Source organism: Ursus maritimus, unplaced genomic scaffold (assembly GCF_017311325.1).
Source record: "Ursus maritimus isolate PB19 unplaced genomic scaffold, ASM1731132v1 scaffold_18, whole genome shotgun sequence".
In the NCBI taxonomy this organism is placed as follows: Eukaryota; Metazoa; Chordata; class Mammalia; order Carnivora; family Ursidae; genus Ursus; species Ursus maritimus.
In genome coordinates this window covers 7,266,610-7,338,698 of record NW_024424230.1, presented here as the reverse complement: position 1 = coordinate 7,338,698, position 72,089 = coordinate 7,266,610, and positions in this window count along the sequence as shown.

Sequence of the window (72,089 nt, the reverse complement as noted above, 5' to 3'; positions counted from 1 at the left end):
AAAATGTGCAGTTCTGTCTTTTTTGGACCCAAATGTTGCTGAGTAAATTTGACTTTAGCCTGGAAAAAGTTTCTAATCATGTGGACGAAAGCCAGGAAGGCAATTATTTCTAGTCTCGTTAATGGCTAAAGAAAAATGGAAATCGTAACTATGATTTAGCTCATTCCCTAGTGATTTTCAGATCCGATTTTTCTGGAGCCTCACAGAAAACTCTTGAATAATTTCATCCTTTAAAGGTAAGCTTGATGGTCCATAAATGAACTTAGGAGGACCAGATATTTTGCAATTGATTTCTGGTTATATGCCAGGGATGGAAATGGGAGAAGTTCATAAAATACAACTCTGAAAAATAAAATGACTTTCAAAAAGCCCATCACTCTGTGATATAAATATAAATCACACATTTTTTGGTAAATGGATCATAAGTACTAGTTTTGGTGAATTAACTACTACTTCTGTATTTTCTCTTACAAAGGCCCAATAAATTTTTTTTGAGGCAAACATTCAAGGACTGGGCTAGATCATACAGTGAAACTGTATGTGGTTCATAGTATCAATTATGGTGTCTGTAAATTATATTTGGGGACCCTTGGTAATACTTAGAAACATTCTTGCTCCATTTGAAGATGCTTAAAATACGGATTGTCGGTGTAGTTCCTACAGAGTGCTGCATGAGCTACTTGATAATGTGGGAGCTTGGGAGGCCCCATTTGTGAAAATTTGGGAGATGCTGGGTGAGTCTTAACTATAGGCTGACAAGAAAATGACTGTAAGTTGCTTTCTAAAGATACGTGTGACTAATACATGCGTGGAGGGCCTTTGAAAGGAATGTCATGCTCTACCTTTCTGTCTTATTTGCACGAAATAAGGAAAATAAATAAGGGAGAAAATAAAACCATACTCGTACTTTTATGAGGATGAGAAATTTCTCTCCTAAAAAATTGAGCATAAGTAAGTGCAGCCTAGCAAAGGGAACTGGGTAGATTTTTTTTTTTTTTAAAGATTTTATTTATTTATTCGACAGAGATAGAGACAGCCAGCGAGAAAGGGAACACAAGCAGGGGGAGTGGGAGAGGAAGAAGCAGGCTCATAGCGGAAGAGCCTGATGTGGGGCTCGATCCCATAACGCCAGGATCACGCCCTGAGCCGAAGGCAGACGCTTAACCCCTGTGCCACCCAGGCGCCCCGTGGGTAGATTTTTTAAAAAAATAATTTATTCATTTGAGAGAGAGGGACAGAGAGCACAAGCAGGGGGAGGGACAGAGAGAAAGGGAGAAGCGGACTCCCCGCTGAACTGGGAGCCTGATATGGGACTCAGTCCCAGAACCTGGAGATCATGACCTGAGCCACCCAGGCGCCCCTAAGTGGGGACATTTGCTTGCATATGGGTTCGTATGGGTTCGTGCAGCGCTGCATGTGCACAGAGGTGGAGACCGCGAAGCAAGAGACGAAGGTGAATATTTTTTGAATAATTTTTATTGAAAATTGAATAATTTTTAAAGTATTTTCCTTAATTACTGTGAGAAGAGGAACCACTGATTATTTAGTATATTTTTAGTTTGTTTGTTTTTGTTTTGTTTTTGGTAAAAGTGATAGAGTGTAGACCACTGTTTCACATCTTGTGTGGCTAACGCCAATGTTGTATGTTCTGCTACACGGCAGAGACCTCGGGAATGTACTGAGGTCACGAACACACACCAGAGCTGTGTTGCGGAGGCCTGGCCGCTCGGCGCCGTTGGCACATTTCCCAGAACGTTGTTCCTTCCTCTTGGTAGCGGCTGCCTTGCTGTTTGCCTTTTTCGTTTCTGCTGATTGAGCTGCTGGACAGGTTAACTTCACTGTGTTGTGTTTCTGATGGTGACCCTTCACCTTCCTGTTTTCTCTAAGATACATAGGAGCTCCTAGAATATCTATAGACAGGTGTGAGTGATGGGGATTTTTGGGTAGAGATGTTACTTTCCATGGGTGACCTTGCTCACTGTTTCACGGAGAGAATAAAAGCAGTCAGAGGGGAGTTTCCACAAGTTCTCATCCTTCCATTTACCCACTGACCAGAGCAGCCCCCGTGGACCATGCCTTCCTCTTTAACTGTGTTAAGGCCCCCTCGGCTCCCAGCTCAGCCGCCACACACGCACTCCCATGCCCTGTGCTTGAGGACCCAGCCCAGCAGCTCCCCTTCTCTTCCACATCCCTGCACTGGCTCCTCCCCTCCTGCAGAGCAGTGTGGGGGCATGTGCCCCCCCTCCCCGCATTCCATGGCCTTGTCCCCAGCTACTCAACCCATCATGCCCTCTGCTCCAGTGACCACCTTCTTGACTGGGTGTTGAACACGCCAAACCCGTGCCAGTTTCCATGTCTGTGTGTTCACGGTACCCTCTGCCTTGAATGACCCCCCACCCCCAATTCCTTGACTTTTGTTCAAATGCCTCCTTCTCACTAAGACCGATTTTGCATCACCTAATTTAAAGTTGCAGCCTGCTCCCGCTTCATAAAACTCTCGGTTCCCTCTCTCGTCTAAGTTCATTCCACAGTCAACATCACTGTCTACCATGTTAGGTATTTTCCTTTGTTTCTTGAATTCCAGCCTCTGTCCCTCAACAGCCATGCAGCTCCCAGCCCTGGAAGGTAGGCTGCAGAGGGCAAGGCTCTGTTCGTTCTGGTCACGATCCTATCACAGCGCCTACGGAAGTTACCTCACACACACTCAATCAAGGTTTGTTGATTCAGAGAATTATACATTAGAGAAAAAATTACCTGCTTTTCCCATTTTCCCCAGTTATGTATTTGATACATTTTACATCATTTCTGTTTGTGTTGCATAGCTGTGAATAACTTACCCCTTTTCCATTGTTCCTCAAAGGCAGACTCAGGAATCCTTTCAGTAAAATCAAGGGAAATACCTTTATATTTATTACATATTATTTATTCGATATTTTATTATTTAGTGTGTATTCATAGCCTAAAAACGTTTGCATTTTCTTGAAATATTTCCTAAGCATTTTAGACAGTTTTCTTCCCCCTGCAAAATACAAATTCCCAAAGAAGCAACAATAATAAAAACACAACACAAACAGAGGAGATGAGCTGGGAGTAGAAAAGCGCTTAGTTAGTAATCCTGAGCAATTAATGAGCCTGATGTGTCCTGGGCCCGAAATTCCTCCCTGCCAGCAGCGCGGTGCTGAGGGACGTACGTACATCGGCTCGGGCAAGCGTCGAGGCCACTTCTCTGTGTAACACAGCAGGCATGCTTCCAGAGAAAAACAGAGACGAGGAACATTTGTCTATGTTACTCAAGTAAATACAACCCGAACCACCTTCCACCGGCTCGTTTCTTTCCTCAAGGTACTGCCAGTGTGCGGGGGTAACACAGTGAGGTGATTCCCCACAAGCAACCAAACAACAGCAGCAGGAAAAAACAGAGCCGTGTGTTCATTTCTTCTTTCCTCTACACCAGGTTCAGGAAATAGGTTTTTAAATTTTAAAATAAGGACAACTGCAGGTCCTGTTAACGGGAACCAAGAGCAAACGTGTCTGTGGTGGCTGATGTGCAAGGTCTTGATCTGAAGCTTTACAGTTTGGGTCCTCAGGACAAACACTGTGTGTTTGTAGGAGGTGTTTTGGGGGCCTCTAGCTGGTATATTGAGAACAGCAGATGATGACTTGCTGAGTGAGGAGGCACAGGTCACCCGTGCGGGTGGGTGTGTAGTTCCCTCAGCATCTACACACCCACCTTGGGGAAGTGAAGACCCCAAACTCTGGATCAGATTCTGGGTGTGAGCAGGGTGGTCATACTGTAAAATGCCTAAGCAGCCACTTAGAATAGATGTTTTCTCATCACAGGGGAGTGCTGTTATCATTCCCATTTTACAGATGAGGGAAGTGGAGGCACAGAGAGGTTAAGGGACTTGCTCTTGTGTCTGCTTCTAGTAATCGGCGGAGGTGGGATTTGAACTCTGGCATCTGGGCTCTGGAGCATGTGCGTCCTAAGGGAGTTCGCCTTCCCCTCTCCTGCCTGGCTGTGCCCGCTTCCTCTGTGCCATCCGCACCTCTGGTGAAGCGTTTCCATGAGCTTGCCCTCAATTTGGGTCTCACAGCTGTTCATCCCACTTTAACATTCATCCTTTTCTTTCTGGATCTGGTTCTCAGACCTCCCAGAAAGAAAACACCAGCTAATGTGGTAGGAGATGTCAGTGAAGGACTCTCTTCCCTCTGTGTCCTTTTCCAGACCGTGCCTTCATCCTGAAGAGGGGCTCCATCAAGCCAGGGTTGAGGAGTGAGGCTGGGATAGTTGCATGTATGTAATTTTGCTGATTTCGAGCCAAATATACTTAATATAGAACCTCGTCTAAATATCCAGGTTCAGCTTGCATAGGCCAATTAATTCTCTTAACCGTCCGTAGAGTGTGGATGTTTTTGTGTCGTCTTTGTTGTGGACAGGCAAATGGTTTCAATGGGGTGCATTTTCAGTGACTCAGTAGTATAAAGATTCTGATGACGGTTAATTTTAAAATCTCAGAGAAAGCTTTTTTACTCTTACGTGAATATTACTCTTACGTGATGATAAACAGAAGATCTAATCTTTATGTTGGAAAACATGTTTGCTTTTGTTTTCACTGCATTAGAGGCATTTAGGGACTAAATTTAACCTGTTAGTTTGGCTCTGGGAAACACACTCTACATACTGAAAGAAAAATGAGAGGTGTTTCTCTAGGTCTAATACATTAGTATGGAGAAGGTAAACCACAGAATTTTCTGGAAGCATTCTGTTATGCCATTGTAACAGGTAGAACTCTTGGGGGCAGCAGGATGCTGCTAAATTCTCAAATTTGGAAAAATATAAAACTGTTTTCTGCAGGGCGTCTAGGCAGGTGCTTCTACCTGGTGTGGTCTCCCGTGGTGTTTCTTCCTACCTCTGCAATCTCCCAATGAATTGGCCAACATAGAAGATTCTAACGAGACACATATCATCATGGTATGCTAGTATGAATTTTTAATAGGTTTTAGATAGAATTGTTCTCTATTTTAAAGTACTCTGTAAGGCGAATGTCAAAATAAATTAAAAGTTTGATCCTACCAAGCATGCAGATATACTCAGCTTTCTTACCCTCTTGTGACAATAAAGGAACATTTACTAACTGGAAATTGCTCTCCATTGTTCTGCCTGACCTTTCGAAGGCTCTGCTGTAATAATATGTTAAATTACGAAAACTGTGATCCTAAGAAAAAATTACGGATTTTTGCATGGATTCATCTGAACTGTAATTGATTGTCTAACATGGAAACCATGCTATGTGAATTATTTGGCACAGTGCTAATATTGGCTAATTTAGAGTGTAATTATAATCAGCACGGATCCTTTCAACTGCACTTATGAACTTAGCCACAGTGGGAAAGCATATAGGACTCCCTGCAGTGCAGAAATCACTTGGTTCTTTGGAAGACATATAGTCCAGGTTTTTAATTATATTCGGCTGGAGTTCTTTTTAATTTTATCTTTCTAAAAATGAATGGATTTTAATATGACAAAGGGGATGTTCACGTAGTAAAGGAAGCACATTAAAGAGAGTTTATAATACTTCCCACTGAGATGAGCTTTAGCTTTTAAAATGAGAAAAAGGCTATTCTTTACATTAAACATTTGATCAATCCAAGTGGTAACCAGAATAAAATTTAAATACCGTCTTGATCGCATAAGCTTATCATACTTCAGGTGTGTACTATACGCACCTATTTACAGTCTGTGTAGCCCCGGAGGAATTTATTTGCTGAAGTCCTAGGAAAACAAGTTCCAAACTTCCTACCCCAGGTCATGAGAAGAGAGAGTCATTAGTTTTCCCTGACTTACCCAAAGAACTGATATTGGTGTTTCCTCCTCTAAGAGCAGCATGAAGAGAAAATTCTGGTCTTGGGGTGATATTTTAGACATAGATAATCGTAATATTCAGAAACATTTCATATCCAGAAACATAAAGGTATTATATTTCCTGACATATATTACAGGCCAAATGAGTGGATCTGACTTGCTAACAAAAATTAAGCCATTTGCAAATAGCTCTTGGCTCAAGTACAACTGGGGTTTCATAGAAATGAGAAACTTTGCGTTTTAGTATAAAAACAGTGTTTACAGGCCATAAATATGGTCACTGCAAGAGTATAGATTGGGAAAGATAATTATTTGCTGAGGCTGCAAGATTGCTCTTGAAGACTGTCAGGGAAGTGGGTTGGGTGCTGACGGTAAGCCTGTGAGTCTGATGGGAGCGGTTGCTTGGAAGCCATGGGGCTGGGGTAGTTGCACAGCTTTTCCCTCACCCTCTAGAAGAGCAATTTTCAGCTTTCAGCGTGCATCAGAATACCTGGAGGGCTTGTTCAGACACAGATTACGAGGCTGCTCGCCAGAGTTTCTGATTCAGTTAGTCTGGGTTAGGGTCTGAGAAATTATTTTTTTCAAAAGTACACATGTGTTCCTGTTTCATTTCGTCTGGGGACCCAGCTTTGAGAACGACTTCTCTAGAGCCATGGGGCAGCTGATGTGCCCGAACCCTCCAGCATGGTGGTAAGACTAGGAGAAGGGACAGCTCTGGTGTTCATGATCCATTGGTCAAGAATCATGGCAGTAGATGGACCACTCGTGCTAGCGTCCCGTCCATGTCCTTGTCTACATTTTAAGTGTGAATGCAAGCGTACTCACTTCATACATCTGTGGTGGATGGCTGCAGCCTCCCCAAGGCTAGTAGAGCCCACATCTTTTAGCTTACTCAAGGATTTTCTCTGAAATTATCTTCATTCTTTCCTGCATCATCACATTCTTCCTTTCTACACCATCATTCCAAGTAACCTTCCAACATGCTCTGTTTTCTTCCATCTTTTTTTGAGTGGGGGGAGGTCCTTAGCAACCAACTCCCTCCCCACCCCGTTTTCTTCCATCTTAAAAAAAAAGGAACAAGAGCACCTGGGTGGCTCAGTTGGTTAAGCCTCTGACTCTTGATTTTGGCTCGAGTCATGATCTTGGGGTCCTAGGATGGAGCTTAGTGGTGGAGTTTGCTTGAGGATTCTGTCTCCCTCTGCCTCTCCCCCTGCTCACATGCACTCTCTCTGAAAGAAAGAAAGAAAGAAAGAAAGAAAGAAAGAAAGAAAGAAAGAAAGAAAGAAAGAAAGAAAGAAGGAAAGAAGAAAATGGAACAATCATCCATAAACCCAGCAACTCTCCAAATAATTAGCCATTTCTTTGGTACCTCTCATACCACAACTCTGAAACTTTAATGTTAACTTTCTCTACCTCTTTATCTACTATTTTTGTAACTTGTTTTTCTTCAATAAATTTTTCATTTTTGCCACTCTACTGAAATGACCACTCTCAGTTCACTAGTAACCTTCCCCTTATGACAAATTCTGTAATCAACATTCACTTCTCATCTGCTTGCCCTTGCAGAAGCATTGGTACAGCCGGTCATGCTGTCATTTGGAAGTACCTACATCACCTGGCTTTCAAATAGCATGCTCTTCTGACTTTCTTCTTCTCTCTCTGGCTGTTCCTTCTCTGCCTGAGGACCTGGCAGCTCTTCATCTTCCCAGGGATTAGTTCTCAGCCTGATTTCCTTCTCTATCCATACTCAGCCCCTGGATGATCTCATTTATTTCCATGACATTCAGTCTGATTCAGATGCTCATGAATCCCATACACACATATCTCAGTCCCAATCTCCCTGGCAAGCATCAGACTCATGTATTCAATATTTTACCTCATCATTTACAGATGTCTAATAGACATCTCAAACTTAACCTGACCAAAATAGAACTCTTGATTTACTTCTTGCAAAACCTTTCCCCGTAATAGTTATTTATTAAGGGCATCCCCATCTACTTTGTACTCAGGTGGAAGTCCTAGAAGTCTTCTCTGACTATTTTTTCCATGCATTCCACATTCAATCCACCCAGCTCTATCGCTCTACTTTCAAAATATATCCTAACATGGTGTGCCTTGGTGGCTCGTGTAAACAGTTGGTTGAGCGTTGGATTCTTGGTTTCAGCTTGGGTTGTGATCTTAGGGTTCTGAGATGGAGCTCTGTGCCGGAACTTCTTCAGTTGAATTTTTAAATTATCGCCTTGTTTCCATATTGGTTGCTCTGTAGTTAGTTCTTCATACAAAAGCCAGTAAAAACATAAAAATTGTTTACTTAAATTTGGTCACCAAAAAAAAACTGCTTAAGAGACATTGTCATGTTAATTTGAAAACATTTTCAAAAAAGCTTTGATGAGTATTGGCAAGTTTTATTTATTAAGTAAAGATGTAGCAGGCAAAATTAATATTTCTTTCTGGTCCGTGCAAGAACCAACTTCAGAAATTCTGTGATTCATGCCAGTTGTAATTTTATTCCTATAGATGATTTCTTTAAATGCACGTATAAATACACATTTCATATAATTTATAGATTTCATGTTTCTCTCTAATTTTCTTTATTAGATATAGGCCAGAGATATGTGTAATTTATACTCTAAATCCATTGAGTCTTATATTAATCTCACATACAACAGTGTTCAAAATTTGTGTATACTGGTGATACTGAAAATATGCTTTGCAGGGGCCATTATTTAAATATTTAATTACAATGTGGTTCTCATTACATGATAAAAATCATTTTGTAGATTTTAAAAAATGAGATCATTGTACTTAATTACCATATTCAGACCAACACCAGTGTAGTTACCTGAGTGTCAATTAATTCTTCTCTCTTCTTCAGTGACCTGTCTCAGGTCTGTCAAATGAGCGTGGTGCTTACATTTACCAAGATGTTTTTTCTGCCAATTAAATGCCAGTGGATTGTCAAAAGTGCAGTTAGTACCAACATTAGTATGGTAGTTAGGAAAAAATAGCCCAACTGCCATGTAATTATCTCCAAGTTGTATAGGCCATAAATATAAATTATTATATCCTTAGAGCTCTGGTGGGAGGTTTTGAATATAAATGCCTTGAGATTTTTAAAAGGTACTGTGCAAACATGGCCATAGGAACTTGTGAATATTGAATATCAAGGTTTCACAGAGAATGAGAATAAATAGCATTGAACTTCATTGTAGAGTTTTATGTTAAAAATTGATGTAATTCGGTACAACAGAAGTGGTGTCGGTACTCTGTCACAAGGGAGGCAGCTTGCTCAGCTCTGACATCTACCAGCTGAGTGACCCCGAGAAAGTTACTCGTTAATGCCTCAGACTGTCGTCCATGAAATGGGGGAGATGCTAGCCTATAGCCTAGTGACTATTTATTGAATCTGAAACAGGCTTTTATTCCTTTTTTTTTTTTTTAAAGATTTTATTTATTTATTTGACAGAGAGAGAGAGACAGCCAGAGAGAGCGAACACAAGCAGGGGGAGTGGGAGAGGAAGAAGCAGGCTCCCAGCAGAGGAGCCTGATGTGGGGCTCGATCCCATAACACCAGGATCACGCCCTTAGCCGAAGGCAGACGCTTAACTGCTGTGCCACCCAGGCGCCCCTAGGCTTTTATTCCATTATCTGTAAAATGATTTTTAATCTTTTGACTTTATTGAAAAGATTTTATTTACTTATTTGACACAAAGAGAGAGAGAGCACAAGCAGGGGGAATTGTAGACAGAGGGAGAAGGAGAAGCAGGCTTCCCACTGAGCAGGGAGCCCCATGTGGGGCTTGATCCCAGGACCCTGAGATCATGACCTGAGTTGAATTGAAGGTAGATCCTTAACAGACTGAGCCACCCAGGCGCCCCTGTAAAATGATTTTTATGTGTTATTTTGTTAATACGTTATTCTCGATAATATCAAGGCATGGTAACAAATATGCTGGTTTTATTAAAAATAGGCATTCTGAAATTTAATAAATGCATGCTAAAAATTCTATTTTTTCTATTCTCTGCTTCTTTTGTAATTAGAAGAAACGCACAGAAGACTGAGGTAATTCTTTAACTAAAAGTAATAGCCAAATGATTTAACAAAGCTCAGATAAATCAGAAAGTGGGGTATCTGTGGATGAAGTAGTGTGACCTGAGTCTGCAGGGACATGGAGCAGGTACTCAGGAAAGCTTGTTGATGGGGCAAGTTCAAGATGGCTGCAGTTTCTTTGACATTTCTCTTGAGAGGTGGGGTCTATGTCTGCTTCCTTCAAACTGAGCTGGCCTCCGTCACGGTTTTGACCAATTCTTAAGAAAATGTCAGCTTTGCCTTCTGTTTCTTCGAATGGTCTTTCTGGGATCCCTGAGCCACTGTGTAACAAGGACAAATATTCTGACACTGCCATAAGTGTGCAATCACCTGTAGGTCCTTCAGCTGACAATCACAGCTGAGCCCAGACTTCTAACCATCCCTGGCATCACTTCTAATGTCCACGCATGTGAGTGAAGGTATGTGGTCTAGAACATAACAATCACCCACCTGACCCCTGGGTAGCAATAAGCAAGACTGGTTCCTTAAAAATCACTTGTTAAGAAACAAGTAAAAAAACAGAGAATGATACTAAGAATATCTACCAAGGGTATCTTTCTGTTACCCTTATTAGGTCATTCTCGTTAATATTACTGAGTCTGAATATTAGGTCAAAGAGCTAATATTTGAAAAATGGGAGAATTTATTCATTTCCTTTTCAGACATATATTTATTGCTCCTTTTCCAAACACGTGTAAATTCTTTTAAAAAATCTGTAAATTCTGATTACCATTGTTAAAATAATTATTTTGTTTCTACCTATTCCACAAGGGTATCATATATTAGCAGATTCAAATATAGGGCAGACTATTCTGGTGTGGAGACAAAGAGGATATTGCAGATCAGTGGACATGCATTAAACCCATTTGGGAGTAAAGTATAGTATTTATAAACATTTAGGGTGCTAATTTTAAGATGAGTGAAAAGTTGAACGTCAGAGCTTACGTTTGTACTTTTTTCTCAAGGTTCCTATTCCAACACCGTTTGACAAGAACGCTGTAGCAGCGTCGTTGCCTCATGTGGCCTTTGCTGTCAGTGAGATTTGTGCACTTCAGAATGAGCACTGTTATTTAAATCCTTTCTGGGAGGAGTTGTACGTGCAGGAAAGGAATGGTGTGAAAAGCTAATGATGTCTTTCAGAAATTGCTAACCAAATTTTGTGCTGCCAGAGCAGTGTGAAAGAAACATTTTTGTTTATGAAGGAGAGCTTGTGCTTTCAAGTTAAAGTATTGCTCTGTCAGAAACATTTGCTGCTGTAAAGCTTCTACATTATTAATAAAACTATGTTGCAGTGTGACTCAATGCTTATAAAAGTGTCTCCGTGAACAAGTTTAGCGATATTCTTCATTCTAACTTAAAAGTCATTGTAGAGATTCTTTATTTTGTTTTGTTTTCCCTCTTTTGCTCCAGGCTGCTCATCTTTTGGCTGTTTTTTAGTTCTTCACCATGTGTATCAGGGAGGGGTCAGGGAGAACCCAAGAGGGCAAAACACCAAGCAATTAATTTAGCTTTTCAGCTAAAACAGTTTTAATGGCATCTAGTGCTGAAATTGACAAGGAGGCCTCTCAATTACTTTCATCTTTCACTTATCTGGTACAGCAAAAGTCACTTAATTATATTTCTCTTTAGATTTGTAAAAAAAATCCTTGTAATCAATACACACTAGATTATGTCATTCAGGTTTTTTTTGTATAATTTGCATCTAACAGTATCTGAATCACAATGGATACCTAATTCTTTTTTTTTTTTTTTTTTTAAAGATTTTATTTCTTTATTTGACAGAGAGAGACAGCCAGCGAGACAGGGAACACAAGCAGGGGGAGTGGGAGAGGAAGAAGCAGGCTCATAGCGGAGGAGCCTGATGTGGGGCTCGATCCCAGGACTCTGGGATTACGCCCTGAGCCGAAGGGCAGACGCTTAACCGCTGTGCCACCCAGGCGCCCCTGGATACCTAATTCTATATTCTGAATAAGATTATTAAAATCACCAACTTTTGTTAAAATGTTTAAGAATTACCAAAGGAGAAGCAGCATGTGAAATGTTTTTTTTTCTTCCCAGCTTTATTGAGATGTAATCAACTTACAACATTGTGTAAATTTAAGGCATGCATGTTAATTTGATACACTACGTATTGCAAAATGATTTGAACACAGTGTTAGCTAACACTTCCATCATATCATTCAATTACCATTTCTTTTTTGTGTTGAGAACAATTAGGATCTACTCTTTTCTTGCTGCCAGCTGTGTCCCACCGAATGACCTCAGGCATCAGTGCCACGTGGAGCATAACAATTTAAACTACAGTATTATTAGTTACAATCACCATGCTGTATATTAGATCGCTGGAACTTATTGGTCTTATAAGTGGAAGTTTGACCAACATCTCCCTGTTTTCCCCCCACCCCACAGCCTCTGGTAGCCACCTTTCTATTCTGTTTCTATGCCTTTTGGTTTTTTAGATTCCGCATGTAAGTGATATCGCACAGCATTGGCCTCTCCTGTTCTGATTTTTTCACTTAGCATAGTGCCCTCAAGGTCCACCCATGTTGTCACAAATGGCAGAACTGCCTTCTGTTTTATGATATATATGTCTTCTTTATCCATTCATCCTGTGGTGGACACCTAGGTTACTTCCATACTTTGCTGTAATAAATAATGCTGCAATGAACATGGGAGTACAAATATCTTTTTGAGATCCTGTTTTCATATCCTTTGGATAAATACCCAGAAGTGGGATTGCTGGTCAATTCACCAACAGTGCAGAAGCGTTCAGTGTTTCCTTGTTGATTTCTTGTCTGAATGATCTATCCATTGCTGAAGTGGACTGTTGTAGTCCCCTAATATTACCACAGGGCTGTCTGTTTCTCCCTTCAGATCTGATGCCATTTGCTTAATATAATTAGGCGCTCTGATGTTGGGTGCATATATGTTTATGATTGTTAGATCTTCTTGATGCATTGGTGCCTTTATGATTGTATAATGACCTTGTATATCTCTTGGTGCTATTTTTTAGCTTAATGTCAACTTTGTTTGATGTAAGTATAGCTATCCCTACTTGTTTTGGCTTCTACTAGCATGGAATGTCTTTTCTCATGCCTTCATTGTGAACCTATGTGGGTTCTTGAAACTGAAGTGAATCCCTGTAGGCAGCATATAGTTAGGTTTTGCTTTTTCAAAAATCATTCAGCCATGCTGTGCCTTTTGATTGGAGAATTCAATCCATTTACATTTAGACTAACTATTGATATGTGAGGAGTTATTAATGTCATCTTACTGTTTTCTGGCTATTTGATAGTTCCCTTGTTCCTTTCTATCATGATGCTTCCTTTGAGAATTAATGATTTTATATAGTGGTTTTCTTTGATTCCCTTCTCTTTGTCTTTTTTGGATGTACTATAGATTTTTGTTTTCTGATTACCATGAGGATTACATAAAATATTTTATAGTTAATTAGTCTTTTATGACGATAACTTTACTTCAGTTGCATACAAAACTCTACCCTTTTACTCCCCTTCTTTTATATGTATATGTGTATATATATATATATATATTTAATGTAACAGCAGGTTTAATAATATACTGAATACCATGACATCCCGCCAACAGTGTACAAGGGTTCCAATTTCTCCACATCCTCGCCAACATTTGCTGTCTTTTGTCTTTTATATTTTTGATGTCACAATTCAGTTCTTTTTATATTGTGTTGATGAACAAATTATTGTAGCTACAGTTACTTGTAATGCTCTTGTCCTTTAACCTTTATAAAAGGTTAACTAGAGTTAAGTGGTTAACATTCCACCATATTGTGGTAGTAGAGTATTATGAATTTGACTATATACTTACCTTTATCTGTGTGTTGTGTATTGTCATATGTTTTCATCTTACTAGTTATCATCCTTTCATTTCAGCTTGAAAAACACCTTTCAGGATTTCTTTTAAGGCTGGTCTTGTGGTGAACTCCCTCAGCTTTTGTTTCTCTGGGAACCTTTTTATCTCTCCTTCATTCTTGGTTTGCAGGTTTTTTGGGGTTTTTGTTTGTTTGTTTGTTTTTTCAGCACTTTGAATGTATCATCCCACTTTCTCCTGGCCTGTAAGGTTTCTGCTGGAAATCACTGATAGCCTCATGGGGGTGTTCTTGTAACAGTTTTACTGTAATATGTCTTAGAGAGAATCTCAAGTTGATTTTCTTTGTTGACCTACAAGCTTCATGAATTTAGATATGCATTTATTCCTAGATTCGGGAAGTTCATAGCCATTCTTTCTTTTTTTTTTTTTAAGATTTATTTTTATTTATTTGAGAGGGAGAGAGAGAGAGTTGGGGGAGGGGGAGAGGGAGAGAGAGAGAATCTCAAGTAGATTCCTCACTGAGCATGGAGCCCAATGCAGAGCTCAATCCCAGGACCCTGAGATCATTACCTGAGCTGAAATCAAGAGTTGGTCGGTTAACCTAACCAGCTGAGCCACCCAGGTGCCCTGCCATTAATTCTTTAAATAATCTTTCTGCCTCTTTTCTTTCTCTTTTCCTTTGGGGATTCAGGTAATTCACAGAGTGTTTCTTTGATTGTGTACCATAGGTCATGTAGGTTTCCTTTACCTCTCTTCATTCCTTTTCCTTTTTGTCCTCTGACTGGATAACTTCAAAGTTCCTGTCTTCAATCTCATAGATTCTTTCTTCTGCTGAATTAAGTCTGTTGTTAGTACTCTTTATTACAATTTTCATTTCGTTCCTTATATTCTTCATCACCAGAATTTCTGTTTGGTTCTTTTTGTGCGTGTGTTTTCTGTCTCTTTGTTAAACTTCTCATTTTGTTTGTGTACTGATTTTTCTGATATCATCGAATGGTCTTTCTGTGTTTTCTTTTAGCTCATTGAGTTTCCTTTAAAAAGCTATCTTGAGTTCTTTTTTGGGTAAATTACAGATCTCTGTGTTTTTGGGTTAAGTTACTGAGAGACTATTTTGATACTTCTGTGAAACTGTGGTATCATATTTCCTTTTTTTTTTTTTTTTTTTATGTTCCTTGAAGTTTTGCATTATTCTCTTTGCATTGGAAATAGCAATCACCTCCTCTAGTCTTTACTAGAGGGAGAGAGAGAGATTCTGAGGCTATCTCAGACTTTCTGGGGGTAAACCTACTCCATCTTCTTGCTCTCTCTTGTGGCAGAATTCTTAAGTGTGTATGTCTTCTCAGTCTTGTAACACACCAGGCTGAGTGTGCTGACAACCTCTCTCTGTTTTTCCAAGGGAGACACTAATCTCAAATTTGTGGTCTCTCCCTGGCCTACAGATTTGGATGGCTTTCCATACTTGCTCACTAGTCCTCTGCCAAAGCCTGTGTGGGTGAGGTATATGGAGCAATGGAGGTGCCCCTGTGCCAGATTGGGGGAGTCATGAGTCAAATGTTGCCAGTGGCTCATGGGTGGGCTTCTTAGTGGAATCTGTGATGCTGATAGTAGGATCTGCCCTTTTAATGTCCTCCGAGAGTCCTGTCTGATATTCTCCCTGTTTCTTGCAAACTCTTCACAATTCAATTCTTTTGATGTGGTGAGAGAGAGATAAGAATTTTGGTAGTATCTTGCACAGCTGGGGAAGCTGGGTGCTCACTCACACCCTCTCCTTTCCCCCATGGGAGAAATCACACATGGAGAAAGATTCTTGCCCCTAATTTGTGCTGCTTTCAGGGATGGGTGACACGGTAAAGGTCAAACTGTTCCTCTTAGATCCATCTCAGTGTGTCCAAACTCCTACTTTTTCGCTCTAACAGGGTGTTGGAACTTCTCTTCGAGAAACCTGAATGTCTAAAAAGAGTCTCTCACACAGGGGTGATTCTAAGTCTGTATTCTCCAGGGCTCCCTGGACCACAGCCAACAGGGCCTGGAGATAATTCATCGGCCACTGCAGAGTCTACAGCCAAACTGAGCTGTGTCTACTCCTTTCCAGGCACATGGGTGGGTGAGATTCCTCCTGGATCCCTAAGCGTTTGGTTTTGGATTCCACAGATCCCTCAAATGCATCTTTTTGTCCAAGGATAGAGGCCAAATTTTTGGTTTTTGGTGGGGAGGAACAAAACAAGAGATGTCTTATGCTGCCATGATACCGACATCACTCTCTGAAATGTTAATGAAGTTTAAATATCCATCCAATGAAGTTATCAACAGTGTAGCAAAAAGAATTTAGGTATATTAATCTCAAAGATATGGGCATAAAAATTGGAAATTTCAGGATTTTTCAGAAAAGGTAATTTAACAGAAAATTTGAAATTTTATAAGTATTCATTGTGCTTCGAAAAGTAGTAACTGCTTGACAAATGTAGATTTTTATTATTACTGACATTTTGAGAAAACATCTGCACTGAAGATCCTACAATTGTGAAAAATGTCATAAGCTTTTCATGCACCCAGTTCTTTTGTCACAAAGTATTATCAGATTTTCTGCTTAGAAAATGTTTTTGGCTGAAATAGGCTAAAATCTACCTTGGATATAGGCACATTGAAAAAGTGACAGGTAGTTTTCAAACTTCTCTTTGAAAATACATATTTACATTGGGATACAATTACACACTAGCTGTGGTGACAGAGGAGGCACAAATAATTATAACTTTTCAAAAAGGTTTTGGTCATTTTGTTTGTACAGCTTTTTATCTAAAAAATAATGGACAATCATATAAAGAAAAAAATTAATGGAATGCAATCGAGAAATAAGTTCCCTCTTCAATAAAATACTTCAGTGATGAACTAGGAAGTACAAATAGGAAGAATCACTTTGTAATGTCAGGTAGCTCTTCTGTCAAACTTGAGGTTTAAGATCTCCACTGATGATAACTGACTGAATACCCAATTTCACATGCCTCTCAAATCATAATATTTTTAACTATACATTTAGGAAGTTAATATATCTCAGGAGAAGCTTTTTACTTTCATTTAAATTTTTGTTGTTGTTGTGGACACAAAATAGAAAATTTTAACCATTTTTAAGTATATAGATCAGTTGCATAAAGTACATTCACATTATTGTGTAACTATCAACATTACCTATATCCAGAACATTTTTATCTTGCCAAACTCAAACTCTGTACCCGCTAAGCAATTACTTTCCATTGATCTGTCCCTGAACCCTTGATTGCTTCCACCATTCTGACAGGTGTGAGGTGATACTGTAGTTTTGCTTTGCATTTCTCTTATGATGAGCACTGTTGAACATCTTTTCATGTGTTTATTAGTCATGCATATGTCTTCTTTGGAGAAATGTCTGTTCAAGTCCTTTGCCCACTTTTTAATCAGGGTGTTTGTTTTTTGTTTTTGGGTTATAGGAGTTCTTTATATAATCTGGATATTAATTTGTTTTCAGATTATAATTTGCAAATATTTTCTCCTATTGCTTGGGTTGTGTTTTCACTCTGTTGATAGTGTCCTTTGATACACCAACATTTTAGATTTTGATGAAATTTAATGATCTATTTTTTTCATTTGTTTTCTCTGCTTTTGGTATCATAGCCAATAAATCATTGCCAAATCCAGTGTCATGAAACTTTTCTCCTATGTTTTCTTCCAAAAGTTTTATGGTTAAAACTTTTATTTTTAGGTCTTTGATCCATTGGAGTTATTTTTGTATAGGGTGGGTGGTAAGAGTTCATTATTTTGCTTGTGCATATTCAGTTTTCCCAACAGTATTTGTTGAAAAGACTGTCTTCTCCCTATTAAATGGTTTTGATGCCCTTGACCAAAATCATTTTCCCAGGTATGTAGGGTTTATTTCTCTATTTTATTCCGCTGGTCTTTAGGCCTGTCTTTACGTCAGCACCACATTGCTTTGATTACTGGAGCTTTGTAGTAAGTTTTGAAATCAGCAAACATGAGACCCTCCCCCAACTTTGTTCTTTTTCAAAATTGTTTTGGCTACTGAGTGTCCCTGGAGATTCTGTATGAATTTTAGAGTAGATGTTTCTATTTCTGCAAAAAATGTCATTGGGTTTTTGAGTAAAAATTTTTAAAATATGATTATTTACACAATGTATGATCTAGTGGAAAGAAGTTAAGCATTTTGACTTTATTTTCTTCAGCGATAGATCATGAGAATCTTCCTGTGTGAAAAGAAAATGTTAGTATCTTCAGTTCTTCCCATCCAATGACTATACTACAGATTTTAGTTTGTGGCTTTCGTCTCCAACTGTGCATATAAAATAGTTCCACTCTGGATCGTGGGGGATGGAATAGTCAGTGGGCAGAGAACTTAGAAGTCTGCAGGTTGGTCTTTGCATTTGTTGTTTCCCCACACATGCCCACATTCTGGCTGACTACTAGAAATAAATGAATGTGTGACTAGCTGGTAGCCACACAGTACTGGGGAAAATACAACCCTACCTGAGAGATATTAAGTTTATTTAAAATTTTTTTTAATGTTGTTACAGTGTGTCTTCTTTAGCAGTAGAGGTAAAAAAATAATGGCTTTTGTTTCAACACACTATGCAGTGAATTCAAAGGAAATCAGGTACAGAGACTCCTAAGATTTTTCTCAAATATCCATTGCAAAGATGGTGGAGAGTTTGGAGGAATCAAGAATCAGAGTCACGAAAGCCTAACATCTGACTCTGCTAGTACAGATCTTCTCTTTACACTTTCCTTTGTTTTTCCCTTAACGAATATTTGATTCTGAATTTGTTTGGATCATCTTCCAGAATAACAGACTCTTAGAACTGTAAGTCACCTAAGAAGTGTTTAATCTAACTACCTTATTTATTTAAAATATAAAACAAGCCCATTTCCCCCCACTATTCTTTCCTCCGCTCTGGCAGAAGACAGACTTCCCAGTCCCTCATTATTTTGAATCAGATTTACTGCGTCCCTTTTGCACTAGCTCATGCATTTGCTATTGTTTGTGTGCCAACCCTATCTTTGTAGGTAAGATGAAGGTCCTGAGCGATGTGAGTTATAGCCCTAAGGACTCCAGGTTCCCGCTGCACCCACTTAGTGCTCTGTAACTGCTACTGTTCCACTGACTCCTAGAATAATGAAATTTAATTAATGGAAAATGGAAAAATACCCTCTACGTTAGTGGAATGTGGCTTTTAAATGGTTTTGACCTCTGGAGAAAGGACACATTAGAGGTTGCTTGTCTTCTGAACTACTCTAATCCCAGGATAGTGACACCCACTAGACTTAATAAGACTCTGGAAAATTCCACTGTTTTCTCTGAGCTTATGAACCCCGACTGTGGGGCATGTAGAATCATCTTTTTATGGATGTGCTTTTTTTTTTATTTAATAATATTTTTTTATTATATTATGTTAGTCACCATACAGTACTGGATATGCTTTATTATTGAACAACCTGACTAAAACAATTAAAACAATTCACTGACAGTCTTATTAGTCCCAGGAATTATTTACATCACAAAAGGTAAACTTCTAAAGACAAATCCAGCTCCTAGAGTAGAGTGAACTAAGATGAAACAGACTTATCCCTACCACACAGCACGCAAATATTAGATACTATATGTAAATAAGTAAATAAAGATGATTCAAAAAAGAAATAGCCATGCTAAAAAAACAAAGAATAATACCCCTTCCCCATCAAAACTGAATTTCAGAAGAACCACTTAGAAATAGGCAACAGCTTATACTTCATTAGCAGGATAAAGGAGAAAAATCACAATTTTCCAATAAATTCATAAGAAACATTTAACAAAAACCAAACATTTTTTAATGATGAAAACAACCAGCAAAGTGGAACTAAAATGGAATTTCTTCAATCAGATAAGGGCAGCTACAGAAAATGACTGTGAACATCATAATAAATATTGAAATGCTGTTCACTTTCAACCAAGACTGGGTACTCTTACAACTTTTATTCAACATCGCATTGGAGGTCCTAGCCAGTGCAAATAGGAAAAAATAAAAATAAAAAAAATAAAAGTCATTAAGATCAGGAAGGAGAAAGTGAAAATATTTTTATTTGCTAATGACATTATTGTATCCATAGAAATCCAAAGAAATTAAAAATAAATCTTCCTAGAACTAAAAAGTGAATTTAACAAGATTCAGGATAGAAGGTCAATATACAAGATCAATTTGTTTATAAAGGAAACAAAATGTTAAAATGCAATTTATATTAGAATGAAAAAAAACCCTCCAAATGTACTCAAGACTAAATCTAAAATATGTGACTGAATTTTGCAATAAGGACCATAACATACTGCAAGGGAAAATTAAAGAAAATCTAAGTAAATAGAGAGATACATAAGTGTTCATGGGTCAAAACCCTTAATATATTGTTAGGATGTGAGTTCTCTCTAGATTAGTCTACAGATACAATGTAATCCCAGTCAGAATCACAGCCATCTTTTGTTTTGGGGGCAGAAATTGACAAGCTGAGTCTAAAATATATGTAGAAATGCAAAAGAGTTAGAAGAGACAAAATGATTTTGAAAAAACTACAAAATTGGAAGAAATATAATACCTAATTTTTTGACTTCTGTAATATCAGTGTAAGGGCAGAAAAATAGATTCATGAACCAGTATAGAGTCCGGAAATAGACTCCCACTGATATGACCAATTAATGTTTTCAGAGTCACCAAAGAAATCCAGTGGGATAAGAATTATTTCCAACGAACAGTGCTGAGACAACTAGAAAATTGTATGAAAGAAAATGACCCTTGCACTGTACATTAAAATTATTAGAGTTTGATTTTAGACCAAACTTAAAATTTAAACTCAAATATAAATATAAAACTTAAATCTTCAAATATAAAGATAAGATATTTATGCCTTTCAGATGCCAAAAAGGAAAAAAAAAAAGCAGGAACCATAAAAGAAAAAAAAGGGTATATCAGATTTCATCAAAATTGAACATTTCTTTTCACTAAAAATTATGATTTAAGAATTGATATACAAATTACAGGCTAGGAGAAGATATTTGCAGTGTATGTATCTGACCAAGTAATCTTGTCAAAAATGTACAAAGAGAGGGGCGCCTGGGTGGCACAATGGTTAAGCATCTGACTTCGGCTCAGGGCGTGATCCCGGCGTTACGGGATCGAGCCCCACATCAGGCTCCTCTGCTATGAGCCTGCTTCTTCCTCTCCCACTCCCCCTGCTTGTGTTCCCTCTCTCGCTGTCTGTCTCTATCTCTGTCAACTAAATAAATAAAATCTTAAAAAAAAAAATGTACAAAGAGAGAAAAAATAGGAACTTAATTAAAAATCATATCCCACAGAAAGTTTTACCAATAGCCATTAAATACATAAAAAGATGCTCAATGTCATTAGTCATCACTGAAATGCAAATTTAAACCACAAGGTATCTTTACATTCCCAGGAAAAATGGCTAAAATTAAAAAGACTGACAAGATCACATACTGACAAGAATGTGAAACAACTGTAGCTCTCATATTTTGCAGGTGATAGTGTAAAATGGTACATCTTTTTAAAAATACTGCTTGAGAGTTTCTTAGATATTTACACATTCCTATCATCTTGCAATTCCACTTCCAGGTATTACACAAGGCATATGTCTATGAAAAAAGAGAATCTTTATAGCAGCTGGATTTATAATAGCCAAAAAATGAAAGCAGTTCAAGTAGCCATCAACCTAGGTAACAAATTATAGCATATTTATGTTACTGATGAGTATTGAGCAAAAAAAAGCAGTGAATTCCTGATAAACAAAGCACAGGTCAATCTCCAGACAATGATTTTGAGTGAGTAAAGTCAGGCACAAAGGTGTACAAACTTTATGATTCCATTCATAGGCACTTACGTGACAGGCAGCTCTCGTCTGCGGTGACTGACACTGTAATGGTAGTTGACAATGAAAGGACAGTCTGACTTGGGAGAGCAAAGGCATTTCTGTGCTGATAGAATCATCCTATATCATGATGAGATTGTGGATTTTCCACCTGCTGGAACTCAGCAAAATTCATAAGGCTTGTGCATGTCATTATTTAGAAAGTTAACAAATTGGATTCTGAATCCAGAGCAGCATGTACTAAAAATTAATTCACATTTGGTGACGCAAAGGTAACTTGTAGAATATTAAAGACAAAGAGAAGAATCTCACAGGAACCAGAGAAAAGGCAGATTGCCCGTTAAGGAAAATGATTAGACTGACAGCAGAAATAGAAGTCAGCTAGAATTTTATTTTTGGAGTAACAATGATTCAAAATGAGGGCAGAGATGTTTTTTCAGAACGGTTTCAGAACGCTTTCTAATTAACTGCCCTCGGTGAAGAGAATTCTAAAAGTAATGAACCCATTAGGAACGAATGGCATATAGCCATAAGAAGCCTCTTGTGGGTTCCTTAGAGTGTGTGGATGGAACAGGTTCCTACCGGGCACTCTGATCAAATCACCCCAGGACGAGCCCCAGCCCCTGGACGTGACTTTTGCATCGGCTGTAGAGCTCACTGCCGTCCAGTGGTGGCGCTGTTCCCTGGAGCTGTTGCCACACTTGGCGTTCAGTTGCCCTAGGGGCGCACCTGGTCATGCACCTGGTCATGCACCTGGTTGTCTGGCTGCGTGCAGTCGGTGGAATGGGGTGGGTGAAGAGGGGATCTTATGGCTCCAACTTCTAGAGGCAACTCCAAACTTCTCTTTTCACACGTATTAGAATGTTCCCCGTTTGTGGCAGAAGTACCTTTATTAGTGGTATCTACTTTAATCACGGACTGACTGCTCTGATAATGTGTGCCAATCCTAAAAATTAGAGCTTTGTCGTTATTTTGAAATACCCGGCGTGGAAGAGTTCAATGAAGCTTAAAATCCTTTGATATTTTAAGAAATTCCAACATGACGTTTGTCAATGGAAGAAACGGAAGTCCAGTTAAGTTCTTTAAATGTAATTTCAACTACTGTACATTTTTGAAGTTTTTAATACTTTTACCACCTGCTCTTTGTGAACAAACTTTCTTGTCAAAGGTGACTATCAAAAATTTGAAGAGCTCATCATTAAAATGTCTTGTTCAGGAATTGCATACAGGCATTTCAAGCATCAAACCTGATATTAAAGTGGTATATACGTCCAAAGTAGCCTCAAGATTCTCATTTGTATATTTGAAAAATATTTGGAAATTTATGCATACTCCATATTTAACATGTTCCTCAATACTTTACCAGTACTTATTTTTCCTATTATATCATATTAAAAAAATATACCAAAGTTTTCCCAACAAGCTCCATATATATGCCCTTGCATGGGTCTGATTTACCTTACTGTATGAAATAAGTATTTCCTCTTTCTCTGTGTATCACAGTGTAAAAATGTGAGGAAGCGTACATTAGGGCATATGAATATATAGATAGTTTTCAAATACATATTGAATGTTTAAAATACGTCTATGTAATGGAGCAAAAGAAGCAAAAAATAAATGTAATGTAAGAGCAGAAATTAACAGAGAAGATAAAATATTGGTGAGTGCAGTAGGCAGCATGGCCCTCCGAAGATGTCCATGCCCTAATCCTTGGAAAATGTTACCATACACAGCAACGAGGACTTTGCAGATGTAGTAAGGTTACAAACCTTAGTATGGGGAGATTATCCACTGTTACCTGGATGGGTCCAATCTAATCACATACATCCTTAATAAAACTGGCAGAAGATTTTCTCTGGCCAGAGTCAGAGAGATGGAGTAGAAGTCAGAGAAATTTGAAGCATGAGAGGGCCTGGTCCACTGTTGTTGTAAGAGGACCACATGGAAGCATTGACAGAAATATGGACAGGCTCCAGGACCACGTACCATCCCCTCTCTGACAACTAGGGAGAAAACAGGGACCGCAATTCTACAATTGCAAGGAGCTGAGTTCTCAAGATTTGGGGTTTATTACCATTGTGTACTTTTCTCGATATTTGAGATGTGTCACAATTAAATAGATTTTAAAACTTAAAGAAAATTCATATAGAAGAATACATGGGAAAGACAATGTTGGATCGGATCTTAAGGGATTTTGTCTTTCTGGGCAGCCTTCTATTTGGACAGTGGCCAGGAGGCAGCAGGCCAGGCTGGCATGTATCGTGTTGGAGCTGAGCTCAGCATACGACCACATAAAAAAGTCTGTGGGCAGGCAGTTGATATCAATGATGTCTGAAATCTCCAAGGGGTTGTACTGCACCAGAGGGAACTCATTCAGAGAATCTCACATGAGACATCGGAAGCAGAGGGCTGGTCAGTATCAGAGATGGCTATCAGCACCGGCTTTTGGTCCCAGGTACTGAGGTTCAGGAACTATTCTTCAGTTTCTCAGAGAATTAGGGAAGCAAAGCCAAATTTGTCCAAAGAAACAAGACTAGAAATTAGGATACAAAGAAATGAGACAGGGAACTTATTAGTAGAGCAGGCGACCAAGCAGCTCTGGATCACCAGCACAAAGGTAGAGATCTCAGAATGTGATCTTATTTGGAAACAGGGTCTTTGCAGATATAATTAGTTAGGATGATTTCATACCAGGTTACGGCAGGCCCTAAATCCAATGACTGAAGGCCACGTGATGACACAGGGAAGAACAAGGGGAAGTCAGTTACGTGACAATAGAGGCAGAGGTTGGAGTGATGTACCTCCAAGCCAAGGAGCGCCCATGATCATAAGCAGCCCCAAGAAGCTGGAAGAGGCTGGAAGAGCCTGGAAGAGCCTTCAGGGAGCATGGCCCTGCCCACACCTAGATTTTGGGCTTCTAGCCTTCAGAACTGAGAGAGAATAAATGTCTGTGGGTTTAGCACCCAGTTCGTTTGTTATGATAGCTTTAGGAAGCTAATCCAGCCTGGTACCCGGGTTCACGGGACACCATGCCAACCCATGGATTTCCCCTGCCAAGGGGACAAGTCAGTCCCAGAATCTATAGTAGGAATGAAACAGAAGGCTAATTAGACCCACCTGTGGAAGCTGCAAGAGGTTGGGGGGAAGGAATCAGGTGAGTTCTGCTCTGACACTCTTGCTTGCACACGCATTGATCCCCCCAGGAGCAGAATGCACAATGATCATTACTACTTAACCACACCCACTTCTGCTCTCAATCCCTCCTGTCCCTCATCAGGTCAAGAGGCTCTGCACCGTGTCTCAGTCAACAGTGTCACCCTCCAGTAGACCATCCTTGGCACTGGGAAGAGTTAACCTCAAGAAAATCAGTGACTACAGGCCCCCGTTCCACAATTAACAGCTTTCTTCCTCTTCTGCATGAAATTGAAATTCCTAACCATCCTAACTGCTACGAGAATCTGCAGTTTCCTTTAAACAATTAATGATTGTGAAAATTACAGTTTATTCTTCTTCTATCCCCCTAGGAACACCAAATGCTACTCTGAATGTCATTAATATAATATGCAAATGATCTGTTTGTCTCCTCTTCTCAGTTTGGGGTAACCTTGTCAATCAGCCTGTTTGCACTAATGAGCTATCCGATGAAAGCTAGCCCAGCTGCTGAGAAGGTCACCGAAAATCTCGACCTCCCTCTCCTTGCTTAGGCCTACATGACAATATTTGATGGAAAAGTAAAGAACTTTGATTGACATTTATCTGAAGTCACCTGAGTGTTAATTAAGGATGATGCAGAAATCTTACTGGAAATTTCCTCCAACGTGAATAAAGAGCAGCCATACTTTTCAAATGAGCTGTTTGAATATTTGAAGGTTATTGTATAGAGACCTTCCTGAAGTGGAGATGAGGAGGTGTGCCAGATCATTCCATTTTGTATAACCACATTTATTTAATGTTTAGAAACATTATTTTAGGTTGTTATAAAACATGACTGTCCTTGTGTCCTGAGAAACCTTCAATCTGTTTAGGTAAAATGTTTATCATAACTACTTGACTAAGTGGAAGGATGGGAAAACATCTTCAAATGTCACCAAAGAATTCCTAACAGCAGGAATGTGAGACGTATAAAAAAGCTGGGGCATTTGGAAAGAAGTTTGTTAGAAACTTTTAAAGGATTGCCTTTTTTCCACAAGGATTACTGTGGGTAGGAAATTTCCTAAGAGAAGGACCTTTGCTATGAAACAGAGTTAATGGTGACCTTGGATGTCTGGTGTGAGTAAAGCACTCAAATAGTTGCTGGGCGTGAATGAAAAGTAAATAGAAGACACAGTCTTCGTCTCTTGTGGAGTACACGTTGATGTGTGTGTATTCCTCTATTTGGCACATTTGATTTGCTGTTTTCAGTTGATCTAAAAAGTCCCACCTAAGACGTGGGCTTGGATTGACAGTGTCGTACAGTCCATCACCCAAGGGGCTGAATTGACATGGGCCATTCCATCTCTATCTCTACAGATTTATTTTGTTGTCTTCAATCAGAGTCAGAAACAGTGGGCAACTGTGAAGTGTGAAGCTTATCCAGTCTGATAGTTTGAAGGTGATGTTTGTTTACCTATCAGGAAAACTGTCTTATCAATTGGGGTACCTCACTCTCCAGTGACAGCAGAATGAAGTAGTAACAATTAGCATGACTTTCAGATGAGGGAATGAGGCCCGGCGAGCTCACCCGCTGCACGGTGGTGGAGCGGCCCAGCAGCCAGCCCCTCACTGCAACGTGGTGCTCTCTTCAAATGCAGGTCAGACAGAAAGACCTTAACTAGTGTGGGAACAGCTCGAGGACCTCCCTCAGGAAGATACATCCTTTATCTTTGCTATCTTTCTATAACGCTGTTCACAAAGTGATCACGAGAAATATGTTCTATTGCAACTCTTCCTCAACATCACTAATTATCAGGGAAATGTGAATGAAAACCACGATGAGATACAACCTCCCACTTGTTGGGATGGTTATTATAAAAAGCAAAGCAAAACAGATAACAAGTGTTGGCGAGGATGTGGAGAAGTTGCAAGCCTTGTTCACTGTTGGTGGGAAGGTAGGATAGTGCAGCTGCTGTGGAAAACAGTATGGAGGCTCCTCGAGAATGGAGAAATACCATATGACCCACTTCTGGGTACTTATCCCAAAGAATTGAAATCACGATCTTGAAGAGATAACTGTACCCCCATGCTCATTGCAACATTATTCACAATAGCCATGACATGGAAACAACCTAAGTATTTGTCAGTGGATGACTCCATAAAATGTGGTGTATACATGCAGCGAAATACTATTCAGCCTTATAAAAAAGGAAATCCTGACATTTGGAGCAACGTGGATGAACCTGGAGGACATTTATGCTAAGTGAAATAAGCCAGTCATAGAAGGACAAACGCTGCCTGATTCCATTTGTATGAGATAACCTAAAATAGTCAAACGCACAGAGTAGAAAATACAATGGTGGTTGCCAGGAGCTGGGGTTGGGGGAAAGTGTTGTTCAATGGGCATAAAATTTTAGTTATGTAAGATGAATGAGCCCTAGAGATCTGCCGCGCAATATATTGTCTCCAGTTTATGTGCCTAGTAAACGTGCCTCTCATCTTCCTCTTGGGGCCAGCGACCCCCCCGAGGTAGATTCTTTTCACGTTGATAGCAGAAGGGCAAGAGTATAAACTAGACCACACAGACATGTCCTAAACCTTGGGTCATGTCTAAAACATCACACTGACCAAAACAAGTCCCGTGTGGAACCAAAAGATGAGGAGTGGGGACACACATTCTTCCCGTGAAGGTGTGGGGGAAGGGAGTGTGCACTTTTAAACAATAGTCTACCACACCCATCTATTGTGTCCCTTATTTCAATTATTATATTTTCATACACAATACTTCTGTTTTATTCTTTTGTCTTTCTTCTTCTTTTATATTGCAACTATCCTTTCACGTCCATCTAATATGTGTGTGTCTGTGTGTGTGTGTGTGTGTGTGCGCGCGCGCACACGCGCGCTAATTTAAAGTTCTTGGGTCATCTATTATAATGTACAAATTCCTACAAGAATTTGTACTTCTGGTACATTGTTCTTCCGCAGAAAAGTTTGTGTTTTTCGAATATTACGTTATTTTGTTTTGTGGCTGAACCCCAGTTTATGTCAGCTCCAAAGAGCTTTGGGAGTAAGGAAGAGCTTTGGAAATAGGAGGATGGAGAGCTCCAAGCAGAGAAAACAGAGCCAATCCTTCCTTAGATTGTAATTCACTAGTCCTGAGGGTTTGAACGCAGAATGGGAAGGAGAAGAAGTATCTAGTTTTTACCCGTGCCAACACAGGCCATTGTACTACTGTGCTTGTACTCCTGATAAATAGTAATGCCTTAAATAACGGGGAGGAATCCACCCAGATCACACTGATGGAACGAAGAACCTCTGTCCAGAGCTGCCTTGGGGTCCTGGAGACTTCCAATGTCCACTCGCTCCGCTGCGAGGACTGTAATGTGCTGAGAATGACCTTAGGTTGAATATCGTGGGCATTCAAGGACTTAAGGCAGATGACTCTCAAAAAATATGACTTAATTAAAAATAATATAATTTTTGTTTCTCATTGATTTCTTATTCATATGTGAAATGGCACCTCTCCCAGTGACATCCCATAGAATGATAATAAATAGCATAGGTTGAGGTAGGATTCAATAGAACACGTTAACTAAATAAATTTGAAAACCACTTAGAGTCAAGTGTAGATCTGTGTATGTAGTAGATAAACCATGGACTTCACCTCTGCACCGCTGGTCAGATCCTTCTGCAGTCGGTAATGATTTAAAGTGACTCTTATGAACATTATAAATCAGTTCGGTCTCTAAATATAAAGATTCCAGTGGGTAGTGGAGGGAACATTTTTATATTTCTTTTTCCAGCTCTTTCATTCTAATACTAAATATCATTGTAAAACAAATGAAATGCCATTCTAAAATATTTATTAGATTCTTAAAGTGAAATACCAGTTTTGCTTCAGAAGGAAGTTTTATAAAATCTTTGAAATACCACTAATGTGATCCTGTCTTCTTTGTGCTTTCTGACCATGTAAACCTGTCTCTACTTTAAACATAAGAACACTGATGGACGTATTAAATGTATATATCAAAATTATTTGCAAAAGGTACAGTTATGGCAGAAATACTGTGTATTCAATTCACAGACAGTCCAGGCCTTCTATGCATACGTAAACTCTATACCGTATGAAAAGAAAAAAAAAAAAATCAGTCCTCCTAGGAAGCTACAGCTATCCTTCCTTAATAAAAATGATCCTCCTTCTGCCTAGACCAAAAAGGTGAATTAAACAGCGATGTGGTATTAGTTGCCAGTACTACTGCTTCTAATTCTTTTATGGCATTTTTACGGTATCACTAAATTATAAAGTTTCCTTATTAATATATAAGGTGTAATATTGGTTTTGTTTTTCTGTTTAGTAGCAGAGGGTGTGGTAGTGGCTCAGTGACATCCATTTGGCCCTTCTTACTTTGGGTCAGGTAGCCAAGGTGAGGACTCTGCTACTTGCTGAGAATTTATCATCCAATTATACCTTCAGTAACTGGAGACATTCCCACAAGCTGAGTCTCAGACCCACTGTGAGAGGGATGGGGGCCAAAATTCTGTTACCGTGTAAACTGCACAGTCTCCGTTGTGAGACCACAGCGACCTTCCCTAGAGATTAGTGTCAACACAGATCAACTGTTTGGTAAATCCCAATGATCTGGGTTTTCTGTCTCCCAAGTATAGAGCCACCCAAGGAAATGGCCAACAGGCCCCTTTGAGGAGAGCTTGGGAGAAGGACTGATAATACAGAGCAGTGAATATAGGATCCAACCTTAAGGGGAACCAGCCTTCTCTCCAGTGAAGGGGCTCTGACCTGGGAAAAGGCTTCCTTCTAATCTGGGTAAGAGGGTGTGCTTCTCCAGTTGGGGTAAGTCAAGTCAGCATCTGTTCACCAGCCCTTGAGATGATCCAGTTATATAGACCTGGTGAGTTAAGGCTCCCTATAGGTGGGAGCATTCTGATCACCCTTCTGGCCCTGCTGCCCACCATGGTGACTGGGTCTACCTTGCAAATCTGTGCTGCAACTTGCTCTTTCATTGTTGGCATAATATTTAGCCCTACATGCGTTCCAGCCTCCCTTCCATAGAAGCTCTTTGGTTCTCTGACCAAACCTTGAACTGAGAGTTTAAACCCCTGAGATATCCTTTTATTCTGTATCTGCCATGTATTCAGAAGCAACTGCCTACCGTACAGTCCTTTAAATCATCATCGCTGGAAGTTACATTTAAATGAAGTAGCCACTTGGGTTTCCCAAAGTCTTGTTTTTGATAGAATTTTTATCTCAAGATACCACAGGTGATTAACTAATTATAATGCCATTTCAAGCCACGGTTTGCTGGATGGCCATTTCTACTGCTGGTAAGGGCATCACAGCATTTAGGCTCCAACAGGGTAGCAGATCAATACCAGAATCCCAGCTTAGAACGAATGTTTCCTGGGATCACTCCTGGTACTGAGTGCTGTATCAGCCAGAGTCCTTGCAGCAAAATAGACACCTAGACATTCCACAAAGAGGAGACTGAATCAGGAGAATAGTTTTAAAAAATATTGGAAGAGCAAAAAGGGCAGAACATGGGTGGCAAGATAACCTAGAACTTGATAACATTAGGAATTTGCTGTGAGCACAGATCTCTGAGAAGAGAGGGAGGAGATGGTGTTATTAGAGTCCAAAGCACAGGTCCTGGGTTCTGGCAGGCGTGGCACATGGTGTGTTGAAATCTGTAAGAGGGCTGGGATTGGTGAGGAGAATTCCCTCGGGCGAGGAAAGCACGGAGAAGGGGCTCCCTAGCCAGTACTGGGACTAGGGATGAGCAGCTTTGTAGGCTGTGCTGGAACTAGAGAGGGGAATCAAGCAACTTCCAGAGACCCTGCCAGGGGAGAGGAGAGAGAAGAGGTGGAAAGAGAGAGGACAAGAGAGAGAAAGAGGGAGGAGAGGAGAGAGGGAGGGAAGGAGGGGGAGGGGACAGAGACTTCCTCATCCTCTAGCCTTCCGTTCTCCTGCACCTGCAGCCTACGACTACTCCTAACAGGGAGCCAGATGAGAGGTAGCCTGGGAATAGAGCTTGTGGTCGCCTATTTCCAGCCTTACTGAGCGGAGAAATGATGGGTAGGTGTGGACTCAGTGACAAATAAAGAACTGGTCCAGCGAGATTTAGATCGACAAACAAGCAAACTGATTTTGACCCCAAAATGATTTCTTAGATGCATTTTTGGTGGAATTATAATAACCTAAAAAAACCTAAAATAACCTAAAAACATGGAGGAATGATAATTAAAAGACTTACAACTATAACAAGCTGCGAAGGACCTGTTCCCGAACGATGAGGTTTCCTGTCATTTGAACACTCGTTGCCTCGGCCGCAATCACTGAAGGAGCAGGCGCTCGTCCTGTGTAGCCTGTGTTATCTCGGGACCACTATGCTTCAGCCTCCCAGGAGCAGGGAAGGACTGTCTGCATTCAGACTGTATGTGGCATTAAGGACCTTTTTAGTACTCTCTGGTCATACTCTGCTGACCGGTTTGATTAGAAGTTGGAAAATAATCAAGGAGGGAAGTCTGTAGAAGGAAGCAGCATGCATGCACGCACACGTAAGTATAATGTCATTGGGAACAGATGGGAGCTAGCAAGTCAGGTGGACAGTGCTAATGATTATACATATATGCACACACACACACACACACACACACACACACATACACATGTATTCCTTTTGGTAAAAAAAAAATTAATGATAATTAGGAGATCCCTCCAAGAAAGAGGTCTCCCTCAGAAAAATACATGGCTTTCTAAGTGGGGAAATCATCTAGCATTGGAGCTGCGTGGAGACCCCAATTCTTGAGGAAGTCATCCCAAATCCTTCCAGGGAAGGATCTACTCTGGAGAAAGTGTAACCACCGTACCTGTGCACAGACCTTCCCAGTTTGCAAATCATTGCCACATCATGTGTTTCAAGCCTTAGAGCAGAATGACGGTGTCCTCATTATCAACTTCCTTTTATGGGGCAGGAGTTTTTACAGGGATGATGTGCTTGCCCCACATCACAGAATGAGAGGGTTTGGTGTTTACATCTCGTCTTCTGACTTGGGCCCCTGATGCCAGCATCTGTCCACCCTGTGGACCACCTCCAAGTCTTCGTACCCTCCTCTGCTTAGCAGTGACCACCTCAGGGCGGGCTGTCTTCCTGCTTTGCTGGGGCTGCGGCAGGAACTCCTGATGGATCTCCCCCCTTCAGCTGCGACTCCTCCAGGCTTCAGATTGCTCAAAAATGATCTGATTGTGTTATCTCTATGTATGCTGTTACCTCCGGAAAAGCGATCCCCACGCCTTGGCATGACTCAGAATGGGGCTTCTCACCTGTCCTTCGGCACCACTGACGGGCTCGTCTTCCTCGCAGGTGCAGTGGGCTCTTTCTCAGCTCCTCGCCAGGGACGCTCTGCCCTCTGCCCTCTTGCTTCCATCTGCCTGGAACGTGGGTAAAGCACTCGTTTTATCCCTGGCTGTCCTAGGGTTCTTTCCTCTCCATCACCTCCCTTGACTCCTGTGGGCAGGGAGTGGACACTAACATGGCATGGTCACAGCGTGCCTCACAATGCCTTCCACTTTGCCGTTGGGGTCGGATCTTGTTCAGACTTTTACTAACTCTCCGAGGCCAGGAATAAGGACGATGATGAGAAGGAATCTATGTGGCATGTGTACTAACAGTCAGGTGTGGTTCTCTCTGTCTTACCCGTGTCCGTTCACTGAATTCACACAAGGACTTCATGAGGTGGGTCATATTTTTACTTAGATTTTATGAGTTATTCATCCTCAGAATCGCCCTGCCGATTATAGCTACTCCTAGTCTCCACGTTTTGCTGAAGCGAAATCCTGGGCATGGAGACGTGAATTAACTTGCCCGAGATGGCACGGCTACTGAGCTGTGAAGCCCGGGTTGGGACACCTGCAGAGTCCCGACCTGCAGGGGTTCTGGTGTATTTATGTCTGGGTTGCTAGCACCTCCCCAGTCAATGTTTGCTGATTGGAATTCAATGTGAATTAGAGGGGAATATTCATCACAACTGTGGGTATCGAGAAACTTTCTTGAGTTAGTATCAGAGAGGTAGGAAATCTCTGTGAAGAAAAACATGTGCTCTGATCCACCGGCCATCTCTTCTAGCACGGAATACACTCAGCTCTCAAATTCCTTGTGACAGAAGGACACCCTGTATAGAAAAGGTCACATCTGATCCTTTTCAGGGATGGGTGGTGGTCGTTTAGGCTCTGTTCTCTGAAGCGCGATCTCTAATTTATGATAGAATTAGAACACGTGCTCAGTAAGACAAATTTCTGCTCAGTGTCCCCCATAAAAGACCATATTTTGAGACAGTTCTTGATTTCAAGGTCAGAGAGAGGATAGATGGGATTTTAGGGCCTATGACGCATCTGTAAAATTTCACAGAAACTGGAATTAAAAAATAGATTTAGTGAATGCTAAGAAAAAATATATAGTCCGGCCACTTGTGAAACTGGTATATCATTGCTTCCGTTTTGGCTAATTTTCCAGTTATTACTATTTTCCTGGAGGGCCGTAGCCCAGTAACATGTTTGGGAAGCTGATCATTTGGGTATGTAGTTCTGTTAAAAATGACAACCCCATTCTTTTTTCTAGAAAATCTATGCGATAGAATGATGAAGATACGGTCCTAGAATTGGATGAAGAATGAGTTGTCAGGAAAGATTTGATTTTCAAATACACAGAGGTGGTAGCCGACTAAATCAAGGGTGGATTTTCTTAGAGGCATGACAGAAGAGTGGTAGATCGATGATTGTGTCGGGCAGAGTGAGCACAGATACAGCCCGGGAGAGTGGGGGCGGAAGAAGCAGCTGTCATTTGAGAGGCAGGAAGACCAAGTTATTGTATTACCATAGAAGCCAAAAGTAGTGTTTCAGCAAGGAGGGAGTGGTGAAGAGTTTGAGGTGCCAAAAAACGTCAAGGAAGATGAAGATTGAAAAAAAAAAAACATCATTTGATTTGGGGAGAAGTAGGGCATTCCCTTCGTTCCCAGGGTGTGGTGGTAAAGTTGCTTTCTGCTTCTCTCCAGGTAAGCACTAAGGGGCATTTATGATTTAATCGGGCTCTTCCAGAACACTTTTAAAAGCAGAAAAACCTATGACTGATCCAGGGCCTGCAGTAACTAATAGAGTAGGTAAGCATGTTATAATCAGGGTGCTGTTCCTGTGCTTTTATATGAGGGTTTGATGCTTTTCTCATGTAAAGAAATGAAAGTGAATTAAGCTAGGGACGTATAATCACTTGTGAAACTGATATTCTGTTGCTTCCGCTTTGATTAACTTTGGCACTTGTGTAAATAGTCCCATTAAAAGAGAAGAATGAAAAACAGATATGGTGGCACTAGTTAAATTTTGGAGACAGAGACAAAGTCACCAAATATCTTTATCTATTGATTATACTTGTAGATAGAAGAGGCCCAGGCACACTAATGGGAGAATGTTGTCATTAACACACACACACACACACACACACACACACACACACACGCCCCTCAGAGTGCTTTGTCTCAAAAGCACAAGTAACTTACATAAAAAAAAAAAAAAACTTTTAATAAATCAATGTCTCCAGTACGCATCACATTAAAAACCATATCTTTGCTTCTTTAAAGGACTAATAAAAGAAGCAGCTCCTTGTGTTCCTCTCTAGAGTATTCACAGCTAATGAGCAGCTGGAGGCCTTGCTAGCATTTAATAAACTCATTTTCGTGGAGGAAGCTTGCGCTGTTCCTCTTTGTGACTGACCCGGACGTTCAGGTGTGAATGGTTCATCCTGTGTCCATCTCGCTTGGAAAGTGCTTATCCTATGGCCTTACCCATATCACCCAATTTCCAGTTCTCGGGCAGTTTATTTGGCTCCCATTGTTTGTACTTGAATTAAAGCTAGTAAACACTCTACATCTTTCCTTGTTAAAGTGACTGTTATTAATAATGATGAATAATTTAATTCTGCATAATCAAAACTACCTTTGTAGATGCCACATGAGGCAATAAAAAGTGGAGAGAAATTTTCTCAACTGGACAAACTTGATTATCCTATAGAAGTCGTTTTTTTTTAAAGAAATAATTGGACTACATCTGAATAGCAAATAATTGTCCTATTAAAAAGCACAGCTGGCTAGAGACAAAAAAGAAAATAGTATAAGGGGCTCGTGTGAAAATTAACAGTGAATATTGAATTTCCTGGATTTTATTTGCAGATTGCCTGACACGCTGTTTTCTTTTGCTCTCCTTATTTCCCACCTGGGGTTGGTCTTTCCACGTGGATAGCAATTCTCTTTTAATCTTGCAGTTAATCAGTTTTGGGGCAGTTTGAATTTTGTGATTATTATAGAGTGGGACAAAATTCAAAAGGAGGCCAAGAGTGAGAGCCTTTAAAATTGTTTTTCATTGTCTACTACAGTCTTTCCTTGCCCCAAGAAGGGTAGGTTCTGATCTACTCTGGCTGCACCAGGACCCAAAAGTAACTGTTGGCCTAGGGTTCTCTACTGTGGCATTCTGAGTTCTGGACTTTGTCAAACAAACTGTCTTCTGTAAACACTCATCTGTCCAGTTCTGTCCTTGCTGTGAGCGACAGCAAGTCAGTACCTTTTAACGTAGTCTGGTATGACTCACACAGGGTCACACACATATACCCATTACACCTTGAGTTTAAAGAATGACTGTAGTCAACAGAATCCCAAGCCTCTTGCTGGTGGAAGTAAATGAAATCTTTTTTTTTTTTTTCAAAATTTTATTTATTTTTTAGGGAGAGAGAGAGAGTGAGCAGGGGAGAGAGAGAGAGTGAGCAGAGGGTGGGTGGGCAGAAGAAGAGGAAAGAGAGAATCCCAAGCAAGCTCCATGCTCAGCTCAGTGCAGAGCCCAATGCAGGGCTCTGTCTCACCACCATGAGATCATGAGCTGAGCTGAAAGCAAGAGTCGGACACCCAACAGACTGAGCCACCCAGGTGCCCCCCCCCCCCAGAATCTTATACTCTGTTTCAAATCATAGCACATCACATTCGTTTGCCAGTGGCTGCCACATTGGGAAACCCTTTAAATGGGGAGTTTGTATAGGACAGGTTATTTAGCCTTTTATCTTATTGCGTCCCCTAAGCAGAATGTAATAGCATTTTTGGCTCATGTTACTGGCAAACAGTAAATGTTTGCTGCAGGAAGTTGAACATTCGAATGATAAACCTTCCAACATTTGAATTATAAATTGGTAGCCGGCTCGGCGTGGCTGATAGTGCCAGCTGGCTTATCTTGAGCCCGCGACATTTGACTGTCTTTTGCCTTCCTTTGAACAAGTTATCTCTCAGCTGTCTTTCTTATAAAGTGAAAATAAATAGCTTCCATTCCATCTTGCATTGTAATGTATTGTTTTTCTCAGTCAGGGAGTCATCATGAAACTCGTAAGTGATATGTGGGTAAACACAGCATTAAACACAGGGCATCACTGTCTGATGGGACCTTTAAGACATTAAACTCAAAGGCAATTGACTGAGCCTGGATTGTACGTTGCCCTAACTTTTCATTTTTCAGCACCTTAAACGTCCTCTTGGCTAACAAGTGAAGTGGTTCCTGTTCATCGCACCTGATTTTTCTTCCGTAGCCCCAGAGCTTGCTTTGAAGGAGAAAGAGTCCTGTGTAGACTGAGGAAGATGAATAGCAGGGCAAGTACAGATGTTAGGATGGAGATTTCATCGCGAGCTCGTTTGCTTGTCTTGTTCGGTTGCTGTTACTGAAGATGGAGAGAAAGTGCATTCCTGTGTCAGATAAACACGCTGGAGTTTCACGTTTAAGACAGGAAGCAAAGGATATATGTCCCTGAATCAGTTCGATGCGATTATTTGCTAAGTTCTCATGAATACTAAAAAGAAAAAGGTCGACTGACATAAAAATGTACCGCGATGGTCCCCTCAGGGGCCAGGCACAGGCGAGGTCTGCACTACTGCTTTTTGATCTTCCATTTGTCCCTTTCTGAATACGAAAAATATATACTTTGAGATCTAGTTTTGAATTAAGGAAAATTAATGACTGCCTTTGGAAATCAGTCTGTTATGCTATTAGTCTTAAAGAAAGTTAAACCATTCAGACTGTAATTAGGAGTTGTCCCCACCCCCTTCCCTCTCTCCAGCTCAGTCTTCAATTATTGTTTTGATCTTTCTCGGGGGGTCGGGGGGAACACCCTGGTTTGCCTCAGCTGGGAGTTTCCAGCAGACACTACTGGTTCAGGTCGGGGGTGGGGGTGATGCGGAGCTGAGAGGTGGGTTCGGTTGCTCTGATGTTATGAGGAGAGTTAGCCTTGCTGTGTGGACCATACAAGGTCAAAACTCAGACAAGAGGAGATCTAGTGTTCTGGGTCTCTCAGAAATCTAAGGTTGTTTAATCCTTTAGCAAAATAGTGGCTATTTCAGTGGGTCTTTAAGCACTTTCTGTGAACTGTGGCACATTGAACTAGGCAACACAATGAAGTCTTTTGTAGGCATACAAGATCATAATTGAACAGATTGCTGGGGGGACATACGTGTATTTACATTTACATCTTCGGATATTTAAAAACAAACTCAATTTATTGTAAGTCGGGGAAACTTGTATTTCCCTGCAGTGGTGAGGAATTACAGTGATTCAGCCTCTTGGGGAAAATGTTGTGAATGTGCCATCAGATTGATCAGGGAGAAGGGCACAGTGACAGTGTGGAGCGTATGTAACAGTCAGGCGTGGTATTCTCATATTTCTACTTAATCGTCTGTGAGGTAGATTCGGATGATTAACTCAGCTCTGCAATGTAGTCATGGGAGATATCAGTTAGGGAAGAACGTGCGGGAAAGAGCAACGTGACCTCGCCAGCTAGTCCTAAACAGGTCTGGGTTCTTCACCTGGTGACGGTGGGGTGGCAGGAAGAGCACCAAGGGCTCCAAAGACCTGGTGTAAAAATCTTGCCTCTGCCATTTACAACAGGGTAACCAAAGATGTCACTTCACCCCAGATTTTTTTATTAGTAGAGATACTAATTTGTGCCTTACTTAGGTCTATACCTGACACGAAAATGTGGTACCTGTGGGGATGAAACAACAAGGATGTGAGACAGCTGTGTGACTGGAGGGGGACACTGTGTAAAGGTGGTTAATTTAATTAATTAGGCAATAACACCCCCCACAATAGAGATGGTAGGGATGTTTCTCCGTCCTGGTTCTTTTCCTCATTGGCGACAATAGATGGGGCAAAGCTCACGGTGAGGAAGGTCATCGTTCCCAGTCCCGAATATTCTAGAAAAAGGGTCAGTGAAACTCAACGATTAACAAAGGTTAGAAAATCTTTTCCTCTGGTCAAACTGGTTCAGTCATTGTCTTTTCAAATGTAATGCACGCATGTCATTTCTGTTTCTGAAATTCAGAGACAGTATGCTTTCCTAGAACCCGCTCACAAATGGTCACTGCCCAGGCATCGTGTTCCCTCGCCTCTCTCTTTCTAACAGTCTTACCTTTATCTTAGACCTCATTAAATTGTAAACTGAGGCATACGAAAAATTTTGAGGGTTTATGGCGCAAAAGTCATTTTGAATTGGGGAGTGCCAAATTGGCGGTGGTTAGGGGTGCTCCCTTGACAGGAGCCTGGGGAAAGACTTAGGTGTAGAAGATGAAGAAGCAAAGAAAGGAAATCATTGATTGGCTATCACTTAAAGCCTAGCTGGCTCTGTGTAACTGGTTGTCCTTAGGTTTCAATTTCATAACCTAGAGGCATAACCTAGAGGGTTAGATTTTTGGTTCACTTACTTAGGCCACCTTGGCATTAGGGGCCATGTCAGTTTCATGGCCTCCTCATTTAATTAACTTAACAACCCTAATTAAGTACCACTTTTTATTAATAAAAAAAAAATCTTTCCGCAGTTATATAGTAAACAGTATCCTTATAAGGTCTTCAGAGAATGTGTGATTTCCTGGTTTGTGCTGTTATCCTCGTACCATGTGTGTATTGATGTGGTTTGAAGTAGTGGGATTCAGAGCCGATGGCCAACCAAGAATTCTTGAGACATCTTGGGTGCAAAATAGGGGGTTTTATGAAAGCATGGTGCAGGATCTGTGTGCAGAAAGAGCCTCACTGGGGTCACGAGGAAGGGCTGACTATATACTTTCAAGTTGGGAGGAAGTTCGGGTAGCAGAACTTCTCTAAGGAAGCAAGGTTCCCACCCCTCCAGGGGACTAGCTATTGTTAGGAAAAGGTCATTTATTATTGTCTAATAAAACCTTGGTCATGGGACCCTTCAGATATTTATCAGTGGGTCATATGCTTGGAGGATGATTGCAACATATATCTTGGGGGGGGGTGGAGATAAGGGAAGTTTCCAAATGAACTTTTATATGTTAAAGAAGACCTACAGGATCCTGGGGGTTGGGATACGTTAAGCTAAGATTGTCTTTTGGCCCTAGCAATGTATTAACATGCAGGCAGCCGGGTTCCTAGAGGAAGGTCACTCTGCCTGTTTCAAGGGCTTGTCAGTGGCTGTAAGCTGCAAGGAAATCTAGGTTTTTCTCTTTTGCCTTTGTTTCCCACATCATCTACGACTTATCTCCTGAAGTGAATTGTAAATTCTTTGTAGGAAGGAATATTCGTTGTTCTTCAGCTGTTAGAAAGTGATAGTGGGAATGTATGGTGACAGGAATGGTCAGAGGACTAAGACGGGCTGCTCTAGTAGGAACTACCTGAGAGTAGAAAACAAAAGTTAATTGGTCAGAAAGAGTTCACAAACACATTTATTTGATGGAAAAATGTTTTGAAAATCAATTTGAAGTTTGGTGAATTTGAGATTAAGGAGGCAGCGTATTGACTGGAAATCATGGGTGTAGGACCAAGAGATCTTAGAGGAACAAGAAGAAGTTTAACTTTTATATTTAGAAAAAGACAAATCAAGGATGAAATTAGCCCAGGGGTATGTGATGGGAGTCTTTCAGTCACCTTGCCATCTGTGTTCAATGCCATGTAATGGTTGTAATTCTCATGCAGGAAAATCCAGTAGAGTTAGTCTCCTGCAAACCACATACTGATCTTCCTTTACAAAGGACTCTTTTTCCCACACCAAATGTTCTTTTTAGATGACTGCATTTGAAATGACTGTGTGAGGTCCTGGGAATGAGAAGAATGCAGCAGGGCAGCTTTATTTTATTTCCTATTTAAATGGAAAGTCTCCTTCTACTTGTTTTCTTACCTCTTCTAACCAAAGTAAAAATAATGCAGACCTTAAAAAAACAGATGCTTTAGGATTAACAGCTCTTGTTCTGAATGTCCTTAATGGAGCTAACTCCTCTTTGCATGTGTCCCTCTTGCTCCCCCATGTTTTTCAGACAATACCAAGGAAATTTGCTTTTTCAGGCTGTAGAGATGTGTTACATAAAGATGAAATTACTGACATTGTCCCTTCTCTATCCTTCTGTTTTCCTGTTTTAGGTTGTCTTACTGTTTTCTTTTCCTGTGGAATTTTCCATTATACTGAGTTTAGAAATGGTATAGTCTCTTAGAACCCAGTCAAAAATGGTCATTGCTCATGACCACCCAGCCTCAGGCCGGTGGGAGATTAGAAGGTGTGCAAATTCATTTCACAGACCGCAAAACAATATTCAATCACATTGGTTTCTGCACCCTCACCATTTTAAGAATTATTAATAGAATTGAATAAAAGGAAAATAAATTCTTTCGTCTTCCCGTCCATTTGATCTACTTTGGCATCCTACTTTGCCCACATCTCATTGGCATTCCTAATTTAAATGCACAGATATGAAAAGCAGACTTTCAAAGATCTGAACAGCGATTCTTAGAGGTGCTAAGAATAGAGACTTTTCCTAGGGTCTCTACTTTGTGTATAAGCTTGGACATACAGTGGCTCTTTTGTACCATTTTCTTCCCATCTTTGAGGGGAAATTAAGTACTTATCTAAAGTTTCTCTGAGAAGAGGCATAATATTTATAGGTATTAATGAACAAAATTCAACCTAATAAATTTGAAGATCTAATTGGCTTTATTAAACCATTCATGAATGGGGCAGCATCCCATTGAGCAAACAGAGGGGGAGGTCCCAGAAGTTGTACAAAATGGGAGGCTTTTACAGAAGAAAGGTGAGGTGCAAAAGTCATTAGCAAAAGAAAAGGATTGTTCCAGGCAGATGGCTTTCCCTTAGGGGAAGAAGAGGGGGTCTCATCATGCAGATTGCCTCATCTTCCTTTGGGGGATGGAGAGGGCCCAAGTGGCGGACTCATTGGCACTGACAGGAAGATTCCTGACTGACTGGTTAAGATCATTTCTGGGGGAGGTTGCAACTGCAGTTAGATTCGGGGACTCAGCCTAAGAGATGCCATTTTGGGGGTCTATGGTTTTCTCTTAAACGCAGGGCTGCATGTATAAAATAGAGGAGTAACAAGACAGAGGAGAGAAAAATGACAAGGGAGAAATTTATATGCTAGAGGTAATTAAGTCATTGAATGTACCTGGGATGTGTCATTATTTGCTGAATTATATCAGTTAAATTATTTCCTGAACATTAATTTCATCCTTTGTAGTAAAACCTAACTATTCTATGAAGAGAGAAGACTGCAGAGTGTAACATCAGAAGACTGATATTAAGGACCCCGTTTATTTTGGTTCACCTTTGTGTCCTTGCACCCAGCCCAGTGCTGGGTGATATGGTTTTGGAATGTAGGTGAGGTTCTGTGGGGTGGAGTCCGGAGTTGATGACCAAGAAAGAATTCTCGAGACGTCTTTGGTGCAGAATGGTGGTTTATTAAAGCAAGGGAACAGAACCCATGGGCAGAAAGAGCTGCTGCCCCCGGGGTTGTGGGAATGTGGCTGATTATATACTATGGGTTGGGGGAGGTAGGGAAAAGGGAGGTTTCAAAAGGATTTTCATATGTTAAAGAAGACTCACAGGATACCTGAGGCCTTGCCTTTGTCAAGTTAAGGTGGTTTTTCCCTTTAGCAAGGCATTAATGTGAAGATAGTTGGGAGCTTCCTGGAGGAACATTACGCTCTGCGTACTTCAAGTATCTGTCAATGGCCTGCAGGTTATATGGACATTTAATTGTATCTACATTTCTTTCTGGAAGCTAGGTTATTGATAGAAATGCTTTGTTCTTGTGGATCACTAAGACATTTGTAAACTGAGGGAGACTCAGGTCTTGCAGCGTTGTGATCTCTGTTAGTTAACTATTTGTTTTTCCTTTCCTTAGCTTTAGGGCAGCCAGGAGTGCCTGAGGAAAGTCACATATATCCCATGGCGGGGGAGTTGTGGGGTGTCAGCTTCTGCTTTGTCCTCAGCTTGCCTTCTGTTCCCCAATCACTGGGCATACAGTAGGTGATCAGTAAATATTTCTTGATTAAATGAGTGAATAAAAATGGAAAGAAGATATTACTCTACAAGTAAATTTTTAAAAATAAGGTTGCTTAAACGGAGTTCTTGAAAAGGAGGCTAATTCAAATGTTGGTCATTTTGACTATTGTTTTAGGCAGCAGAAAGCACAAGCAAGCATCTAAGCAAGCCCCTAAGAAAAAGCCTAAGTAGACGTACAAAGTAGTTGACATTGGCCTGCTTCCAAGAGCTATTCATGCCTAACACCTTGCTTTGCTGTGTTCCATGCAATTTTGTTTTACTGGCAGCAGTTTACGAAAGACAGAGACAAACTCACTATCAAAAGGACCCTTCAGTAAGTGTGGTGGAAGCATGGTAACTAGCCAGCTAACAGCAGCTTCTAGGGATTCTGATGTTTCTTAACTCCTGCATAATATAGACCTGAAGGTGAAGACACAAGGGTTTTACTCAATTATGCTCATAATGATTATGGCAGCTTCACACAGGACTCTCGAAGGATCACTTACCTCCAGCTCATCATGCTTTAACTTAAGAGATACCATTTTCCTGGCCTGTGAGAAATAGTTTTCTCTGCTGGGCTTTTATGTGGGTCAGTGCTACCCAGTGGACCTTTCTGTGCTAGTGGAATGTTCTGTATGTCTGCTGTCCAGTGTGGTGGCCACAAGACACATGTGGCTTTTGAGCCCTAGTGCAACCAAGGAACTGCATTTCTAATTCATTTACTTGAACTACTTAGAATTTAGATTTAAATCGCCACAATGGGTAGTGGCTGCCATATTGGACTGCCTAGTTCTAAATTATAGCCCCAAGTGTTCTCTAGTGGAAAGAGCACAGGCTTGGGATCAGATAGAGTTTGAACCCAGTCCTGCTGTTTATAGGTCACTGGAACTTTGCCAAATCAGTGCAGTTAATAATTGTGTTTGAGGGGAGTATGAGAATTAACGAATATGCTGTTATCATTCATACACATTAGATATAGATAGATAGATAGATAGATAGATAGATAGATAGATAGATAGAGTGACTGATGGATATTAGGCCAACAGTGATCATTTAATTCTCTTGCTTTCTGGGTCTTTTATAGGTGATAATAATTGCAGTTTGTTAAGAAATTACTTTGGGACAGATGTTGTGTAGGGCACCTTACACGCTCTGAGGGTAAGCAAAGTGACTGGGCCGTGTGTGACACAGCCTGGATTCGAGCCCAAGGCTGAATGCCAACCCTACACGTATCTGTATCTACTAAAGATGTATATATTTATTTCCTTACGCCGGTTTTGCCTTTTAGGTCCTTGAGTCTGGAAAGGATGGCTCACGCTTCTTCGGCCTTGCTCAGCAGAAAACCGTGAATTTGATAGGTGTTCAGCCTGTGTGTTTCATGGTTTGGTTGGCCCATGTCCTACTGAAGGCCTTGGCAAGTAAAAGAAAGATAGCATGTTAGGGGTGGCAAAGTCTTAGCAAACAGGTCTCTTTTTCACTTGCTTCTGAAGCTGAGAGAATCTCAGAGTGCTGTGTGATGGGCAGTTATGCAAACAGCCTGAAAGCCTGGCATCTAGGCCTCTGTGTCTCCTGCAGTGACTCGCAGCACTTTGGTCAGAAAGCGGTATGTAACCTTACCCAAGAAAAAGCCTCAGGGTATGTTTCAGGGTATCAACTTGCAAAGGCATTTCTGAATGTCGGTGTCATTGTCTGCAGTGCTTGGCTACGGAAGTTTATTGTTATTTTGTAAAAGAAAACCAGATTGTTAGTTATTTTCTTGTTGCCTTTGATTCCTGATGTAATAAGTAACAGGGGCCCTGATTCAGAGACTGAGGCCAAAAGACGGAGAGCAGGGTGAGAGAATTGGTTCTGTCTCCTCAGAAGGAGCAAATGATGCTTTCCCAACTCACAGGGCGCTGAGAGGTATGGACGTAGCTTTGTGAGGCTTGGGTGGAGGTAGGTGGGGAGCCCACATTGACCCTGCTTCTGGCTGGGCTGCCTAGGGGAGTGGATGTTGACTCCACCTCAACATGGGCTCCCTGCTCTGTGGGGACACCGGTATCTACTCTACACACTGCGCGGAGTGTGAGAACAGCTGTTCTAAGACACATAGGACTGCTCCTTGTAGCTGGTGGAGAATTGCCACCTGCCCTGCCATCTGCTCCCGTCTTTAACTCTGGGAGCAGGATAGCAAAGGGCTGGGCTATAAGAACTTGTTATAGCTGCTGATCTGAGCCCTTATGTGATGTTTAGGCTCATATGGGGACCTCCAGTAGTAGCTAGCAGAGTAAGACCCATCTCTCTGATAAGAAATATTTCAAAAGGGGACAAATGAAACCATATTTGGCCTTCCTTTATTTCTCAATGACACGAAAGTGCTCTGGATGCCCTACTGCTATTGAGAATAAAGAGACAAGGCATTACCATCAAAAATGGATGTGGTCTCAATTAGCAAGTGGTCCTGCTCTCTATAAGAGTGGCTTAAGATCAATTACTCTGAAAACCTAGCCATTATTTTTGGCAGACATTCTTTATAATGGGCAATAACAGAAATCCTATTTAACTCATTTAGGTACTTGGTATTAAATTTTTTATTCAATTTATCTTGGAAGTACACCAAGAAGTTACCTTCATTAAAATTAGTTGTCCTTTGGGTACCATACTGAAAACTTTTAAATGGTTTAAATGGGTAATTTGCAACATCTGCTTTAAAAAAATCCTCCAGGATAAAATACTTATTTACAAGCTGTGTAGTGTGGAACTTTGATACCTTTCATTTGAGCAGACCTGCATGGACTTGTTGGCGAGAACACATGACCGTTTCTGTCGACCCTTCCCTTTGTGCGTCTCCAAGAATCAGTCACAGAATTTTCTATTCAAGAATAAATCCTTAGCTTCCGTCAGAGGATTAAAACCCCAGTCCTTTTCTTTGTTTATGCACAAAATAAATCAATCTGTCCTTAATTGGCAGCGTAGATGATCTGCAAGTTCTTCCAAAGAGCTTTAACTCTTAAACTATAGAAACTCATTTTAGACATCAATCTAGAACATTTCTTTGAGATTACTTGAAGTATATGCAATAGTCTATTTTTGCCATTCTAAGTCTTAGTCTTGGATCAAGTCAGATCACTAGAGAACCACATATTTAGGCAATCAGATGACAGCATTGGCCTTTAAAAAATATTTACATGTACAGTTTTTCCCTTGTTTTATGCACGTGCCCATGTATGTTGTCAGAGGAATGTTATTTGGGCATTTATGGGAGGCCGACGTGGGTGATGCTGACCTCACTCACCACACAGTGTGTCCTCCATGGGAACCCACAGCACAGGTATTCGTGGGTCTTGGTACCAGAGAAAAACTGAACTTCTGAACATTTTTTTTCTCTTGGCCATTGTTAGTGAAGTCATTTTTTCCCAGACTATATTCTGCAGAGCCGTTTTCATAGGAAAGCCACTAATTGGTGCATGAAGAAAATCTTCCCGTGCCTCATACCAAGCTGACCTCTCAGTATGTTAGCATACTGACGGCCTGTGGAGTTGAACAGTTACGAAGAGACAAACGTAGCTTTGTTTTAATCCTGCATTTGCTGATATTTCTTATACTGAATACGTGTGTGTTTGTGTGTGACATTTGAGTTGTGACCCAGCAGAACAGCATTCGATAGATACCAGTTTGAGGAATACTGTTACACTTTCATGATTTTCCTCTTTGTGTTGGTTGCCAAGAGGCTCAGAGTAAAATCTGCAAGTGTTTCACCTGAAATTTCCCGTCTCTGGCCTGGACACGGTGGCCGTAGACATCGTGGTGAAGCTTCGCATTGCACCGGGCCACACTCTCTTTGTGAGCCCTGTGTGCTCCCGCTGGCCCGCCTGGCCCCACGGCCACTCCGAGCTTTGCAGCTCCCTTTCTCTGCAGCCATGCCATCACTCTCTACCTTGGTTTTCTCATTTACTTTAACGACTAACCTCTTTCTGTCCTAGGACTTTTACTGATTTTTGCTTTCGTTTCAGTTCAGTTCTTCCGAAGACCCAGAGAGAAAGCAGATCCGTGCCGTTTCCATCAGCCGAGAGTCTTCTCCCGTTTCTGTAGCTTGATGCTAAGTCTCGTGTAGGGACCCCCACAAGTGCGATCTCCAGCACGCCCTCGGATCTTGCTCCTGTTAATGACCTTTATTCCTGCCACCTTGTTTTCCTCCCTTTGTTTTTCTTTTCTTCAAATGCCAACTTCTTTCTTCATTATCCTGTTCTCTTCCATGTCATTCTGCAAGCTGGCTCAGGTCCTTTATGCAATGAGATATAAATGGGTTGCTCTGTTTCCAACACCCGAGGAGGCTAGCCAGATGGAAGTAGGGGTGACAACACGGATGGGCCATGAGGAAGAGTGTTGGCGAGTCGTTTTGGAGACTGGGAGATGTTAGGCAAAGCTCGGTGAGCACCAGCCTCTTTACAACACTTGCCGTGCTGGAATAACAAAGTGCTTTCTGGCATGGCAGACCTCGGTGGACATCTCGGCTCTGCCCCCGACTGGTTGTGCCATCTGGGTCAGAGTCAGGGGAGAGGAACCCTGTAAATTGTCAGCACCTTCCAAAATGTGCGTATCCGGACTCCTGGTCTGCAGAGGTGTGTAGCCCCAGTGTCTCTCTTCCAGCACCTGCTTGCTGCTCGCGCGTGCCCCCGCGGCTGAGTGCCTTCCTGGTCTCAGCCGTGCTCCCGGCACCCAGAACCCACTCCAGCCACTCCACCCTATCTGGGGACGAATGCCCCGCATCCTTACTTCGCTGATCAGAATTCTTCGAATTGAAGTCAGATGACCGGCACTCATCTGTGCCGCTCCCTGGGTATTCCTGAACCACAGGACGGAATGATGCATTGAGAACAAACGTTTTAATTATTATTATTATTTTTAAAGATTTTATTTATTTATTCGACAGAGATAGAGACAGCCAGCGAGAGAGGGAACACAAGCAGGGGGAGAGGGAGAGGAAGAAGCAGGCTCATAGCAGAAGAGCCTGATGTGGGGCTCGATCCCAGAACGCCGGGATCACGCCCTGAGCCGAAGGCAGACGCTTAAACGCTGTGCCACCCAGGCGCCCCCAAACGTTTTAATTATTGAACAGGCCCTGCCTCTGAACTGTTTGATTAAAAGAAACACCACAGATGCACTTCTGACCCTGGTGCCGCATCCTTTCTTTCATGCCGTGATTTGTCAACATTGATTTGTCTTTGTCAAAACTGAAGTAGAGAATTTCATAAAAATTTCATTTGTCTTGCATTAGAATGAACACACCTCACTTATCGGATCGAGGTCGCCTCCTTTGCCTCCTGGATTCATCGGAACATCACTACCGATTTGATATTTCTGAAACATCTCTTTCAGTACGTCTGTCATGGCAGGAGACCCTCCCGTGACTCCTGAAACCTACAGGGTAAAATCTAAACACATGATTTTTTTTTTTTTTTTTTTAGGGTTTCTAAGCTTCCACAGTTTAGATCCAATTTCTAGTTTTAGCTGTATTTCCTGTTGGTGCTCCTTTCCATGAGCCATTTGCTCCAGTGATACTAACTTTTTAAGTTTCTGTTTTAAGACTTGGATTAGAATGTGTATCAATAGATTCCCAGTGTGCGTCATTTTAATGCCCACAGTAGCGGCAATAGCATCATGAGAAGTTGTGAAAGCGATGGTAACCACACTCAGGTGTCGGAATCATGTGCCTTTTTTGTCTCCCAGGCCTTTGTCTTTTGTCTTCTTTCCACACCTTTTATCATCTATCCTAACAGAATTTCAAGCCCTTCTCAGATCCCTTGTCCCTCTTAAAGCTTCTTAACCTAGAAATAACCTAGAAATACGCTCTTTTCTCTGAGCTACTACAATTCTCACTTTGCAGCCATTGCTTAGCACACCTTTGCAAGTGTGTCAGCTAGCTGCCTTTGTGTGTGTGTGTTTGGGAAGGCCTCAAGTTGAAGGAGGGGCTTATATACTTTCCTTACAGATGAAGGGTACCTACTTCAAATCCTTTGTGAGATGTAGTTGATTCTATATAGAAAATTAAATTCTGGTATACTCCATATATACATGTATATCCACACTTTTATAGAAACAATAAACTAGAGGAGAAAAAACACTTGCAAGCAAATGGCAGGTAATGATTCTTCATCATTCTATAACTTTTTCCTTTTCCCTTCCTCCCTCCCTCCCTCCCTTCCTTCCCTCTCTCTTTCTCTCTTTCCTTCTTCTCTCTCCATGGTGTTAGGTTGTACTGACCCAACACAGTGAAATGAGGACTGTGAATTGGGTTGTATTAATATAGTTGTTATTTGAAAATTGTGCCAGTTTAGCATTTAATTTATTGTGTAATCTTATAAGAGTACAGTTTGTGTGGAAGAGAGATGCTTACTTGATTTTATGCTTTCTTGATAACATTCTGGTATCGTCCCACAAGTACCATATTAAGGATAACAGTAAAATCAATGATGAAATAGGAATGCAAACATGAAAACTTTAGTGTGAGTGGACAATTTGATAATTTATACTCAAATTGCAGTAAAATGAAGAGAAATTTGCTGTCTTATAATTATAATTGTTTGGCTTGAATCTTTGAAAAGATCCTTTTCCAAGGGAAGTTGGGGATTTCTGGAATTTGTGTGGAAGAATCCCTGGCATGGAGTGTGGGGTGGACCACGGGGCACTGGCTGCATCGGCGAGATGCCCTCTCTCCCTCCGGCTGCAGCTACACCTGCACATCGCCAGTGTGGGAGAAATGGGGATCTCACCTTGGGAGCTAACCTGCTTTTGTGTCTGCATAACTCCTAAATGGACTTGTTAAAATAGGTGTTGCCTAATTATAACAACACCTTTGTTTTCCTTGACCGTCTTTGGTTTGGACTCCTTTTTACTTTTCACAATGTTATTATTTAGGGACGGATGATTGGCTCGTTTTATGTGCCTGACGGGGTAGGTACCTGATGGGTATCTGCCGACTGAGCTAAAAAGTATTTGCATAGGCCCGCAGGCCACTGATGAAATGAGAATCAGAATAGAAACCTCATCAATCAATGCTTTGCAGGGATCCCATTTTCTCTAGTCAGATAGGATGGTTGAATTGGGGGGTGTTTTTCTGAATTATGCTGTATCAGCTGAGGCCTGCAAACTCTCCAGAAGCCATGGTTTCTGGATGTGACGTTCTGCACCCTGCATTCATGCTCTGCTGCTGTACTTTGCCTCTCAAGGGAGGACTAATCGATAAGGTTAGATCCAAGTTCCGTGGAGCCTGGAATGTGGAGCAAAGAGCTGGAGAAGGATTTGCATGTAATCGCCATTGAGTATTTTCTAATTGTATAATTCTTCCGTTTTCATTTAAGTCATTCATTAAGTGCATTTTATGGAGATTAATGGTACTGAGTGTTTGGGGCTTTGGAATCTTTGGAACTCTTCTTTTGTGAGTGGACAGGTTTGCTTTTTCGGTTTCTGTTTTCTTTCGTTTTCCTTCTCTTTCTGTTGGCTCCCTGCTTAGCCTAGAAGCAATCCAGGTGAAGCCAGTTCCAGACTTCTTGAACTAACTGCCGTGGAGAAGAAATGCAAGATCAATGGAATATCCCCATACCTTCTACATCCCAAAATGCTCTATTATTTTTCTACTTTGTGAAAGATTTCAGTTTTCTTTGAATCCCTGAACAGACTTGTTTGTGTTTTTTAAAGAGAAACTTAAAACTTGCAGACTTGTAGTATGAAATCAAGTGTATGAGATGTTGATAATAAATACAGGAGGAAATTAGGAAAAGAGAACAAAGGAGATAATGGAGATTTTGGAGTAGAACACACGCACACACACACTCATGCACACATGCACACACATTATATAAGCAGCCTTAAAAGAAGGAATGGTGATCTAGACATGAATATTGGAGTCACAGTGCTTTGCTGGTCTTGGCATGAGATTAGGGAGGGAGAAATGACATGTTCACCAAGAGCAGTGGGTCAGGACTTGGGAAACCAGTCACGCAGGCATGCTGAGTTTCCTTCAAGCAATATGTTAATCTGGGTTACCTGAAGCTTTCTCTATCTTAAGTTATCAAGTAAAACTTGGCATAATCAGGCGTGATTAAAGAGGGAAGCTAGAAAAGATATGCATCCCTTCTTTCAAGAAGAATCCACAAAACTGGACGTTGCTTCTCTCCATGCTTGCGTGCACATCGAGGCACTGGTTTCATGTGAGAACAGGTGTTGGCTCTCAGGCGCGATCTCAGAACTCAGGGTTGTGTTTCCATATGGAGGGGTGTGTATTGGGTCACACTTCTGCCTCCCTTTGTCCCCTCAATCACTTCTTCCCAGTAGAGGGGAACGTGACACTTCTCTGGTTGGTAAAACGAAGGAACTGGGCAAAGCTTGGCTCAGCCCTGCTGGCTTCCTTTTCCTCCCCTACCGCCCTGCTCCAGAATTAGCTTTCCGTCTAGAGGATGTGCTCTCATCTGGAGCCAAATGGCTGAAGTTCAAGTCTCACTTCTGCTAATGATGACCTGTGTGATCTTGGGGACATTTGTTAAATTTGGAGTGTCTCACTTTCTTTGTGTTTTTTGTTTTTGTTTTCCCCCAGTTTGAAAATGCATGGTAGAATAGGTTGCTTCCTTGGGTGTTGTATGGAAGAGCCTTTAATTAGTTGAAGATAGTGGAGAGTTTTGGGAAGATAAACAAATTAAACACTGCACGCACTATCCCTCACCTCCAGAGAAAGCCAACAAATCCTGGAGTATGTGTTTTGTTGGAGACTGAAATTAAAGTTAGGATGTTGTATGTACCCAAAACAATGCCTGGCACCTAACAGACACTTGACAAATATTTGCTGAATGAGGGCTTTATTGAAAGAGGGAATTCATATTTTGAAATCTTAATAGGTGATTCTGCTAAATACTCCCCCACCCCCTACAACATATACCCACCCACACACGTGTGCGTGCACACACACACACACACACACACACACACACCACTTATGCAGTATTCATATCACTTATAGAGATTGCTTGTAAATCTTACTTCTTTGGGGGCTGATTCTTATTTAATTATCTGTGATGCATATGCTTTCTAAGGATAGTAAACTAAAATTTTTTTTCTATTTATCAGCATTAAGAATATACTTATTTTGCACTATTTTAAAAAGTTGTATTTACAAACCACCAGCATTTTCTGAATTTTATTTAACAGATTACACCACTTGCTTCATGATCCAAATATAGTCTGCTTAATAGGTAGCAATGTCTTATATAATCACTGTTGAGTCATAGGCTCCAAAGGGAAGAATGACTCATGGGAAGTGGCGTCTCATTTCAGTAAAGAAAAAGCTGGGATACAACCATCGATTTCCTACTTCTGTTATAATCATGGATTTTTAAAAGATTCAAACTCAAAATCTAAAGTTATCTTTCTCCATTTTATATTCATTGATACAGTGTATTACAGCCAGGTACAGGTAACTATAGATCCCTAGATTATCTTCATCTAAAATAATTATGAGCACTGGGTGTTATACATAACTAATGAATCATTGAACACTACATCAGAAACTAATGATGTACTATACAGAGGCTAACTGAACATAATAAAATAATAAAATAAATAAATAACTATGAGCAAGCAATACATTTTTCTTTAGGTTTGTATTGGAGAAACCTGCATAGTGGCTTGATGAGGGTTCTTATCACTCATTACAGATTTGCTTTAGTTATCCTGCCTTTTTATTCAATTTTGAAAATTTATAGTATGACAGCGATTTCCCACTTGGATATTGTGTGGAACGAGAAAATAACAGAATATGGAGGATTTAAGAGAGTTAAACTCAAAATGATATAGGAGTCCACAGCTTGGATAAAAAATACAGATTATTTGCTTCTTGTAATTAGATCGTATAGTTCGATTAACTGTAAAAACTAATGTTTAGTTCTGTGGTAAAATAGAAAAAATAAATGATATTTACTTAGTATGCTCTTCCTGATGGAAGACTGGTGTTATATATTCTTTTTTATACCCAGAGATAAGCACAGTGTTTCCTGCCATAATGACCTCCACTTCTAACGGGCTCACTGAGCTCCAGGTACTGTGATGGCGAGCACTGGGTAATTTAATTTTCACAACAACCTGTTGAATATGTGTACCCTGGTTTTTTAAATGGGAGGAAAAAAGTATTCAATAAGTAAATCCAAAAGCATGGTATCTCCAATAGAAATAAACTTTATGAAACTTTTTACTGTAACAGATCTATGACATTTGGGAAGAAAATTTCAGAAGGATTTTGGAAATCCCGAATTTGTGCATACATCTTACCATAAAATACAAGCACAGTGGTCTGTAGATGACAGCAAATCTCCTTTGGGAGGCATGGGAGCTGCGAGGTGGGCTTGGGTCATTCCCCAGTTGCCCCACGCATGTTCACATCCCCACACAGACCATGCCCAGGGGTGCGGTTCCACGTGGGGCACCAGAAATGTGACAAGTCAAGGTCCTTCATTTGTGGAGAGCTGAGATTATGTATATTAAATTTAAGAATGACCACCTATTCCTTATAATCTCGTTCTATGCTTGTTTCTATTCATTTGAATAAGGTGTACTATATACAGATTTGCATCCTGCTTTTCCCCTTAAAATTATCAAAGTGTTGCCCATGTCATTAGAAGAATTAAAATTCTTCTGTCATAAAGAAGAATTAAAATTCTTCTGTCATAAAGAAGAATTAAAATTCTTTCTAACATCGAGTATGGATTTGATTATGTTGAGGAACTACTATTTATTTTTTTAGTGTAATGGTGATATTGTAATGTTTTAAAAGTCCTTATCTTGGAATGAAACATACTCAATAATTTATGAATGAAATGATATGAATGTGAGGATTTTGTGGGGAATGTGAGGATAATTGTTGCAACTTGGTGATGGGAACTTGGGAAATCATTACATATACCATTCTCTGTATTTTTTGCCTGCTTAAACATTTCCATGATAAAAAGTTAAAGTTTTTCACAAATCTTTTTCTAAAATCTTTATGATCACAATATGGATGTATTTTAATTTATATTTATTACTTTAATAAATTTATATTTATTGTATTTAACTTATATTTAATTTAATTTATTTAATCATTTATTGCTGGGGCACATTTTATGATTCTTCTGTGTTTTTGCAAGCATATATGATACAGCAGTCAACGTTTTTCTCCAACATTTCCTGGTGCATGAAATTTCATCCCCATTTACATTTCTTTCCTTAGGAGAGATTTGGATGTGTGATATTACTGCACTGATGAGTGTAATCATTTAAATGTGATATGCCATTTGTTTTCCAGGTAGATTGAATATATTTGCCATTCTTATACTATCAGCATTGCACGCCATTCTTTAAAAAATATATCTTCAATTGATATTTTATTAAAAATATTGGAAGAATATATATTTCCTGAAATATAAGACATTTATGCTGACGGCAGAACATATGGAAACTACAGAGCAGTCACCACTCTACAAGAAAATCACGGTTGAATTGGGTGATGTTGCCTAACAATCTTTTTTCAAAATATTTTGAAATATTCTCTGCTGTTCAGTTATAATGATAGCTGGAGGCATTATACAACTTTATTTTGTAACTTTTTTTTTTTCAGTACAGATGTGAAAGTTTCACATCTATTATTTACTATTGCAATGTCAAATAAAGTTAGTTAGAGAGAAGTTTCAGAGAAAAAGATAAATTGGAAAAAGACCATAGTCACTGAGGTGGAAAGTGACATAGGGAGATCTTGCCATATTGTAGCAGTTAGAGTGGAAATGTAGCATCAGGGTTTCAAAGCATGTCTTCACTTTCTCTTCATTACAACCAAATGAAGACCTCATTTGAGATTTACAGATAGGGCCGCCAAGGCCTGGGCATACAAGATTCCTCAGAAAATGGCCTTCACATCCTATCTTCACCTTGGGGTCGGATTGCCCCAGGGTGTTCCTGGTTATTCTGTATCTCGTGCTTCCCATGAGGGAACACATTGCACCCCCTTCTTGAGATACTGTTTGCTTCCATTTTATAAAGTTATAGAAGCAATATATGCTCTTGGAAAAACAATTGCAACAGAACCAAAGAGCGTAATAAGAACATAGTGTATACACAGTTTTTTAGACTACTTTCCCTTAGTTTTGTACTATAAGCAAATTTTCTGGGTCATATAACTGTTGTAAATACCATTATTAGGGTTGCAAGAGACACAGCCACATCCTAAGAGTGTCCTGCCATTGGCTTGATGTCCCAGCATCTTGCCAAATCAGGATGACCCGCCTGCTGCCTGAGGGTGAGCAGCTTTTGCCTACCGACCAGACTCTGCTCCCCCTTAGCAGCCTCCTACACTCATGCACCTACTCACTTCAGGACTTGATAAAACAATACGCAGTGGGTGGTGGTCTGGCTTCCCCAGTAATGAAAGTGGAAGTCACAACCTGGAACCCTGAGTGAGCTCACTCCCCATGGAAACAGATTTGGCTAATGAGAGAAAAAGACCTTGGCTGGAGACCAGGGCAGCACAGTTCTCCCCTCTCCCTCTCTCTCACTGCTCTCAGACAACAGGTCCTGAAGAGCCTGTCTGAGGGGCTCCTTGTGGACAGGTGGGTGCACCCACCAAAGGACCCTCCTCATGAAGCAGTGGCCAGGATGGTAATACGTCACTTTGCATTGCTTCCTGGCCTTCTCTCCTGCCATGGGCTTGCATCTCTTTGAATAAAGCATGATCATTTACGTAGTCATTGCCTCAGACCTGGCTCAGGCAGAGAAGTAGCCAGGTGAAGAGGGAGGTAGACAGAGAATGTGCAAAAGCTTGGTGGGTGAGGGAGCATGGTAGGTTAAAACCAAATGACAAGTGTGGTGGAGAAAGAAAGAGGAGAGGTGCCTGATGTAAACTGGGGGAGGGAGGGGTGCAAAGCCATTGAGGGTGGTGTAGACCACAGGAACCAGTTCTGTCTTGATTCTAAGAGCAATAGGAGTCCACTGCAGGGTTTTAGGCAGGAAGGAAGTGGGGTGGGGATGGGGTAGTGAAGTCATATTTGAATTTGAAAAGAGCACTCTGGCTGTATTGGGTCGAGTAGACCAGACTTTGAAAGTAGGGTTGCAGTGTTGGGTGATCCATAAGGAGGTGCCTGCAGATTGCAGGAGAAGGATGACCTCAGCTCAGACTACTGTGGTGAAGTGAGCAGATTTGAGCGTTATTTGGGAGACAAGATAGTTAAGACTGATAATAGCTGGGAGTGTAACCTGAGGCCCTAGAGAATCCCTAGGTGTCTCGATGGGCTACTTTTTGCGTGCTGGTGACACTCATGAAGTGGGGAACCCCGGGACATGATGAGATTGGGGGAAGATCTGAAGTTTGGTTTTGGAAACATACTGTCCAGGGAATGGTATGACATCTGTCTGACCTCAGGGGAGAGATCTGGGCTGGGTACAGATATCCGTGAGGCACCTGGTTGAACAGTGAATATGCTGGGGGAGAGAAGGAGCAGAGCGCAGAGAGCTGGCTTTAAACCCTCAGAATTTCGTGCTTTCGCATGACCAAGAGTGGGGGTTGGGGTTAGCCTTTTGCTGAGTACATCTATGGAACAGAGAATCCCCCTCTCAAATCTGAAGTTGAATGAGTACATGTCTGGCCCGAATTATGTCTCGAATGCATTTGTCCAATGTGGGCCTTTTGGACCAGGATTCACTCTTCTGTCATTATTCGGGGAATATTTTCTTTTTCAAGTAATTGGAGACATGCTGGAATTCTTCCACCGAAACTCCAGTCGCCAAGGCTGGATGTATCCGTCCTTAATCACCCTGATTTATGGAAGAACCCATAGGCGGGGCTCAATATCCTATACTTTCTGTATTGCTGTCTTTGAAATGTTGCAGTCACAGATCAGATTTAGAAAAATAACAAGCACGTAGTTTTGACTGCCTGAGATAATAGCACCACAATACTGTGGTTAAGAGGGTGGAGAATGAGGTAGGGCGAGGTAACCAACCACTTTCCTAGAGGTTACAGACACCATGTTTCTGAGCTAGGTTACTTATACCAATTTCTAAAGAGATGACAATTCTGAGAACAAATTGGGGATAGGTCACTGATTACATTTAAAGCTGAAGCATTATTTTCTCTGTATTTAGAAGAAATTCTGTCAGATTTTTGCAAATTCCTTGTAAATGTCTTGTTTTCCCAAGCAATTCAGATTTTCTCTTGATAGTAGGTTAACTGGAACGTGGGGTATGGCCTGTCATAACTGGGTATATTATTATGAGGCCATTGTAAAGCTTCATTCTCAATAACTTTTGCTTTATATGTTCTATGTGCTGCTGACTGAATATCACTATTCCAGAAAGTAAATTAGCGAGGGTGGGCAGACATCCACAACTGCACATTATTAGTATATTCTCTAGGTATTTAGGCCTTGAAATGAGCAGAATCTGGGCGATTATTATTAAAGTGGCAGTCATTTTTAGCCTCCTTACTAGGGAGAATTTGGTGTCCTGCTTTGAATGCTTTCTGGAATGACCGCTCATGCGGACAGTGGTGGTGCTGTGTCCTTTCTCACATCTGTCCCTTGATGGAAGATTTTACTCTTTTTCTAACTGGCTTCCAGTCTCTGTTTCCCCCTACACATCTGTCTTTTACCTTTTGCTGTTTCCCACTTAAAACTGGTGGGTAAGACACCTTTATAACAGGATACAGTCTACACTAATGATTCCTGGGGCGCCTGGGTGGCTCAGTTGGCTCAATGTCCGACTCTTGATTTTGGCTCAGGTCATGATCTCAGGGTGGTGATGGGCATGGGCTTAAGATTCTTACTCTCTCCCTCTCCCCCTCCCCCCTCAAAATAGACAAATAAATACATAAGCTAGTGATTCTTTTCATGGCATGGAGGAAGCATGTCTGAATAAAGTTGTGGGGAGGTTTGAGAAATTTCACTCAGCTGGGAAAAGTTTGTATTTGGAATGCGAATGTATTTGGGTACATGGAAAAGCTTACATGATTTCATAATGTAAATCAAATAATAAATGTTAAATGAAAATGAAAAAGTAACCCCTGGCAAAAATTTCTTGGCAAATGGAAATAAGCTGACTGTAGAATAAGAAAGCATTTGATGTAAATCCTACTGTTACAAAAACTGTGGCATGTTTGTTAATTATAGACAATGCTCATGAGCATATGTGATGTAATAAATGTCTAGTGACTCAGGTAAACAGATACTGTTGACCTGTGGGCTGCCCGTCCCATGTTTATGCTTCTGTTCATTCTGGCCCACACAATTCCAGTTTGTTAGATGACAAAGTATTTAGCCTTGGTGGAGAAATCATAGTTGTTCTTGGAATCATAGAAATTCTGTGTTTTTTTTTTTTTTTTAAAGATTTTATTTATTTATCTGAGAGAGAGCCAGAGCAGGGGGGAGAGGGGAAGAGGGAGAGAGAGAAGACTCCTCTGCTGACCGGGGAGCCCAACATGGGCTGAGATCATGACCGGAACCAAAGGCAGTCGCTTAACTGACTGAGCCACCCAGGCACCCCAATTCTGTGTTTCTTTGAAGGTGAATGTTCTAAGGAGCCATGAGACCCTGTTCTAGGAAGTAATCTATGATAGGAGGTCTGATGGATTTCTCTGGGAAAATCTTCCTTCTTGATGAAAGAGAGATCTGTAATGAGAAATTCCTTTATTTTTGACTGTCCCTTGCTTTTTATGTTCGGCTTGATGCCTCATGCTCTGGCAACCATCTTGTGGCAATGAAGACTTAAGCCTGAGGACAAAGCCAAGACCCTGATAAGGTTGAGGGAGCCTGGGCTTAATGGCCTCCTTAAACCATGGCATCAACTCTATAACTGCCTCTCAAATCATAAATATTCTTATGCACATAGAAACCTTAATCAAGTTTTTGATTATTCTTGTTAAAATAAAACTTAATTTTTGTACTATAATTTAGTACACAGAAAGCATTTTTGAACCCTGAGAAGCATACTGTATTTTATTCTGTCTTCCTCAGGAGTTGGTTTTCATGCTGGCTTTATCAGCCAAGTATCAAAAGATTATCAATGTAAAATAATTTATTGTGGGTATCACCCGTTGCCAACTAGTGATAGACTATGGATAAAGGTTCATACTGAAAATAAACACAGGGTTCTTTTTTCATGGTTCATGAAAGAGCATCTGCTTGGAAGACTTCTGTCAATCACTGACAACCAGCACTATTTCTTTTTCTGTAAGAATGGTGAGTCCCACTACTTTTTGTTTTTCTCTTCTTTTAGGTAGCTAATGATGGAAATGTAAAGTTGAAAACTTTACAAGGCTTATACCTAGGATTGCTTCATGTATATTGAAAAGAACAGGACTGTAGATGGGGGAAAGTATTTCATGTCTGAAAGTTCTTGAGCAAGAATATCACACAGCCCTCTTGACTACTTTGAAAAATTCAAGTCATTCTCATGCAAACTTTATGTAAAGTTAGAATCTGAGAACTTACACTTCTAATTATAAATTTTTTTTAAATAAATGTCATCTTTTTGAGGAAACCTGATGAAAAAGTTCATTATGAGGACTTCCAAATTTTACCTGGAGTGGAAATTGAGGAAAAAAATTTGATATGAATTTGTCTTTGTGCTATTAAGGTCTTCGACTGATTGGGTAAGGCCCACTCACATTATGGAGGCAATCTGTTTTACTCCAAGTCTACTGATTTAAATGTTAATATCATCTAAAAATGCCTTCACAGAAATATCTAAGATAATGTTTGACAAATATCTGAATACCATGGCCTAATTAGGTTGACACATGGAATTATGTCACGGTGGTCAAGTACTGAATTAATAATTTAGTGTGTCAAATGGTAAAATATGCCAAGAATGATGTCATTACTTTTATGCTATTCATTGGGATGAATTTTACAGCGAAACAATTTTTTCCAGCTTCTAGTTTATGCATATGTGGCTAGAAAAGACTATGGAAAAAATCCAAATTTGTCTCAAGCCCCGAGGATTACAATAAAGCTGATGATAGCCTTTGCCAGTGAATAAAATTTTTTGATATAATGAATTAATTTAGGGAAAAATGATAGAGATATTAACCAATGAAGTGCCAGCAATGCTGGCATTGTAAATAGGGATTTTCGGTGGGAGGACAAAGAAGGGACACAAGCTCTTCTTTCTGGAATGCGTTAGATTGTTCACAAGCAAATGCTAATTTTGAAAACCCTGCCTAGTGATCTGAGGGAAGACCTTGTTCTTGCTATTAACGTGGTTAATTACAAACTGATTTGTTCAAGTTGTGGTGTGAAGCTAGTAAATGACAGCATTTGCTTATTTTTTACAATGACATCATTTGAAAGTCTATCAGAATTTTTGAGATTCAGATTAGAGTATCTTCTCATTGGACTTGAAATTTTAAAAAAATGAAGCATTCTTCCCCCAGTGTTTGGGAATTTCTTCTGAAGATGCTTTCGCTACTTGAAGGAGGGGGAAAAATAAATCCAAGGGCTTATTCATTTTTAGAGTTGATGTAGTGAGTATATTTTGTCCTAAGGTATTACAAATCAAAAGATAACTTTGTAAGAATATTCTGAGTTATTTAACCCTTCTTCCTAAGAAAGATCATAGTTCATCCAGTGATACTTAGAACCTCTGTATTCTATCAGGGTCTTAGACGAAAATCATCAATGCAAACTATACCCTCTTCCTGGAAACTTTTTTTTTTTTTTGAGATTTATTTATTTGCAGAGAAAGAGAGCAGGGGGAGGGGCAGAGGGTGAGAGAGAGAGAGAGAATCTTCAAGCAGACTCCCTGCTGAAGCACAGAGTCCAATGTGTGGCTCGATCCCAGGACCCTGAGATCATGACCTGAGCCAAATTATGAGTCAGCTGCTTAACTGACTGAGCCACTCAGGTGCCCCCTTCCTGGCAACTTTAATGGTTCAGTGAGAATTTGGTTTTGCTTTTTTTAGACAGGGAAGAAGGGTACGGACTATTAAAAAAAATTGTAGCCCTGCCACATTTCACTGTGGTTGATAGGACAGCTTTCACATTAGCATGATATATTAGGATATACCCCCCAGCCAAAGGTTTGCTTGTGCTTGATAAGAGGACATTCACACAGTGGAGCCCTGGATCCAGGAGGAGTCATTAACATGGATTCCCCCAAAAGTAATGCCCACCCACGCCTAGCATGGATCAGATGGTGCCAGCTGATAGGCACCATTCCAGAATCTTTTTTTGTCCATTCATCCAATGAACTGACTTCTTTTCTTTGGTAAACATCCAATGTTAAAAAGAAAAAAAAAAAAAACTTAATTAGAAGTACCACAAAGTTTGGCTCAAGAGACCTGGAATAGGCTGCTTATAAATTATTGAAATTAGGCCATGGAAAACATGTTGCCATCTTGTCAAAGGGAAATATGCTTGTCCAGATCTATACCATGGAGTTGCTCTGGTTTTGGAACACCAGGGAAAAATGCCAAATGCTTCAAGCTTCCAAAAATGGTAATTTTCAAAAGAGCTTTGTATATTTGGCAAGTATTTGAGCTTTGAAAATGAGGGGGAAAAACCTATAGCATCTGTATATAAGCTCCAGGCACGGATATAAAAACTGTGGCACTGAGTGCCTCACCATTTAATAAAGATCTCAAAAGGCACTTGTCTGGACAGTGTTTGAAAGGAAGGAAAGTACATCTTATCTGGGGAAGAACTAACCTGGAGAATGAGTCCATGACCTCCTGTGCCCTGGCGTAGAAGGGAGCTTGTACGAAACCCTCCTTAGAGATGTTCAGTGTTGTCAAATGACCCAGAAAAGTTTTAGTTTTTCACATTAACATTTGGTGAATTTGACATAATTAACTTCTAGAAAGTAGCTTTTAAGGATTTGATCATAAGGTAAACTGGTGTTTCCTTGCTGGCTTTGGGCATGATCTCATTTTTTAATCTGTATGTAGTGGGGAAGTAGTTTTATGTGTATTGTTGTCTGTAACTGGATCAATATTGAACATGAGGTATGGCTTCTCTCTTTCTTTTGTGATGTATAGAATACAAAACTTGTAGCCAGATCATATGACTAAATTGTGTGTGTGTGTGTGTGTATTTCTAAAGCCATCACTCCTTTGTTTTGTTTTTAGTTTCAATATTTAATTTATTTTTGAAATTTTAGGGGCACCAGGGTGGCTCAGTCAGTTAAGCGTCCGACTCTTGATTTTGGCTCAGGTCATGATCCCGGGGTTGTGAGTTCAAGCCCCGTGTCGAGCTCTGTACTCAGCGGGGAGTCTGCTAGAGATTCTTTCTCCCTCCCTATTCCCCCTCCAAATAAATAAATATTAAAAAGAAATTTCAATTAACATAAAAGGAAGGTGGGAGATTTCTGTTTAAGAGATCATGGATTAGAGGTTGATACTCCTGATTCTAAACTCTTTAGTTTCGCGAACAAGCCTTTTAAAAGCACAGGCACCCTTTTCTACAATCGTTTCCTCTCTCCTGCACACGCATTCTACCTGTTAGCCATACTAAAACAGAAAACACCATATTTTGTCCCATTTCTTTATTTTTGCATACTTTGTTGCTTTTCTCTTGATATGCCCCATTCTCACATTTCTAATCAGAGTATTCCTATTTATCCTCAAGACTAAATGCAAATGACACCTCCTCTAAGATGGCTTCCATGATTACAGGGGCACATTTAACATTTCTTTCATCTGTGCTAATACAACTTTGTATACACCACTATTTGTGTTATTGTGACAACTTTGAAAAATATATGACGTGCAAAAATATGTTCATCTTATTAAAAAGTTGCATTACAGGTGAGGGTAAATTCTCCTTTGGCCATTGTCTACGGTTCCTCCTTCTCACACTGCTTAGATGGAATCACTATTCTCAGTGTGGGAAATATTATACCAGGCCATTTCTATTTATATGTGCATACATGTCCCTATATAAAATACAGTATTGTCTTTTGTGTGAGTTGCAAAAAATGGCATAACAATGCATGTGGTGTTCTGCAAATTGGTGATTTCTTTGCATATCTGTCTCAATTGTAAGAGAATTTCACCCATCCCATCAGATGGCAAAGTCCTTTGGTCTAAAGATGATGATTATGATGAGTGTGTATGTGTGTTTCATTTTATCTCTTGCACCTTCTTTGTGCAGTCTTCTCAATAATGCCTAGATGATGATCATTACATAGTATTTTAATATATGTCTGTTGCCTATTAAGTATCCATGTTGCTCTTTCATGACTGTAGGGAGACAATAAAAAAATCAAAATTTTAGTCTTTAACAATTAAATCCAAAAAATTAAAACTAGATCTGCCATATGATCCAGCAGTTTTACTTCTGGGTATATGTTTATTGCAGCATTATTCATAATAGCCAAGATATGGAAGTGGTGGAATATTGTTCAGCCATGAGAAAGAAGGACATCCTGTCATTTGTGACAAATTGATGCAGAAAAAGATGAATAAGATATCACTTACATCTACTTAAAGCAGAGAATAAAATGGTAGTTACTAGGGCCTGGGAGGTGGGGGAATAGAACAGATGTTGTTTAAGGGGACAAACATGCAGTGAGTAGGGAATAAATCTTAGAGATCTAATGCACAGCATAGGGAATATAGACAAGAATATCATCAGATTTGCTCAGAATCTAGAACTTAATTATTGCAGCCATTTAAAAGAAATGATAATTATGTAATGTAATAGAGGTGCTGATTGTACAATGGCAATCATATTACAATATATAAATGTATCAAATTAACATGTTATACCTTTTTTTTTGAGAGAGAGAGAGAGAGAAAGCATGAGTGGGGCCAGGGGTGGAGGCAATAGGGGCAGAGGTAGAGAGAGAGAATCCTAAGTGGGCTCCATGCCCAGTGTAGAGCCCAACTCAGGACTTCATTGACCCTGACATCATGACTTGAGCTGAAACCAATACTCGAATGCTTAACCAACCGCGCCACCCAGGAGCCCTAACACGTTATACATTTTAAATTTACACAATGTTATATGTCAAATATATTTCAATAAAAAAGATGGTATGGACTGATCACAAAGTGATAAGTCCATTTCATATGAGTGTTTTACTTAAGGAACATAAGAGAAATTATCTTTCCTATTGAGAATTGTTGGATAATTGAAGACGGTTAATGGAGGAGAAGTTTTTTGAGGCCAAATAAAAAACAGCTTGGTTACATACATTTCTTATCTTGTTTTTACAAAGCATGTTGCTAGTTATACTCTAAAAATTAGTTCAAGTTGTCCTGGGGCAGATAGTAGCAGACAACGGAGCATAAATATTAACCATTCCGGTATTACATAAATGACAGTGTCTTCTCTCAAGTGGTACACATGCCTCTGGCAAAGAGGAAAAATGCCTGGATGGCACATTTTCTTCTTCCAGTTTGTGTCTCCAATAGATACAAAGGCAAAAAACAAACTTTCAATGACTAGGTCTGTTCATGTTATTTAATGGTTTTCTTAGAGACCCATGTCTCAAGGACCTTCAGCTGTGGCTATTCCTGAATGCAAATAGGGTCAGTTAAGAACTGATTTTCTCCAGTTGGGCTCCATCTCAGGCCAGTGGGAAATTGAACAGCTCCTCACATATTTCCTGGGGTATGGGTTCACTACTGGAAAAGCATGGGACTTGAAATCAGAAAGCTTTTATTTCAAGTCCCAATTCTGCCTAATTAAGATTATATGGCTTGATTACAAAGTGATAAACAAGTCCATTTCACATGAGTGTCCTCCTGAAGTAAGGAACATAAAAGCTCCCTCTCTTGCCATGGGGTCTCCTTCTGTTGGCAGATGTCCTACTCTTGCTTGCTGGGTCCCCTCTCCTTTATAAATATTCCTTTTGTGGAAATCTCCTGTGTTACCCTGTCTTTCTGATGGCCCCTGACCCATCGAAGGAAAGGGCGGGATGACCCTGCCACCCTGTCCTTGCACTCTGCGGGCATCATAACTAGGGCAGACAATGTACGCTGAGAGGGCTGCCAAATGAACCAGCAGTTCTCAAGTCTGGTACGGAGTTGAACTGTGGAGGAGTCTGTTGTCTGAGGTCCCGGTGAAGTTGGATGGATTTATTTCTGGGAAGTTTGGAAATTTAATGAGAACTCTCCTTCTGTGACATTTCATAGCAAGAAGTCAGTTATTAAAAGCAAAAATAGCACAAAACCAGAACTAGTAGAAAAATGGAAGTGCTCTGATAATTTTGTATGTGGTTGCCAAGATGATGTGATAGATCAGATTCAGTCACTTCAGTTGTCTTCTTGGGATAGAGTAATTTTTATACTCAAATGGATCATGTAATAACCTAAATTTATCAACAAGTATTCCTCAACATATTCCATTTATTCTACTGTATTCTGGTGGTTTTAGTCATATACATTAAACTTGATCATTAAAAAATATACCCAAATTACTGAAATCTAAGAAACAAAAATTAAAAAAAAAAAATCTTCCTTCCAGACTCATCTCTTGCTTACAGCTGATTTAAAACTTCAGTATTCGGTAACAGAGAGAGCAGTTATAAATGTAATCTCAAACATTTATTTGGCTTCACGACACTTGTTAGGTATTTTCAGAATATTTTATATTAAGAGTAAAGTTAACATATAGTTCTCGAGCTAAGGCTAAGGGAATTAACCAGTTATTGTGATACTAAAAGTTTATCACTATTAATCCATCAAACACGAAATCTTCACTGAACTGATTTAATTATGACAGAGTAAAAGTAGATCTCCACTCAACTTGTTGTGTTTGGGAGAAGATAACTACCCTTGAACCAACTGGTTGTGCGTCTTTCTAGCTGTCTGAACTTGGGCAAGTGACTCAAATTTTTAGGACTTCATTTCCCCATCTGCAAAATAGTGAAACAATAACTAGCTATGCCATCTCCACAGGGTTATTTTAAGCTTTAACTAGACTGGTGCTTTGAAAAGTATAGAATGTCAACCTTAAGGATATATGCGATTTTATTTCAAGTTTTCTTCTGAATTGCAGCAGACTGTTTTTTTTTAATGTAACAGGAAAAATGAATAGAAAATATGTGAAAAAATAAAAATTTCTGCTTGTCTAGCTTGTTCAGCATTCCTTTAATATGGGGAATGGGCCTCAGTTGGAATATGAAAGTGGGGAGACCTCAGTTGGTGCTTAGGAGTATGTGACAATTCACAGAAGAATTTGTTGCTATTTGGCTGGGTTAGTTCTCCTGTGGATCTAATTACAGCAAAAGCATCAACATTTTCAGCCTAAGAAACTATGATTTTTATCCTTTTTGGCACAGATGACAGATTTGTGTTATCTTTCTTTCTTGATGTTGTATAATCCAAGAATAGTGAGCAAATATCTAAATTTGTAGCCTCTGCATTTTAGGAGGACACTTAATTGTATCTAAAACTTTCTCTTTCGGTGGTATCTTAAGGAGTACATAGACCCAATATATTTAAAATTTATAATTAATCATCAATTTAGAATTTTAGAATTTGAAGGAAGCCATCCTCCTCATCAGAAAATTGAGATCTGAGATGCAGTGACTTGGACAGTTCAACAGTAAACCAGTGGTAGAGAGGACCAGAGTGTGGGCCTCCCCATGATCAAATGGGCACTTTTTTAATTTTTATTTTTTTTAAAGATTTATTTATTTATTTTAGAGAGAGAGGTGGATATTGAGGGCACATGAGCAAGGGAGTAGAGGCAGAGGGAGAGAGGGAATCTCAAGTAGACTCCTGACATGGGGATTGATCTCATGGCCCTGAGATCATGATCTCAGCCAAAGTCAAGAGTCAGACACTTAATCCACTAGGCCACCCAGGCACCCCTTGGCAGTCTTTTTAGTATTCATTCATTCTGTGAGCCCATCAATGAGCCTCTGTAACTACTGCTATAGAGAGGCATGCAAGTGTTTACAGATACTTCATGCTAGCAGAGAAGAAGCAGCATGTTTCAATATATGCATCAGAGTAAAATATTACCAATTTTTACTCATTTTCCTATTATCCTATAAATCTGTTTTATTTATTTTAAGACTTTTATAGTAAGGGCAAAGTATATGGGTTTCTGGCACAATAGTCTAGGCTCTCATCCTCTTGTTCATATAACTGAAGGACATCAGAGTTTACATTTTATTTATTATTATTTTCGCAGGACTTAGTTTCAGTGACTGGCTCGTGGGAGGTTCGTCTGTATTTATTTATTTATTTATTTATTTATTTATTTATTTATGGACACCTGAAAGGCTTACGCTGTTCACGGATTCCATATCTCAAGGAAGTGTGGAAGATACAGTTCTACAGATAAGATATCAGGTTGGGAATACCACACAAGAGTAAAGTTCAGGAAGCAGAGATGAAAAAAATTTTCATTGATTATTTCTTCAAGACCCACTTCTCTTAAAGTGAGGAATGCATGGAGGGAGGACCAGCGTTTTGGCCACTTTATCCACACGGCCCAGAACTCAGTGCTTTAGCTGCTTTATTCATGGTTATGTACCCAGTACTTAGGAATGCACCTGCCACTTGGTGGTCTTCCAACAAATCTCTTGAATAAATAAAACCTCTCTCTTGTCTACTTCATGAAATGAGTGCTGCTTCAATATCATCCACAACAGATAGAGAATCGTGCAGCTTTTTAAGTGTCGTTGGCAATGACTTTGATATCATTAGATACTCCAGTCTGTTCCCCTAAAATATTTTCTCATAATTATCTACTATTACTTTTATTAAATTTTTCTGTACACTTTCACAAATATATAATATAGTCTGTAAGAAAATATGAAATCTCTGTGAGGTCAGTAAGTAGTTATTAGAATTTTTAAAAAATACATATTTTGAAGTAGTGGTATAATGAAAAGATTTTAAGGTTTTAAGTGAGAGATATTTGAGTTAGAATTTTAATTTTAAGACTACAGGTCTGAGACAGTGACTAAATTCATTGATACAACTTTGACAAATACTGTCTTTTTAATTCCCAAGTTGGAATGCACTCACACACCGCTCTTCCATTAATTACTCTTAAAAAATGCCTAGACATCAAGGCTTTGTTGTCTATTTTTTTGTTGTCTCTATTGCTCTGAAAAGAAAATAGGATGAAAATAATGGCCTCATTGGAACCAGGGTAAGAAAGTGTCTATGTCTTGCCAGCCTGCAATGTCTATGAAGACAGAGAACAAACAAGATGAAGGTGACTGCCAAAGTCAGAGATCAGCTCATAGAGCTCGTTCCATGGAGGGCAATTTTATGTGATGGAAACAGTGCCTTCAGCATGGTGCCCCTCCACTCCACATGCACTGGGTAGAGCTTTCTCTGAACCAGTGTTCTAAAAGTACAGAATGTGAATGACAGCAGAATCCTCAAAGAGCATCATGAATGTAAAGTTGCAGGTGCTGTCAACACAGTTTTCAAGTAAACAATGCCCGTGTCCGTCACTGTTCAGCTCAATCAAGAGGAGTATTTAAAATGGTCTCGGAACTCAGCCTAGGCAGGTGCCAGCTGAGGCCTCACTGCATCGATGATTGTGTCTCCCAGATGCCATTTAAAATTACCAGGTACCCTTCGATATATTTAAAAGTGAACAGTGTGGTTCACAGAGTTAAATGATCCATCTCTGTTAGGTTGATTCTCTGAGATTAAATGCAGGTCATAGCAGAACCTACTAAATCTTCTCAATCTATCCTGGCTTCTAACTACTTAGGTTTTTCATTCAGACCTTGTACCAAGTTCATAGAGCAATTCCTACATTATCACATTGCCAACGAAGAAGCTCGTTTCCAGTTAGGTCGTGCCTTTAGTATTCATTGCTTAAACTTACATGTGAATTAGAGATTTAAAAAATCCCTAATTTAAAATAGTGATCTGGAATACCCAATGCTTCTAAAATTCATCCATAAATCCTACATTTTATAGTTCCTCCTGGCAGGTAATGTAAAGCAGGGGGAAATATATATATATTTAAAATATTTATTTAAAGATTTATTTAAAAAATAAATATATTATATATATATATATAAATTTCACACTGTGATTGTCCCTGTCATGTTGTTTCTCTAATTTAAAATGGCTTAATGTATGAGAGAAAGAAGAGTTAACATTTCATTTATGCTTTTTCTCAGATTATAGAGTAGATACAGAAAGAACATCATAGTAGGGCTAGCCATGAGAACAAGGTTGGCTTATTTTTTGAAATCTTACAGAAACCTTGAACGTTCCAGGGAAAAACAGGGAGCCAGAAAAAGACGATGAGGTTTTGGGGGAAAAAAAAATCAATGAGTTGAATCAAGATATAAACAAAAATAGTGAAATATTCGCTCCATTTTCACCTTTAAGTGGAGTATGTTGTATCGGCTTGTCTGGCGTTTTCTACGGTTGTACACTTCTCAGTCCGATGGCAGCAGCACTGGCTGTATTGAGAGGAATGTGGAAGAACCGCTGGGAAGAAGATATAGAACTTGAAATTTAACCTCCACAAATTCAATAAATAACTGTCAAAAGCTATACACAGGCGATCCCTTTAATAAAGTGAGAATTGGGGATTGTTGTTGATGAAGGTTTTTGCGTGTATCTCCGTGGCCTCAGGGTTCTGCGCCGGTGAATCGAATGGCATTCTGACTTTACCTAATGGCAGAGGCAATACATTTAGAGGAGACACAATCCATTTAGAATAAACCCTGTGCAAATTGCGCTGCCTGCATTTTCAGCCTGTGGGCTGTCACGCAGATGCGACTGGGCCTCGTATTCCGTGCGACCTGCAAACGCCCGGCACCTGCGCGGCACGCGGGTTTGCTTGATGTGAACCTTAATCAGACGTGCGCGGCACGGCCAGCCGGGCAGTGGGAACAGCAGCCCGGCCCATCCCGCCGGCTCTCGCCAGCCAGCGTTAAGCGAGGACAGCTGTTACTTTTACTTGCAACAGACTCTCTGAGCAGAAGGTAACTGCAGTAAGGGTAGTCAACTCTGCTCTAACAGTTGGTTTGGCATAAGGGATTCTTCTTGGGAAGCCTTTCTTCTTTTTCAACTTAAAAATTGCAACTGGCATCATTACTTTTGATTTCAGGATATTCTCAACTTCTGCCACCGAACCGTGTCACACAACAATACAGAAGCATTTAATCAAGATCACACTGAACCTTATAAAGGTGATTTCCTAAGTATATACATTTTTTAAAGAGGAGCCAGGACATGAAATTCTGGTTGTTGGCGACGGTCTCTGTCCAGGGTGGTGTTTACTGCTGAGCTTCTGATCAGTCTTCAGTAATAACAATGAAATTGCTTGGCTGTGACCCCCTACCAGAGCTATGCTTCCTGTTGTTGCTGATAGTCCGTCTGCGGAAGGCAGACGCAGTTCGTCTCAGGTGTGACATTAAATTAGGTGACAGTGCTGCTGTAGGAACCGAGAGGTAGGACGTCAGCCAGTGCTGCGGGATGGCCTGGGAGGGGTATCAGAGATGAAGCGTTTCATTTTCCAAGCATGGAGCTCCAATCAGACGACTGTTGTGAATGCCCATGAAAATCATAATTTATAATTCTGGGCACCTCTTAGCTAAATCCTATAAAAGATTTCTCTTCATTTTTTCTCTCCTCAAACACTGCTGTAGTTACCAAGGGAGATTTGGGGATAAGATGGTAGGTAAAACCAAAAAGTGAGAAAATCTGCATGTTCAGGTTGTCTTTACTTAAGCCCAAAGAGCCCTTGGAAAGAATAAATGTGGCTAACTTGTGATTTGGAGACATGTCACTAGCACACTGAAGTTTTGATTTTTCAATGGCGTATTTGGGGTCATGGGAGCAGATGTTGGCAACTACAGTAGTGCAAATAAAGTTAAGGCCTCTTAGGACTTTATATTTTGTTCTATTTGATGTTATGGCATCCTTGAGAGGTTGTTCCAGGACCCAGAAGGGTAGGGCACAGATAGGACTGTGCTGTCCTCTGCTTTTTCATAAAAGCAGTTTTTTCTATGTTACTGATCTTTAGTGATTTTTAATTTTTTACTACTTTTCTTAGAATGGAAATCTTATCCGGTAGGGTCATCAGCTCTGTGCCATTTGCATTCTCTTCCTTGGAGATTGTACTCACTCTTGTCATTGCCCATGTGAGTGAGTCCCAAATCCATGCCTGGGCTTACTCCCTACCCCTCCAGGCCTGCCTTCCATCAAAGCCCTTCTATGGACTCATCACATCCACCTGCTGTTTCATCCATCATTTTTATGTCTCTGGGCTTTGTGCCCAGTGTTCCTCCAGTCTTCAGTACTGTTTCATGGCTCCTGTGTTGTTAGAGAGGCTGCCTATCTTTAGGTATATCTGTGTTCTGGAACCTATCACCAGGTTCAGGTGAGAGTCAAATATTTGTTAGTCGGTGTGGCTTGGGTGTCTGTCACTAGGCAGAGCTAACACGAGCCTGTGTACAGCTGGGCAGCACTGCTGGATGTCAGCTCTGAGTATCACACTCTCTGACATTGATGTTTGCAAATCTCTCTCCCCTACTATACTTGTCATACTGAAAGTTCTCTGATGTCTAGGCCTTGCTCACACTTTAAATCCCAGTGATGTTCAGAGTGCATTGGTGATTAAAATGTTCTTTGAATTTGAGTGAATGAATCATCTTTTTTTTTTCTTTCATTTTGGTGCTTTGTTTCCATTAATCTAGCCTTATTTCACATTTATTGTTTGGGTGTCATAGACCTCTGGTGACTTATGTTGGCCATTTCTGTATATCAAATTTGTCTCTCCCTCTATTTCAGTAGCTTAATGTTACAAATTTCAAGCAGTTATTCTAGATTAAAAGGGTAATATTGAATGATAATTACAGCATCTGATCAGATTAGCTACAAAATCTATGTTACAGTCAAAATCTAGGGAAAAAAATCTAAACCTTTTATATCTCTGCGTTAAGTAGCAGAAGCCAAGGGTGGAACTCTGAAATACCTTAGAAACATTTTCTCTCTTTAAAAAATTTTTACATCAACCCATTGACCAAGATTTTTATGGTAGGCTGTAGGCTGTATACCCAGCTATATGTCTATATAATTATATTGTTCACTAGTCTATATTTATCAGTACATCCCAAAGACAATTTTTTCAAGTGTCCTATTGAAATCGAGACATGGTATGCCTATAATACCATATGTTCAAATCTTGAACCTACAAGCTTAGTTTTCATAGAAATAGTGAAGAAAGGACTCAGAGATAATGGGGCTCTGGAAGACCTTTCCTCCATGGGGGACCAGAGTCTCTCATTATCTGAATCTAGAGTGTATTAACTGTGGGCCCTTTAGATAGAAGACCACTGGGTTCGGCTGTCACGGAGGTGAACGTTTGAGAATGTCACTTGCCCAAGCAGAAAACATGTAACAACATGGAAGGCTAAAGGCTTAGTAACTGAGAAGATAAAGCAAGGAGTCAGTGAGCCAGTGTTGATTGCACACAGCAGGAAAAAAGCAGGAGCGCGAAGGAATGCAGCTCATGTTGAGGGAGAACATTTATTCATAAGTAGATCATGTGAACCGTCATCTCCATGGCATTTCACTCCGGTCCAGACATATGCCATACTTCTCCATGACCTAACCTTTCTTAATGGACAGTGACTATCCACCAGCCATTTTGGCTGTGATTGAACATGTGCACAGCCTTTTTGAAACGGCTTCTCCATTAGAATCATAAAGCACTTTCAATTCTTAGCTGTGTTTTCACCCAGACAGTGGAAATTATGCCTGTAGAGTATGTTCAACTCTGGGCTTCCTGAAGTCCCCCTCCCCCACCTCTTCTGACCCATTCTTGCCTTCCAGGGCACCACACCATTTTTTTTCTGTACCTTTTGTGGGAGCTACAGAATGCAGAAGCCAACCTTGTGTCATAAGTTCTGATGTGTTGCACAGAGTTTTCAGTGAGGTCTGCTTTATTTGATTTTATTCTCGA